Genomic DNA, 72,089 nt, shown 5'->3' on the forward strand with positions numbered 1-72,089 from the left:
AGAAGGGCACGTGGGGTTGAAATAATCACAGAATCATAGAATTGTCTAGATTGGAAGGGACCTTTAAAATCATCTAGCTCAACCATCAACCTAATTCTTATAAAAAATAAACAATCACTAAATCATGTTACTAAGCACTATGTCAACCCGTCTTTTGAATACCTCCAGGGATGGTGCCTCAACCACTTCCCTGGGCAGCCTGTTCCAGTGTTTCATAACCCTTTCAGTGTAAAAATTTTTCTTAATATCCAATCTGACCCTCCCCTGGTGCAACTTGAGGCTGTTTCCTCTTGTCCTATCGCCTGTGACTTGGGAGAAGAGACCAGCCCTGCCTCTCTACACCCTCCTTTCAGGGAGTTGTAGAGGGCAATAAGGTCTCCCCTCAGCCTCCCTTTCTCTAGGCTGAACAGCCCCAGCTCCCTCAGCCTTTCCTCATAAGACTTGTGCTCCAGACCCCTCACCAGCTTCGTTGCCCTTCTCTGGACCCGCTCTAGCACCTCAATGTCTTTTTTGTGGTGAGGGGCCCAAAACTGGACACAGTACTCAAGGTGGGACCTCACCAGTACTGAGTACAGGGGGACGATCACCTCCTGAGTCCTACTCACCACACTGTTCTTGATACAGGCCAGGATGCTGTTGGCCTTCTTGGCCACCTGAGCACACTACTGGCTCGTATTCAGCCAACAGTCAACCCCAGGTCCTTTTCTGGGTCGACCCCAGGTCCTTTTCTGCTAGGACAGAAACTTGCTGCTAGGACACTGTCCTATACTTGACCTTGACAGTGAAACAGCATCAGTTTCCAGTTGAGACCAGCAGCCAGCTTCTCCCTAACAGAACGACCATTCCATTGTTGGTGCTGTTATGGGCCTGGCCCTGCTTAGCTTCTGCGGGTTCTGCTCACTGCTACCGTGACATGGGTGATCTCTGCATTTTGACAAACAAGCAAGAGATAACAAGATAATAAGAGTGAATGAATGGCACAGCTGTGGTTTTTTTTCCTAGAATTTTAATAAAAAAGGAAATCCAAAAAGACAAAAGCTCCAGCAGTGAAAGAACTAGCTAACACCCCTCCCAGCAAACACACATAAATTTCTGCATGTTTATTCCAATTGCTATTGAAAACCAAATGACCAGCCTGTCAGCTTATTTCATCTCTTCCAGGAGACAAAATAGCAGTTTTAGGAATGGTCAGCTGCTCTCTATTTCAGTTCAGTCATTGGCCTTTAAGACTGCTCTGATGCTGACACAGCAGAAAAAGACAGTAAATGGGGGAAAACCTCTCTCTCCTCTCTAAAGAGGCTGAGTACTTTTGAGGAACTGAAGTGCAGACTCCCAAAAGTGGTTTGTATCTTAATTACCATTGCTGGGAATGAAGATGTTTGAGGATCTGACCTTCATGACTCAAACTGTTATGTGCTCTGAAACCTACTGGGGTCCAGCAGAGGGCCATGAAAATGATCAAATGATCAGAGGGCTGGAGCACCTCTCCTGTGAGGACAGGCTGAGAGCGTTGGGGTTGTTCAGCTTGGAGAAAAGAAGGTTCCAGGGAGACCTTGTAACGGCATTCCAGTACCTGAAGGGGGCCTACAGGAAAGATGCAGAGGGACTCTTTATCAGGAAGTGTAGCAATAGAATGAGGGGTAATGGTTTTAAATTGAAACAGGGGAGATTTAGATTAGATATGAGAAAGAAATTCTTTACTGTGAGGGTGGTGAGACAGTGGAACAGGCTGCCCAGAGAAGCTGTGGATGCCCCATCCCTGCAGGTGTTTAAGGCCAGGCTAGACGGGGCTTTGAGCAACCTGGTCTAGTGGGAGGTGTCCCTGCCCATAGCAGGTGGGGTTGGAACTAGATGATCTTTAAGGTCCCTTCCAACTCTAACCATTCTATGATTCTGTGATTCTGGGCTCAGTGGCAGGCAGAATTTGGCTGCTGAAGTTTCTAAGTCCAGTGAACTCAGATTTGGAAAGTCTGGGAAGCAGTGAGAATTGGAGCCTAACTGAGTAAATGAAATCTACCTCAATAATGTGATAATTCAAATCGTAATATTTGTATGCCTTTGCAAAAATTTTGGTGAGGCTTTAAATACTACTTTGTGGTTCTTGTTACTTTGTGCATACTTAGAGACTTAAGTTCAAGAAACAAAAATATTGGATCCTTTTCCAGTCATGGCTATCAGTACACCAATTCTAAAAAATTAATTCCAGCAGAATTTCAGTCTGTCTTCTAAGTAATGCAAAATACCAGCTATGTGTTTTGCAATATTCTTCATCAGCTGCGAGATTGATTTTTGCCTTTGAGTATTTTTCTTCCATGAACTCTTCCTCTCAGAAATAGTCACAAATCAGTACATATGTGGAGTAAGTCATTAAAGATCTCTGAAAATGCAAGAAAACATGAATTCTGAATATGAATGCACTCACACCAATTACATTTAACAATCCGTGAAGACCCTAATAAAATCTCCTTCACCTTCTAACTTACTCTGTGATAGCATAGTTAAATTAAAGAGCTGGAGAAAGTGAATTGCTATATAAGAAAGTCTTCCTTCAATCTAATGATTTTCTGAGGATCAAAACAATTGTTTGTTTGAAAGAATTATTTTTTTTCTCTACTGAACAGGTAGTTTTTGAGTGAAGCTAAAAGATGCCATGTAAAATTGTTTATTGAAAATCTGTGTAATTATGAAATTTTTGTGACATGCACAAACCAATCCAAAGATTGGATGGTCATTTTAGGTCAAATTTAATACCCTGATATAATGAAATAATTGTAAGCACATCAACATTTCTGTATCAGAGAAAGTTAACTTCTAGTATTTGTTACAGCTTTACTATATTGGTTGGTATGTAAACAAGATAACCCGTTTCTTTCCTATCAGAGATACCATCTCTCTCTCTCTCTCTCTTTTAATCAGACATAATAATTATATATTGCATGCATTTTTCAAATGAATCATATACGTCATAATTTAAAGACTGAAGGGCTGTAGCTACAAAATCAGCTGTTAACAAGTTACCAGACTTGGTATATATGATTTGCCTTTTCAAATCAGTCTTCAGGATGCAGGAGTTAGGAATACTTCTATCCTACTACAATGACAAGACTCAGTGAGAATATGTGTTTTTTAAAACAGGGCACATTTTAAAACATAGTTACAGTACATAATAAATTTAACATGAAAAGACAAAGTGCAATATTCTCCTTTCCATTTTTTATATATTCAAGACTATTGTGAATGAAAATTAAGTAGTTACTCTGTGTGATCTTGGCATTTGAATGAGTTTAGGCTTAAAAGCTGAACAGTAGCATCTTCAAAATGCAGCTTGTAATTAAAAAAGTATTACTACTGAGCTAATTTGAATCATGCCTTTCCCACAAAAGAATTTTCTAAGCTCTTGAGGGGGAAAATTAAATTTCTAGCCACTGTTTCATTTGCATTTCCGTACTCCAATGGTTTCCATAATTGGATTATTTCTAAAATAAAAAAGACAATCATATTTTATTTAAACAATGGGAAGTAGAAATACCTATCAAGGAAAGATCTACTTTAGAAAGCCTACAGTAGCAAACTGAAAAAAAAATACTTACAATGCCATTTTTCCAAGAATATTCTATCTAGATATATGTTGTCTGTTTAGTGGGATTTTCCTGAAAATATGTTTACACTGTAGTAAGGTTACTTTGGAGCAGGGTCTCTCATAGTCTTCAGCCCTTCCAGGTCTCTTCCAAGCCTTAAAAGATAAAAAAGTTTGACAGTGGGTAGCCAGAAAGCCGTATCAGGGCATTTTTGATGTGTGGGCCTTAGGGGCCCTTTGCACAGCTAACTCCAACTAGTTTCTTCCATCCCAGTTGGTCTGCTGCTTATCGCAACCATCCTACAGTTCTGGATGCTCAAACGGCTCAAGGACAGATAATCCTAAGATCTGGTTTCTCTTCCCCACATTTTCACTGGTTTCTGATGTGACATTAAGCCTTTTGGCTCATCTAATTTCCTTGTGCAGACCTTGATTACAATTTCAGTCAAGCTAGCTGATTAGACCTACTTTGTGGGCCTTTTTTAATAAGCAAGTGATTTTTTTTTAACTATACAGTGTTTTTCAAATGAAAAGATTTTAAAAAAAAAAATGAGGGTTTTTTTTTTTCAGATTAAAAAAAAGTGAAAGAACACAAAAAAGAAGTTAAGAGTTGCAATGACAGGGATATCACAGCACTTAATCTTAGCACCTAACAGGCTTTGAAGCTAGTCTCACTAGCTTCTCCATATAACCAGTGAAGGGTGAAATGTTTAACCATACTTGGAACATTCCAGAAAGATGACTGGATAGTCTGATTTTAAAATCCCTCAGTGATGGAAACTTTAAATTCCTTAGCTAACCTATTCTAACTAGTAGTGTTGCCATAATGGAGCATAATAGCTATGTTTCAGCTCTTAAATTTTCAAGTTCTGAGGACAATTATAATTTAAAGGTGGTTGGAAAGAAACTTAGCTGAATAAGAAGCTTGATTTCTTCCCTTTGATTCTTAATTCTACATGTCACAATGTGTCCATATTAAATCATTCAGTGAGCTCATTCTCACCAGGTGATATATCGAAGAGCTTTAACTGGAGTGTGTCTGAAAGTTGTATCTTCATGTTATTCAAAAAGCATACAGACTTATCTATAAGAAAAATATATATTTATATGGACTACTCATTTGAGAAAGGAGCACCTCACTGACTGGAGTGACACTTGTTTAACATCTAGTTTGGGAATAACCAGCGTAAAGAGATTCACCTTCTTCCAGATGTTCACTATTGATTTCCATTTGTAACACAAATGGCTGCAGGAGGATGTTACATTTTGTTCTTGGTCTTTTCTCAGCACTTCAATCTCTTACATGATAAATTACCTCCTACTGATGATATTTTTATAAGCAATACCGTAGTACCAGACAATCATTAATTAAGGACTGAATTCTGACCAGCTTCTCTCTGTCATAAATGTATTTATTTAATATTATGTCTTACATGATGGAAGTCCCAACACTACAGCAGTCACGAGAGAAATGGTGAGCATTTCTGCCACTGTGCAGCCTCACCCCACCACTTCTACCCTGGAATTATACCCAGCAGAAACACAGCCATGCTGGCAATTCACAGAACTGATTACAAGGTGCACGGTGGGGTGGAGGATCAGAGAAGGAAATTTTGTGAGAACATGGCATTTGCATACTACGACAGGGGAAACTGATCTGATGGGTAATGGTCTGAGATTCAGAAAGAATGAATGAAATCTAACTGACATGCAGATGATAAGTTTCATTTCTACAAGTCTATATTAGGAAATATGTTGCAAAGAATACTCCCACTATGGCAGCTGGAAGAAAGAAAGAAGCTGGCATGAGTTGATCCAGAGTTCTTGAGATCAACAGGGATTATGGCATCCCTTAACCCTTTGATATGAAGCTAATCAGATGTCACTCCTCACTCAGCTACCTCTAAGATGAGGTCAGTGAGTTAGTTTTAATTGGGTATAAGCTTCTTTTTGTTGAACTAAACAGACTGGGTTCTTTAATTCTCTCTGTGGAACATTTTCTCCATTCCTAGAATAATTTTTATTCCTTTTTTAACACAATTTTCTTTGAGTTTTAAAAGTAGGGACAATTGGAAAAAAACTCCAATGGTACAGACTTCAGAAGAGATCAGCAGGAAATCAAGTTGCTGTTGTACATTAGTGGAACTGCAGTGTGCCAGTACTATTAGCTCTGCAAGACGCTGGTCTGCTGACTATGCCATTTTTGGAGAGAAAAAGCTGATATTTCTGTTCCATTCTTTCAATGACCAGTTAATTCTCTGGTTACTGGATAAGGATTTGCTAACAGGGAAGAGGTGGTGGGAGAGAAGGGGTTACTGATAGAGGTCCTCTCATAAGGATAAGCATACCTGCCTCTGCATCATATGAATACTGTGTGGGATGTTCTGTCCAACTGCAGGTAATCCCAGTTAGTTCTGGACAAGAGAGAAGCTGAAAAGCTAGGTCTTCGCATCTGTACTTGCACGTCTATTCAGAGCTACTCAAATTATTTTTGTGTTCAGTATCCTGAGGAAAATAATGACAATTAAGTGGCATCATCACCCCTTTTAATGTCTTTTAATTCCACTATGAAATTAATCACTGCATTTTCAAAAAGTGAGAATCAAAATTTCCCAACAAGGTTGTATTTTAAAATTAGTTTATTGATTTTAGTGCCCAAATATGAGACCAGCTTTAAGTTTGTGTCTTGGAAAAATTCTCTCTCATTTGCGGCTTTGTCTAAAGCTTCTTGTGGAAAAGTTATTTTGTTTTGTCTCAAGGCATGATAATAGATCAATGAAAAAAAATGTAGGAATTATTATTTTAAAGAAAGAAGGGCAATAATACTTTTTCCATATCAACACTGATGATTTTATGGTACTTCATTACTATGCGATGTCATCCCTCCGTACTTTTGTAAATAATGCTGCTTGAAATATTCTTGCTGTTAATCAAAACACTTGTCTTGTTCGTATCTCTCTGGGGAATGAAATCTTAGCAGGAAGCATTCATGATTGGAAATAGCTTTAAATTTTCACCATACCTGTTTTTGTTCCCCTTTTATTTTATTCTCATTTCTTCCTGTCCATCGGAATACACACATTAAAAGAGGAATTGTACTGAATTTTGTGATGCAAAGACAGACTCGTGAGCAAAGTGAATTAGACAAGTTCCATCTATTGTTAAAACAGATACAGTTATGGCTGCAAAATAAATACCTGTATTCACACGTTTTACCCAAGCAAAATATGAACACAAGTCATGACACACCCATTGAAATAATTAAGGAGATACACATAGCACTTAAAGAATGGAGCAGTCTGATGTTCAGCTAGTGTTTCAAAAAGAAGGAATTGAAATATAACAGATCTGATCAGCTTATTTAAATACTGCTCATGGTAATTAGCAGTTTGACATTATTTTCTCAGAGATACAGTGGCTGCCAGCCACAGTACAATGAAAAAATTCATGTAAACCTCCAGGGAAGTAACACATTGTCAAGAAGGAAAAAGGGCATATAGATAACATTAATTCTTTCTCATGGAAAGAAGACATTAATATTGAATTCCTACATCTCCCCAAAACAAAAACATAAAAGAGAAAATGTTCTGGATTTTTTTTACTCTTAACTGATATGGCTTATCTTCACCCTTTGAAATACCATTTTATTACATTTATATATAAAAAACCCTACATACTTTTACAAAGAAAATGTTGACTTTTCTTTGTCTATCTTGTTATCTTTGCACCCTTTAGAGCTCTAATCTTATTAGTGATTGCTTATGGAATTAATTTACAGCATTGCTCAACAAAACAGGATGCATGACTTATGAGGGAGATAAGAAAATCATAAATTGCTTGATGCAAGAAATTATTGACTTCATGGTGTCCTTCTGTTGACTTTTTTTATTCCATGTCACCAATGCCTCACAAACCAAATGACACTTCCCTATTTGTACAAGACAAGAGCACATGTTGGTCAGATGTCAGCATGTTAAAGCAAGAAAAAATTTACTTCTCTCATTACTCCCTGATTTAGTTTTTCCTTTTAAAATGCATCTTTCTTCAGTCAATGTTCCTGTGTTGTGTAGCAGAAAAGTCAATACAGGAATAAAACCTTTTAGTCTGAAGGAAAATTCTATTTCTTGTTAATTTTTTTGAAACATTGCTTGGAATTCCAAAATTTATGTGGGATGGGAGTTCCATTCTCTGGCTGATTCTACAATCCCTCATTTACCATTCATTCAGAGCAAGGCGGTAACAGGGAGGAAAAGCTATATTGCAGCTAGGGGTCCAAAATACAGTGTATTTTGAATTTAAATATACTGAAATGTGTGCAACACTTCTTTCTTAAGCTGTTTTTACAGTTTTGCCTGCTCACAGTGATTTGAAAAAAAGACTACTCAGCTCGCTGCACTTACAGTGAACTTCTAGGAAAGGTATTCCTCCATTTCTTTCCAGTTACCTGCAAAGAAAAGTGACCATAATCAGATCTATTATATTCCGAAAAAGTAGTTACTTGGCAACTGTGACCATGATTCTAGACTCCAGGATATATGTACATTTTAGATGATTTCCCCAGGTGTTCAGCAATATGTTTTTATTTTCTGAGTGAGAACTGGGATTGCAAAAGTATTCCCTGATGAAATAAATTCAATTTGTCCCCATCCTTCTGCCAAAGTATAGCAGAAATCACTGATATGGTTATTGTGTTCTCAAGTGCTATATATAGAACAATATATGCAGTATTTAACTTTAAATGTGAACTTGAAACCAAAAAGGTGCCCACTGTTGTCTCTATTAGTTGTGCTGCAGTACTGATTACATGCTGAATATGAAATTCTACAAATTTTCTACTTAAAATAACGTACTCTTGATTCTGACATCTTTCCTCCACTGTGTTGTATCTTGCACAATATGTAGCACCACTGAAAGATATAGGAAAACACTCTGGGGCAACTCTTGCTCAGTCTTTTTAAGTGTGGCAGACTGGAACTTTGATAAATAGCAATGAATTACGGAACGCATATTTCTTTGTTAAAAAAAAAAAAAGAAAATTATTTAGGTTACTGTCTATTTTTGCTTTCTCCATTTAGCCTCTTTTATACCATGTATTTGTGGCTAGGGAGAAGGAGGATGGAGGGAGTGTGCAGAGTTATTGTCAGAGCTTAGCCAACTGCAGCCCATACTGTAATTTTATTACTATAATAGCACTAAAAGTCTTTGGTTGGACTTACTTTGTGTACTTTTTGTTTAAAATCATTGTAAACAATTTAATTGCCTGTATCAATATCATACTGAACATACACACTTTTTGCATTTTCATCATACCATTTATCTTTATTTCTTAGATCTCATGTAGGAGATGTGCAGATGTCTAGGCATGTCAAAAGCATGACTGTTGTAAAACTACATACATGTTTTTACTTTCATACAGGCAGGACATGCAAAGGCACTTAAATTCTGAATGTCCAGTATCAAGAGGAAAAAGGGACGTAAGGAAATCATGACACATTATTGCTTCAGGTTAAGTGTGTTTCATATAATCCTAGTTAAGAAGCTGTGATGAAAATTAACACCAGCCCTCTAATAGACATGTCACTTACAACCCTAATACTTAGATAGTTAAACATATCAGGAGAAACTAGGGAAAAATGGTTTTAGGAATTTTTCATTTGCAGTGGAATGGACTGACTACTTAACCACTATTATCTGACTATTCTGTTTCAAATTGCAGAGACAAGAAACCCTCTTGTATTGCAGTATGCCACCATAAAGCTACTAGTGTGTGTATATATCTTTTATTTTTTTTTAAACAAATAGCAATAACAGCATAATAGTTATAAAAGCTGTCTATTGTGGACAGGTAAATAATATATCTTCCACAATTTAACCTTGGTGCCCACTAAAGTTACCACATGCGTTGAGCTTTTTTTTCTTGTTTCCTGTAAACTTTTGATTTTTGCTAGTGGTTAAAGCAAAGGTTTTGGATTTTCTCCCATACTTTTGTCAGTGTCAGTCACATGCACTTGGTCACATCAATTCATTCACTGAACTTCAGTTTTCTTATCTGTAAAATATGTCTATGAAACATCTCAAAAGATACAATGTGTTTTCACTGCAGTTTTTAAAGCTTATTCATAGTTTTGAAAGTACATACAAACGCAAAATATTATTTTTACTTAAAAGTTTTGAAGCATGTGTTCACTTATTCATAAAGTTAGAAGGAACTAGTAGAACTTTGGTCTCTTATACCATGTAATACAAGGTATAAGATTTCATCTAGTTACTTTTTGATTGAGCTCCTTGACTTAAACTTGACTACCCTTCCTGTACTGCTTAGAGTCTGTTAAACTACTTTTTTTATTTTAACATCCAGGTTTTGTTTCTTATCACATTTTTGCTTTACTGGCTTAAAGAGCTACTAGGTGTCTGTGTTTACTCCCTGTGATTTACCTGCCTACCTTAGAATCAAAGAATCATAGAATCGTCTAGGTTGGAAGAGACCCCTGGGATCATCGAGTCCAACCATCTACCCTACACTACAAAGTTCTCCCCTATACCATATCCCCCAACACCACATCTAAACGGCTCTTAAACACATCCAGGGATGGTGACTCAACCACCTCCCTGGGCAGCCTATTCCAATGCCCGACCACTCTTTCTGCGAAAAATTCTTTCCTAATGTTCAGTCTAAACCTACCCTGTTGGAGCTTGAAGCCATTCCCTCTCGTTCTGCCATTAATTACCTGTGCGAAGAGACCAGCACCAACCTCTCTACAGTGTCCTTTCAAGTAGTTGTAGAGAGTGATGAGGTCTCCCCTCAGCCTCCGCTTCCTCATACTAAACAGTCCCAGCTCCTTCAGCCGATTTATTTTCCAGGCCCTTCACCAGCTTCGTTGCCCTCCTCTGCACTCGCTCCAGCACCTCGATATCTCTCTTGTATTGAGGTGCCCAAAACTGGACACAATACTCGAGGTGTGGCCTCACCAGTGCTGAGTACAGGGGCAAAATCACCTCCCTACTTCTGCTGGTCATGCCATTTCCAATACAAGCCAGGATGCCGTTGGCTTTCTTGGCCTCCTGGGCACACTGCCGGCTCATATTCAGCCGCTTGTCAATTAGAACCCCCAGGTCTCTTTCTTCCAGGCAGGTTTCAAGCCACATTTCCCCAAGCCTGTAGCGCTGCTTGGGGTTATTGTGGCCTAAGTACAGAATCTGGCACTTGCCCTTGTTGAAACTCATACCATTGATGTTGGCCCAATGATCCAATCTATCTAAGTCTCTCTGTAGAGCTTCCCTATCCTCCTGGGAATCAACACTCCCGCTTAACTTGGTGTCATCTGCGAACTTGCTGATGATACACCCTATGTCCTTGTCGAGATCATCAATAAAGACATTAAACAGAAATGGTCCTAACACTGAGCCCTGAGGCACACCACTTGTGACCGGCCACCAGCTGGATTTAAATCCATTGAGCACCACTCTTTGGGACTGTCCAGTCAGCCAGTGCTTGACCCAGCGGATCATATGCTCATCCAGGCCATGTGAAGCCAGTTTTTCCACAAGAATTGTATGGGGGACAGTATCGAATGCTTTTCGAAAGTCCAGGTATACAATATCAACAGCCTTTCCCTCGTCCAATAATCTGGTTATCTTGTCATAGAAGGAGATCAGGTTCATCTGGCAGGACCTGCCTTCTATAAACCCATGCTGACTAGGCCTGATCCCCTGGTTGCCCATTATGTGGGTTTTGATGGCACTCAAGATGACCTGCTCCATGACCTTCCCTGGTATCGAGGTTAGACTGACAGGTCTATAGTTTCCTGGATCCTCCTTTTTGCCTTTCTTGTAGATGGGTGTTACATTTGCCACCCTCCAGTCCATTGGGACCTCCCCAGTTAGCCATGACTTCCTGTAAATGATGGAAAGCGGTTTGGCGAGCATGTCTGCCAACTGTTTCAGCACTCTTGGGTATAGCCCATCCGGTCCCATAGACTTGTGTGCATCCAAGGGGCATAGCAGGTCACTGATCTCTTCCTCTTTAATTGTGATGTTCTCATTCTGCTTCCCCTCCCTGTCTCCTAGCTCATGAGGCTGGGTGTCCAGGGAACAGCTAGTTCCACTGCTAAAGAGTGATGCAAAGTAGGCGTTGAGCACCTCAGCCTTTTCTTCATCCTTTGTGACTATGTTTCCCTCTGCATCCAATAAAGGAGGGAGATTTTCCCTAATCCTCCTTTTGTTGTTAATGAATTTATAGAAACATTTTTTATTATCCTTAACAGCTGCAGCTAGGTTGAGCTCTAGCTGCGCTTTGGCTCTCCTTATTTTCTCCCTGCACAGCTTTGCTACATCTTTATAGTGTTCATGAGAGACTTGCCCCCTCTTCCAAAGGTCGTAGACTCTCTTTTTGTTTTTGAGATCCAGCAAGAGATCCCTATTTAGCCAGGCTGGCCTCCTACCCCGCCTACTTGTTTTTCAGCACACACCTTGTCACCTTTTGTCACACCTTGTCACACACACCTTGGTCACCTTTTGTATATACAATATTCTATTTGATCAATCCCCTGCAGGTAATCCTAATACTGCAAATTATAAATCACAAAATAACAGTGTGCTACAGTTTAAAGGTTTGTGTGATGAGGTGTTGATCAGAGAGACAAAACCAAGTGTTCGATAGTTCAGGACAATATGAAGTTGGCTGAAGTTTTTATTGCATTCCATACTTTTTTCCATTCTGCCCATGTGCCTCTCAGGGTCACAACAAATCTCAGAGATGCTCAGACAAAGTTTTATTTGGTTGGTTCTGTGTTTGTTCTTTTTAAACTGAGATTGGAATGATTTCATTTATTCCTTCACTTGTAGAGATAGATGCCTTTGGCACCGTGGATAAAATGATGAGTATGTTAAAATTTGTGTCAAAATTTCAGGATAATGAATGGACCAGGATTTTGTCAAGGAGTAACTGCTTGGAGAAATCCCATGGGTTCGGGCTTTGGAAGGTAGGGGGTCTCAAGACAGCTGGTTGATAGTCAAATATCACTTTCTCCAAGCTCAGGATTGGTGCACCCCTAAGAGAAAGAAATCAGGCAAGGGAAGCAGGAGGCCTGCGTGGTTGAGCAGGGAGCTTCTGAAAAAGCTCAAGTGGAAGAAGGAAGTTTACAGTGTATGGAAGAAGGGACTGACCACTTGGGAAGATTACAAGAATGCCATTAGAGTATGCAGGTATGAAATGAGGAAAGCCAAGGCCTCCTTGGAATAAAACCTGGCAAGGGATGTCAAAGTCTACAAGACCACAAGAAAAGTTTTTTCCAGTATATTGGAGGCAAAAGGAAAACTAGAGAAAATGTGGGCCCACTGTTGAATGAGATGGGTGCCATGGTGACAGAGGATGCAGAGGAGGCAGAGTTGCTGAATGCCACCTTTGCTTCAGTCTTTACTGTTCAGGCCAGCCCTCAGGAGTACCAGACTTTGGAGGTAACAGAGAAAGTCTGGATGAAGGAATGTTGTGGGCGGAGTGATTAACTTCACTTGTAAGAGAGAAGTAGTGAAAAATTTATTAAGGTGAAACAGTGATTTAACAAAATCAGTAGTAAATGCGATAAAACCAGTAGTAAATGCGATAGTGTTTTACGAGATTCGATGTCAAGGTACACTCTATTATTTACTGCATAGAGGACAAGGCTAGACAAGCTGTCAGGGACACTCTCCTGTTGAGTCACGAGGTTCAGAAAGGACCCCCTTGCTTTCTAAACTCCTTCGCAGAGAGGAGTCTAGGTGCAGCTGGATCCAATCCTAGTCCCAGACTTGGTCAACGGTTTATGTCTAAAGGATTATATGTGCGCAATCAACCCTTTATATTACTTAGAACCATAGAATCATAGAATGGTTAGAGTTGGAAGGGACCTTAAAGATCATCGAGTTCCAACCCCCCTGCCATGGGCAGGGACACCTCCCACTAGACCAGGTTGCTCAAAGCCCCGTCTAGCCTGGCCTTAAACACCTGCAGGGATGGGGCATCCACAACTTCCCTTGGCAACCTGTTCCAGTGCCTCACCACCCTCACGGTAAAGAATTTCTTTCTCATATCTAATCTAAATCTCCCCTCTAAGATAATAATCCCCCTAATTAGCTAAGATTTCAAAGTTTAACATGCTATTAGTCACTTACCAATAATCTGTTGTGGCAAGGAATCTCTCAACCTCGAGGAGTAGAACCTTAAGTGAGCGTCCTCACAAAAGGGGAGATCCTGGCGTGCAGCCCACTGCCATACAGGAGAGCTCAAAGGGCTCTTGGGCTGTCTACTATTTATAGAGTAACAAGGACAAGAGGTAACGGGCACAAACTTGAACATAGGAAGTTCCATCTAAACATGAGGAGGAACTTTGAGGGTGGCAGAGCACTGGAACAGGCTGCCCAGAGACGTGGTGGAGTCTCCGTCTCTGGAGACTTTCAAAACCCACCTGGACATGTTCCTGTGCAACCTGCTCTAGGTGGACCTGCTTTGGCAGGGGGGTTGGACTAGATGATCTCCAGAGGTCCCTTCCAACCCCATATCATTCAGTGATTCTGTAATTCTGAGAGTGTAACTGTACATAGCTCTGAGGGAACCTTAATTAATGAATATGAAACACCTTTAAATAGTGACTTCTTTAAATATGAAAGGAATCTAGGTCACTGAGATATCTTCAGCATCAGTAATGTAAAGAAAAGGAAAAATTGTTCTTCATATTGGTCTATAAAATGAGTGCTTCTTAACATTTCACAGGTTATTTGAGTAAGTCCTGGGATAAAATGGGTAAGATAACAAGACACAGATCATATGCACACCCATTGTGCAATATTTCAAGACTTGTGTAATGAATGTATGCCACAGATATGTATGTGCGTATAGACACCTGTGTCTACACTCCTATATATCTGACTGCTAGTCATTTGAGCTGGAGGATGAAAACAACTGAAGATTGTTAAGTTCCTTACTTGTATGAAGATGCTCTTTCTTTAAGCAAAATGGATGTTATGCAAAGAAGCCAATGCTAGTGCCAATTTCCTATAGAGTGTAAAAAAGCCCATCAATGTGTCAAAATGATTGTTTACATCTGTGGAGCTAAGTAATGTGAAACATCTAAAATTTATTACCCATGCTTCTAAAATACTGTGGGCAGCTGACAGATTTGTTCAAATGCTGAGCAGGAAGAGGAGGATTTGGTGCAGGTTTGATGATAGACACGCTTTGCAACACAATCCAGAAACATTCCACCTTGCAATATGATCAAAGCCCCTCACCCCTCCCTGAATTACTTTCAGGCAGAAGAATCAAGTCTTGTTCTCTATGATAAAATCTCCTTTTGACAAGTGTCTGAAATGTAGACAAGGTCAGCAGGTAAAACAGCATGATTCTGAGACATGGACAATGAAACTTTATAAATTCTGTACTGAGGACAATAAATCTTTGGGAAGAATTGGAGGGGAGGAAGGCAGTAAAAAAACTTACAAAGTAAGTGATATATTCAAAAAAGGATTTAATTTATTTTTTTTTACATTGCCTGCCAGATACGAGACAGTCTGTCTGGTTGTGACAATATAAACATAAAATACATAACACCTACATAGTTAAGCTCTCTTCCACCAAAGGAATATTTCTAGCCTTCCTCATTCCCTAACCCCTTTCTGTTGCCCATCACTACTGTCTCTCAACACTTTACGTCTTTCTCCTGCCACTGTCTTCTCAAAAATATTGGATTTAAGTGGTCAGACTGCTGCATGTACTATCTATAACATATCGCTTTTCTATCTCATATTCATTGTAGTGCTATTGTAGTAGTACAGAGCCAAAGGCTGAAGAGCAGAACTGTTATGTAACTCGTGCTCACTGACATTACGTACTAAAGACAGTAACCACTGTTGCCTTCTTAGCCTTGATAATCCTGGCCCTGCCCAAGAAGTAGTAAACAGTTTTTATGCCTTTGCTGACAAGGCTGTTTGACTGTTTCTTCATGTTGGCAGCGTTCATAGTGATGCTGCATGATGACTTTTGCTCAGCAGAGGTTTAGTAGAAGAACTGAGTGATCAGACATGATGGGTTGGGTTTCTTGTGCAGACCTCAGCCCTTATCTCTGTGTTTGAGATATCTGTCCCTAACGAAATCACACAGACACAGGCACAAAGAATTTGGAAAGATGTAGTTCCCCCAAAAAGAGAAAAACAGACTTATTTAGGAAATTAAACATTCTCCTCATATGCCAAAAGCACAATGAACTAAAGTGCCACTCTGCCAGACTAAGTCCATCTCAAAGCAGTTTGTAAGATAGGGCTTTTGCAGGAGCCTGTTGGGCTGGTAGGTTCAAGGAGCTACTGAAATCAATGGTAGCTGCAGCTCTCATTTCACAGGCAAAAGTTATTCCTTTGGTATTTTCTGGAGTAAAGAATATGTTGGATTCTCCATAGGAACTTAGATGACAAGATGTTCTCCATTTACTTTTTATTTTATATACCTTACCTCTAAATAAGAGTTTTAAATGCAAAATATATCATTCAAGGACATTGTGTGGATTAGCAGTGTTCTCAGGAGGTTTGTGGGTTCATAAAACCACAAATGGATGTCCTCTATACTAGCTTTTTTCATCTGTGAAAAATATGAAACCAACAATATTTTCTTTCATTAAATAAATCACCCAATTATAATTTCTTGAAAGCTTCTGATAGTCCCCAAAAATCTTCATTTGAGTAAATTGCTTCATGAAAACTGTAACAGGAGAATCTGGGATGCTTAAAGAAAAGAAAGGTAAGCTACAGGTGAGCAGTGGAAGCATTGGGAACTCATATTAATGCAGTGTCAACTGTTTATGGGGATAGTACTAGAATGTATGAAAAGGGAGCAGTTACAGACAGTAGTTGAAAGTGGAAAAGAAAACAAGGCTCTAGAAAAAGCATTATAAAAGAAGGCATAAAAAAAGCAGTTAAAGAAACAGCAATCTAAATCAAATGAAAAAGAATTAAAAAGCCTGTAAATGGATTAAAATACAGGGTGGGAAGACAAGACGGGAAGAATGAAACACTGGGTGTACCATTCAGTTACTCAGCTGTTTTGGAACTAAACATTCAATATCTTCTTTGACATCATTCTGTACCTGAACATTGTGACAGAACAGCATAAAAGAACAAAGGAAAAATGAACTCTGACAACCTTCCTTAATGGTAACCTTGGCAAGCATCCCTGTCATAATATTTCAGTGTGCCTTATAAGGTGCCTTCACTTTTCAACCAGTTTCTTGCCCATCATCCCTTGCTTTCTCACCTATTGAACTCACTTTATTTTCTTTTCTTGCATTTTTTCCTTGCTGCAATTTTCTTAGCTTTGAGCTTTTTGTTCTACCTTTGAGATTCAGTCAGCAAAACACAGCTATTTTCAATAATTTCAATATATATTCACTATCAGACGTCTGTTTTAACTTGCACTCCTAGTATGAAGGTAATAACAGCTGTGCTGCTTATTTTCTCAGCCAAAATCTAGTTTCTTCAGTGCTATGATAAGCTACTCATTTTCCTTTCTGATAGATCATCCACTTAGAAACAGAATTATTTTTCTATCGAGAAACTAAGAACTAGGTTCTCTGCCATAACTGTATAAAACAACCTCCCTTGAAAAATCTGTTAAATGTACTAAAGGAAACTTGTATGAGCATGATTTGGAATTGTACTGTAGGATATTAAATGTCCTTTATGAACTCTTGTCCATGGAAATCAACTTTCACAGAAAGACATAAGGGAGAAGAAGAGGTGAAAAAGACAAGGGATAAATGAGAAAGAAAAACATGGAGAGAGAAAAAAAGAGGGGAGAGAGAGAGAGGAAGAAAAAGGAAATAAAATGAAAAAGGGTTGTTTGAACCACAATTTTAGCCTCAGAATCTCTTTGGTGAGCAGAAGTGGTTTATTTTACGCTGCCTGCAAGATATGCTTCTTTTGTTATCAGTATACAATATTACTGTTTTATAAAACAGCGCCTCTCTTGTATTGCTTCTTAATCATTAGAGCATGCAGTAATTCAGTGTTACTTGGAAGGGTTTGAACCAAGCCAGAAAAAGCAGTGGATTAAAAAAACCCAAAGTTTTATTATATATATTTTCATACAATTTTATTTTTTATTAATGGCAATAGTATGTCATATCTAACAATTGAACACTGATATACCCATAAAATATATTCACTATGAGTTACTAAAATAATGAGTGGAGTAATTTCCTATGCAGCAAAAATTTACTGCTTTACTTTCTTTTTTCCCAAACTTTCTCTAAATGCATACATCATAACGGAAAAAAAAAAAAAAAAAGGTTGACATCAGCAAGTAATCTTCATTTATTACAAAGCATTCATTGACCAGCTTATTTACTCTAAATCTGCATTTGAAATACTACCAGTAAAGGCAGTCAACAGATTGAATTAGAATACCAACCCACTGGCACCAGATTCTGACACCACTGCTCCCACTAAGTAAATATACTTTATCTAAAGAATTACCTTGTGGAAATTGATAGCAGTATTCACGGAGCCAATCATTTACTTAAGATGAAGGTAATTAAAACTAGTTTCTGCATTGTTACTATTAGTTGCTTTACATTTCTATATATTGCTTTTCATTGCTATTATTATAAATGCTAATTTTATTACTGTAGTTTCTTGTTGGAATATTTTGAGATGAAGCGGGGGGGGGGGGGGGAAGGGAGGGCATTTTTCCTGAAAAATGTTTCTATTTTCCATTCAGCTCTAATTATTCACTGTATATCAGAGCACCCAAGTGGGAGATATATTCTGCATTATGTCAGAAAATGGGTAAAAATAGCTAGCAAGAGAGCTTACAGAAAAAGGTTTTGACTTGGCAAGCCAGTTAAGTGTATGCCTCATTTAAAATATGTAATTAGGCCCCTGGAAGCCCCAGATTTATTGCAGGAACAGAGTCTGGAAAGCAATTGTGGCTTTAAATTTCTGTTCTGTGCATCATATATTTGTGATATCCAACCACTTCGCATACATTAAAAAAATATCAAAATATCATAGCAGATCTTTATGGTCTGTGTATCAGCTGATAACTACCAACATTCAACATGGCTTTGGTACAACCCGTATGAAGGAAGAAAACACAACATAATTTAAGATAATCACTTATGGCAAATATATTTCTTGTATTTTATGTAGCTGAATACCCCTTTAAACTGCTGAAGGCATTGGAGAGCTTTTGGTAGGTGTGAACCATACACAGGTTTGGTATATTCCATGAAGAGGGGAAAATATGAATCTGGTCTTTTTATACAGTCCTTAAATGTAATCAAAACTATATATGTGTCTGTATATATATAAATAACTATACCTATCTTTACTGTTTTTCTGAAATAATTGCTGAAGTCAATTTTCACTATGTGTGTCAGCTGAATTCAAGGTACTTAGAATTCAGTAGGTATTGATTGAAGAAATCTTGATTATGTTGCTGGAATAATCGTACTGGGTACACAGACCTCTCCTAGAGACTAAGGTAAGCCACCCTTTAGTGAAATTTTGAGGTGTGTACAGTTTATCTCATTGTATTTCATGGAACAATTATGCCATCTTGGAAGTCAAGGGTTCTTTACTGCCATTCAGTGTAAGCCCTAGCTCATAAATTCAAAACTCCAGAGCCATCCCTTGGAGCCCTGCTGCCACTGGCATACATCTTTCAGCCTTGTGGTCCACAGCAGCAATAGGCTGGGTGATTATCTCATGGGCAACCAGTGGATTACTGGAGTCAATAGCACAAATTCAGTGTTAGGCACTCCTGATTTTGGAAGGACCCCAGCACTGGCTTCTCCCTCCCCTCCCTCGCTCCTTCCCCTCTGCTCCTGAAGGCACAGCCCATTCTCCTGAGCAAGTCAGGATCTCCCTCACTGCTCCCCATACTCATCAGCCATGGAATATGATTTGAAGAGACAAAGCAGCTCACTGTTAATATCATCTCCTAGTACCCTCTTTAGGGAACCTCAAGTGTGATCTTGCAGGCAGATTATTGAAGCCTGCCTGTGGAAAGTTTTTTGGCATGGATGAGTTTTCACTCCAGCGGGTGTTAGAGAGTTTCAAATTATTCCTGTGTAAAGGAATGGATGAATTGGTGAGCAGCTTGTAACTCTCACAGCTTTAGTTTTCCCTTGGCTGTCCATGAATTCAGAAAAACAGCTGCTAGATTCCTGACAAGTGATTCACATAGTTGATATAATTTAGTTTCTCTGCCAAAAAACTCTTACTTCTAGTTTTCTATTTAATTGAATCACAGAATGAGAGTTTCAAAGTGTTTATCAGCTGCAATGGGTAGGATGAGTGCTGTAAAAATCATTTTCAAGACTGTGTATATCTTCCCTCACTGGTCTATTAACATGCTGAAATAGATTTTCAAATAGCTTTAAAGACTTCTGTTAGGCTACTTTTCCCCTCCCTTGCCTTGCAAAAAGGCCTATAAACGAATGGGCTATTCTCTAAAATCAGTAGAATAAAGGCAGTTCGTTTTCGGGATTGCCTAAATTCCTCTCAGGAAAGTATACTGCAGTTTTCCTCTTTCTATTTTACTATCATAGGATCACAGGAACAGTTTGGTCACTTTTTTTTTTTTAATCTAAAAATGCAAGTTGTTGGAATTGGCTCCACCTAACCCCGCTCAGTATTCACTAAAGGTAAACAGCCTTTGACAGATCTCTTTTCTTCCATGTGACACCATTTGTATTCTGAGAACTCTCTCTTCCATTTGCTTTAGGGTATAAATATCTGTTATTCATAAGCAATCTTGATTTGCTGTGCTCTTTTACCTTCCCATAGTTTTTTATTTACTTCTGATGGCTTATCTCCTAAATATTTTTTCTTTGTCTTCAACATTGGGGCAGAAGGTTCTATCAAATATGCAAGTAATGCAGCTGTATCAGGAGCATTAGATAACCCCAGTGGCCTCCGTCAGCAAGTTTCTGTCGTACGGTATGCAATAGGCTCGATGCTAATTGAAAAGAATTGCTGTGGCTTTGGCAAGGAAGAATTATCAAGTACACAGATTCCCGTGTTACCTCTGGATATAGTTTATGCTCCTATTTGAAGAACAATTGCAGTAAAGCACAAGATATGCACCAGGCTTTTCCCCACCACCTTATCCTGGTGAAGACTCCTTGGGCTGTCATGAGAAGTCTCCAATAAAAAAAACGTGTGTGTGAGCACTTAAATCCATCTTCAGGCTTCCCAGTTGCCCCCAGCAGTTTTGACACAGCTATGGACAACTGTGATTTCTGCAAAGCTGTTGTGTGTTCCCTTCTATCTGGAAAGTACTGGCCTCTTCTTCGTGATTAACAGTTCAGCAGGGCTTCTGGCAAACCCTTGAATTGTTTTTCAGTTTTTTTTTTTTTTTTCTTTTGACCAGTTTAGCAGTTGTCTAGTAATATCTAGCAACACATCTCTTGGAAGTTATTTTGCTGGAGGTACTGGGTGATTTGGAAAAATACTGCCTGCGGGGAAGTTTATTGGAAGCTATGATAAACACTGAGCTTCTCCTTTTTTTTTCCCTGTTTTTTATTAAATAGAATTTATTCAAGTAGCTGGCCAGCTTCTTAGACTTGTCGTAATTCCAGCCTCCTGGGAATTGAAGAGAATGATTAAAAAGTTGTTTGGATTAAAATGTTAATTACTGTGTGGTTATTTATCCAATCACCCAAAGAAATATTAGGAATTACTTCAAGGAAATTGGATTTCTGGATACAGAAATCCCTAAAGCAGCAGAAGTCAGTTAGAGGTTAAACCTGATCAAATTCATTCCAAATACAGCCATGTAATCGAACAGCAGTCAACTTTTTCTCTGTTTGTGTTCACGCATGCTCTGCGTGCTGCAGAGCTAATTCAAATGGCATCTTCCAGGCTGTGACTAAGTGTTGCCCAGTCCTCCCCAACAGTTCCCAAACTTGCAATGTGGCCTCTGCTCCCAAGGGAGATCCTTTGCCTCCTACTGCTGTCTTGGTTTCTGCAGGAGCCGGCGCAGCAGCCACCAGAAGCTCCCAGGAAGCCAAGGACAAACAAGCCAAAGCATTTGGCTATCTCAGGTAATCCATCCCCCCAAAGAAATCTTGTCAAAGGTACTCAGCAGGCCTTGGCAAATCTAAAGCAAGCGGACCTTTCAATTACTACCCCCATATGTGTTGTCTTCTTTCAGGACAGGAGACTTCTTGGCAGAGCACTTGGAGCACATACCCTAGGAAACAAACTTGCTTGCATTTCTGATTTGGGAAGGGAAATCTATGGGGCCAGCTTTAGTTTTGCTTTGATTTTTCACCTCTCAAACTTGGAAATGTGTCATTTTTATGCTTGAGAACCGATACCTGCATTTCTATCTGGTGTCTTTGGATGAGAAGCTTCTATAAGGACTGATGGAACTGTGCAAACCACCCCCATCTGCAAAGCAAAACCTCTCACTGTGCTATTCAGCTTGTTTGGGTTGCTTGTTTTTAAAATAGTTGCATTGCTACAGGAAAACAAGAACATTGCAACAGGATCAAGTTGTCCTAACAGTAAACTTTTATTGTGATGCAATGGTTTCCATCAATAGATTAAAAAAAAAAAAAAGGATAAGAGAAGGGATTCACTACCAATCTGAGTCATCAAAACCCAAGCATTGGCATAGTCCCTGTCAAGAAATTAATTAAAAAAAAAAAAAAAAGCAGCCAAAATAAATTGAGGTACCTGCCGTATTAGAACAATAGCTGGTTAAGATAGCTGCTCTTTAAAAAGGTGCTAGTATTTATACAGATAGAAGGAGGGGCTTCAGGAATAACCTGTATAGCTAATACCATGTATTTAGATGAACAAAGGACTCAAAGCATAGACTTCTTAAAAATGAGATCCTTTAACTCTTAAATGTAGAGAATATATTTCTTTGTGCCAGACTGTAACCACAACAAAATAAAAAATAAGAGATATTTTGAAGGAAGAATATTAAGAGAGGGAGGATTGGAGAGCAGGACAGTAATTAATGAATATAGATTTTTCTCCTCCTTCACTCTGTAGTGTGGAGACTTCTGATGCAGATCTCCAAACCAAAGTATAATTTGTTTGGAACCCTGTATAGAAGAACGACTACATTTGCATGTCAGTGAAGAAAAGATGATCTAACAAAAGGTCTTCACATCATTTTGTGACACTTAACATAAGACTGTTCTTCAGCTAATTGTTTCGCTTGGGTTAAGACCATGGTTTCTCCACACTGTTATCAGCAGAGACTGGACTCTGCTTCAGTTCAGCCCATCTAAAATAAACACATCCCAGCTCAGAAGTATTAGTTAAGAGATGCAAATTTAATGAAATTGACCTGATTAAGGTGCTTAAACTAGGAGCCATGGCTTCCTATGCAGTCCTTTGCAAGGAATAGGCTTCCTCAGAGGAAGAGAGTTCAGACCATGTTGAGCCCGTCTTTCTACAAAGCCAAGGAGAAAAAGCTGTCAGGCACTTGTAGTGAATGCATTGACTATATAATGATAGTTTACTCTTTGTTTAACTTTTTGTCCTATTCTTACAAAATTTCTTTGTCCTATTCTTACAAAATAAGGTACCAAGCTCCCTGGCAGCATCAGAGGAAGATGAATCATGTCCGCAGAGAGGATTTACTCTGTATTCCAGTTCTATCAAAGGACACAAAATGATAAAATCATATTACATTGAAAGGTCAGTTCTTTCTTTTTCAAGAAGGATATGTAAGAGCTGATTAACAGGTTAAAGTCACATGTGACAAAGTAAAAGAAATATACTATTTGGCTGACGTATCCACTCAAAATAATGTGAAAGGTTAAAGGAAGCATTTCTCAGTAGCTGATAGACTAAGGTTTTTACATTTAAATTATCATAAATAAAGCAATACAATGATGGTTGTAACAAGTCAAGAGTAGAAATATTGGCAAAATTCACTATGGCATTTATTTTTTTTTTTTATCCATCTGTACTCCTAATCTTTGAGACTTTGGTCTCAAAGTTGGAAAGTCATGGATTTGATGGATGGATCACTCGGTGGATAAGGAACTGGCTGAATGGCCACACTCAAAGAGTTGTGGTCAATGGTTCAATGTCCAATTGGCGGCCAGTGACGAGTGGAGTTCCTCAGGGGTCGGTACTGGGACCAGTGCTATTTAACATCTTTATCAGAGACATGGACAGTGGGATAGAGTGCACCCTCAGCAAGTTTGCCGACGACAACAAGCTCGGTGGTACGGTCAACACACTGGAGGGAAGGGATGCCATCCAGAGGGACCTGGACAGGCTTGAGAGATGGGCTCGTGCAAATCGAATGAAGTTCAACCAGGTCAAGTGCAGGGTCCTGCACCTGGGACGTGGCAATCCCAGGCACAAATACAGGTTGGGCAGAGAATGGCTGGAGAGCAGCCCTGAGGAGAAGGACTTGGGGGTGTTGGTGGATGAGAAGCTCAACATGAGCCAGCAGTGCGCACTGGCAGCCCAGAAAGCCAACCACATCCTGGGCTGCATCAAGAGAAGTGTGGCCAGCAGGTCACGGGAGGTGATTCTACCCCTCTACTCTGTGCTCGTGAGACCCCACCTGGAATACTGTGTGCAGCTTTGGAGTCCTCAACACAGGAAGGACATGGACCTGTTGGAACGGGTCCAGCGGAGTGCTACGAAGATGATCAGAGGGATGGAGCACCTCCCCTATGAAGACAAGCTGAGAGAGCTGGGGCTGTTCAGCCTGGAGAAGAGAAGGCTCCGGGGAGACCTCATAGCAGCCTTCCAGTATCTGAAGGGAGCCTACAGGAGAGCTGGAGAGGGACTCTTTGTCAGGAGATGCAGTGACAGGACAAGGGGTAATGGTTTTAAATTGGAAGAGGGGAGATTTAGATTAGATATTAGGAGGAAATTCTTTACTGTGAGGGTAGTGAAGCACTGGAACAGGTTGCCCAGGGAAGTTGTGGATGCCCCATCCCTGGAAGTGTTTAAGGCCAGGCTGGATGGGGCTTTGAGCAACCTGGTCTAGTGGGAGGTGTCTCTGCCCATGGCAGGGGGGTTGGAACTCAATGATCTTTAAGGTCCCTTCCAACTCTAACCATTCTATGATTCTATGATTCTAATGTGAGTTAGATACATATGAAATTCAGTTCAGTTGTCCAAAGGACTGACCATGAAGAGGACAGAGAGGATAACAGATGTGTCAAATATTAATTCAGTTGATTAATTAATTAAAAAAATGCTTCATCCTTCCTAGCTCCAGCAGTCATAATTCTTTGTTTAACATTGATCCAAGATCACTAATGTAAAGCTCTGGCTGTTTGCCAGATGAAATAAGACCCAAGGATGCTTCACTAATAATGTCCACTTTACAGTCCCTCAACCTACCTGATAAGTGCCTGTAAGAACTCCATTACTGCCACAGGGAATCACATTGGGTTTGTGGCTGTTTGATGTGCAAACAGGGTGAAGCATGAGGTAGCCTGCTCGTGTAAAGTGCAACACTTGGGGTGAGGGTTGGAGAGGGCAGAGGACAGACCTTTTTCACACTGCTGGAGCAGTAGAAAGGATGGGTTAAAATGTAAGTCTTACAAGAAGGGTCAGACCCTGATTTTGCTCTCAGTGTTTGTTCAGTGGAAAGCTATAGGATACCAGTGTTTGAAAACTTCCTCTAGCATTAGAAATACAGTGCATTTAATTGCAATAAAATTAACAACAACTACTAAGTGCAAATTACTCTTCCCTTAACTTATGTAGAAGAGACATGCTGATTTAGACCACCTAAGGTCCCAGTGCAAAGAATCTCAGTTATATGCATGCTACAGACTGCTTGCGCACTCTCTCTGGACAGAAAAGTGACAAGAAACGTGTTGTCTTTAGCTGAAGTGTTTAGAACACACTTTCCGTTCAAAAGTTCAAAGCCCAAGTATTATTGGATTACTTGTGCATTTAGGATGATTTGTGGGAAAGAAAAGGAGAGCCGGCAGCATGGAAAAAAAAAAGAGGGCAAAAATGGCATGAAGGTGCAAGGCAAGGTAAATGGATACAAGGAGACTGAAAAAAAGAACAGGAAAAGGGTGAAATAAACATTCTAATGAATTCTACCCAGCAATAATGATAGACAAGATGCCAACTGTTCTTTTTTACCCAGGGTTTAGGAGGAGCTGGGGCTTTGTTTGATGGCACGTGAAAGAATAGCCCTAGATAAATATAAAGGAGTTCTTAACATACAAAAATAGATTTGCCATCACTGAGATCCTCATCCCGTGTAAATTATTTTATCTCTACAAAAGTCAATCTATTCATTAAATAAACACAGAAATACCACTACTGAAGGTACATGTCACTTTCTCATTAAAAAATGGCCATTACTTGGAAACTGTTTAAGCTGCTAAAGCTCAAAATCTTTTTTTTGTATCTCTCTCCATCTCACTGGAAAAATCCCACATGCAAGTAAAACCCTATGGAAAGTGTTGCAGTTAGAGGACACTTTTTAATCACAATTTATCATGCACACTGATCACAGACAGCGGTGGAGAGGAAAATCTCCATAAAGAGCTCTCGTGCTCCTGGAAGATTAAGAAACACAAATCACGCCATTTGTTGTTGCATCCCTCAGGACCTAAACCACAGAACAAGTATTTTTCCACGGGTACAGAAAAGACATTATACTTTTTCTCAGTGGATTTTTCAGTTACAAATACATGGATCAGCCTTCTCTATAGAGATCTGGTGTCCTCTACTCTTTCCTAGGCATCTGTTATGGTCAGATGTAGGACCACGAGTTACCTGAATCTTTTAGGCTACTCCAGTATTGACAGTTTTGTATTCCAATACCCTAGAAAGGCAAAGGGGATATCAGTTCTAATATAGTATAGAAGAAAACTTAAAAAAATGTATTATGACTCAGATTCTTAACATTCACAGTTTCTCACAGATGCCAGAATTAGGCAGTAATCAAGGAGATGACTGGTCAGTAGGTTTGCAACAAAGGAGAAGAAATATATTTTCATAGGATGTGTTAATGCAGCCACCATTTAAATGCTCAAGTGCTCCAAATATTCCAGAGAAGATAAAAGCTTCCACTCGCATTCATTTCCCATTGTTTTCTTATGCCAATCAAGAGAATAGTGATTTGACACACAGCTTTTTGAACAAGCTTGCAGGAGAGGAAACTCTATGTGATTTCCTGCTATTAGTCAAGAGAAAGGTCTGTTCTTGGCATACAATCCATTCCATGTTCCTTCCTCCTTGGTGCATGGTCAAACAAATAGAAAACTGACATACACAAAGTTAAAATAGGTAATTATTGTAGAAAGAGTGTCTTAGAAAAATGGAGAGGATCTGTCCTTGTGACAGCTCATTATGAGACATACTACTGCTTAGATACTGTAAAAAGTTTTACAATTTCATACAAAATGGGAAGATAATTTATAAGCACAATTAGAATCCAGAAAAAGAATGCACATTGAGTTGCAACATCTTTAGAACTAGGTTTTATGCCAGAAAATAACACACTTTCCATTGAACTGTAATTTCGAATGCAAATACCAATGTCCTTAGAATGAAGCAGATGTTGGGCTTTTTTTCAGTGGAATGAGCAGTTGTTCATCTCTGAATCCTTGTCTTCTGGGGAAATATTTCAATGCCTTAATGAATGAAGGACAGACATAGCTGCATTTTGCAACACATTCCCAGGCAAGCTAATTTTAGCTCCATGTTTGGAGCAATTATTGAAAAGTTGTAGACGGTTACAGTGATAATTCCAGATTACGGTCAAGTTGATTTTGGGGGGTAGGGGGATATTGTTCTGGGAGAAGATTTTGCTACACTTGACTGTAAATTGTTCTGATGGATAATAGAGGACAGACAGATGCTTCCATACATAAGTTGGAAGTTGCTTTGGCAACTAGCTGGAAAATAAAATCCTCTGGGGTGAAAAACCTGTTTTATTAATCCAACTGTAAAGGCAGCTACAACTGCTTGGGTTTCAGGTATCACTGGAGAGAACAATACGCAGTCGACAGAACATCCTACTCTCCTTCAGATCTAGGCTTTGTTTTCCATCCTACCTCACCCTACAGTACATATACATACATATATATTGTGTGTGGCCCCCACCAACAGGGCAAACTTCCCACCATCCCCAAGTGGGGCCAGAGTGGTGACAAAAACAGGGTTCATGTTAATAATAACTGAAAATACCCAAGAGTTTGCATAATGCAAAGGGCCCAACATCCTGTTCTGTTTGTGGTTTTGGCATTTAGTTGGTTTTCTTCTTGTACATACATTGTAATGCTGCCTTATTTGCTTAAAGGTATTTCATGGTATGGCACATTCTGTGCATCTTTTTGCTGTGCCAGCTGGCACTTCGGAGTGCACACTGATGGTATTTACCCTGGGAGGTGACACCAGTAGCATCCCATGATTGGGGCAGCAGCCAGGGGAGGTGAGCACCGTGCCAGGGAGATGGCCGTGGTCCCTGGATGGCCTGGAGAAGCTGGAGATGGTTTCAATGCTTGGAATGGAAATGACACAGAGAGGCAAAGAATGAAATGACTGAAGCACAAGCGAACAGAGAGGAGAGTGTTTTATTAAGCACACCAAAGTAGCTATTTCTAAAGACTTTTCTTAGGGATTGAACATGAAGAGAGACTGTGTGGACTGTGTTGTAGAAACATAGGAGGTTCAAAGATCATTTGGGCTGTGCACAGGTAGAGCAAGACCTCTTACCAAAGAGCTTACCACTCAGCTCACAGCAGTGGGAGTACAGAGCTTCATTCAGGGGCTAATTCTGCTTTATTGAAGAGCAACGATTTTGTTGTCAATTAGACTTGAGACACAATCTTTGATGTTCGATTAATATAACTCCCTCTCCACCCCCCCCCCGCCTTATTTTGATCATTTAGAAAAACAACATACAAAAAAAAAAAGGCTAAATTTTTCCTGGCCAAGTCTCTCCTGAAATAAATTGGCACAACTTCACATGAACCAGTGATTCTTTGTCTGAACCACCCCAGAAATTGGATCAGTAGGTTTTATGAGATTTCAAAAGAAAGTTAAAAGTATTTATGATGATCAAGACACATAATAAAAATTCCAAACACCAGATTTACACATAAGGGAAAACTATACTGTAAAATTATGTTTAGAAACACAAAATGCCATGCAAAATCCTGTTAGATGAAAAGAAAGGACACTTTATTGAACTGCCTTTTACAAATACTGAAAGCTGGCCAAATGTACATTTTATGATTTTTTTTTAATACAGTGCATAAACTATATTTGGATTATATGTTGTAATCTAAAGATAAGTGAACATAAGCGCACTGGTGAGGCCACAACTGGAATATTGCGTCCAGATCTGGGCCTCCCCAGTTCAAGAGAGACAGGGAACTACTGGAGAGAGTCCAACGTAGGGCAACTAAGATGATTGAGGGATTGGAGCATCTCCCTGATGAGGAAAGGCTGAGAGAACTGGGGCTCTTCAGCCTGGAGAAGAGAAGGTTGAGGGGAGACCTTATTAATGCTTATAAATATCTAAAGGGTGGGTTGAAGGAGGATGGAGCCAGACTTGCTTCAGTGATTCCCAGTGACCGGACGAGGGGCAACAGGCACAAGCTGGAACATGGGAAGTTCCATTCAAATATGACGAAAAACTTCTTTCCTTTGAGGGTGCCAGAGCCCTGGAACAGGCTGCCCAGGGAGGGTGTGGAGTCCCCTTCTCTGGAGATCTTCAAGACCCGCCTGGATGCAGTCCTGAGTGATGTCGGACTAGATGACCTTTGGAGGTCCCTTCCGGCCTGGACCAATCTATGAATCTATGAATCTATGTGCTCTGGGCAACCCTGCTTTAGCAGGGGAGTTGGATGAGATGATCTCTAGAGGTCCCTTCCAACTCTGACAGTTCCGTGATTCCGTGATAAAAGGAAATTAAGTAAAACAAAGTAGCTTGTACCGTTTCACTTTGTTATTAAGATTGAGTATTTATTCCTGTTTATTCAATATGAGCATTCAGATCCTTAGAAGCCATTTGGCAGTGTACCTTCCACTTCTGTAAAGTGGGAACAACATTAGCTTGGGGCAGGGGACATAGGTTGAAGCTTAGCTTTGGAAAAAATTCAGTTCTAGGCTACATATTCCTCCTAGGAAGATGTAGCAAGACCTCCTAGCAAGACAACTCCACTTGATGCCTTTTGCCTATAAATTTTATTAGGTCTTGGAGCTGGGCCTGAAAATTTCCCATCTGGGTTTCTGCACTGAAGTCTTCTGAAACACTGAGAGTACTTGACAGTTCTCTAATCCCCTAGCCCTTCAATATTCCTCAAAATGATATATTTTTGTGATCTTGACATAATGGTACAACATCATTCCTTATTGTCATGGTATTCAGTTTTATTTGAATAATATATTCACTCTGAATTCCCATGTGTAACTCACCTCTTTCTCTTCCTCACAATGATGATGGTCAGGTTTTGGTTTTCTTTTTTTTTTACGTAGGTCTTGTTAATCACTGTTTCAGGATCACAATATGCCTTGAATTAGTCCAAGGCTTTGTTGCATTGTCCCAATCAACCTACTTCCTAAATCTAACCAAACCCACTGTTATTAAACTGTTTTTCCATAAAAGTGTTTCCTTTGTCACTATTGATTGCTTCTCCCATATTGCCAAATTATCCCTAATTTATTCTTGGTGTTTAATTCCATGGTGTTGGTAGCTCTCACACTTACCTCCCTTGCATGATTCCTGCACCAAACCTATATCTTGTGGAAAGTAATCTCATTTTAACAGTTCCAGCTTTGCTACTGGAGACTGTGGTGATGGTGATGGTTTCTTTGACTTCACACTCAGTCATCCAAAGATGGTTGCATTGCTCCATTCAGTTGTGGTGTAGGGCTGCTCAGCCATATGTATCTCCCAGGGGAAGATGAAAGTGATGCTTTTGGCTTCTCCCTCATATTGGTAAAGACGCAAACAAAAACGCCTTCCTCTTCTCTCCTTGCAAGGTTCACTATAATATCTATTAGCATAGGGGCTTTATGAAGCCATTCAGACACCTCTTGATTATGGGCCTTACACTTCCTGAGGTACCATTTGTGTCTCGATAGGTGCCATACCGCACTATTCATCGTCATGCTGGCTTGATTTCCAGATGTGTCCAGCCCACATCCTCAGCAGGAAATGCCACTCAAGCTTCCCAGACCTGTTCCTGTGTGTCTGTTTCCTCTTTTTTCTCCTGCGCTGCCCTCTCAGCCTGCCAGGCTTTCCCAGCCTCAGCGTGCTCAACAGCCGCCTGTAAACAAGTCCGCCTTTATTTATAACCAGCCACATGTCCCTTCAGCTGCCAAATCTCACCCTCCCCTTTTATAATTGCCTCACTCCCCTCTGAGAGTGCAATCACTAATTGCCACACAAATAGCTACACCAAGCACAAAGAGCAAGTTTTCTGATACTTTGCTTTGCTTTGGTAAATTCAGAATACAGTTTCTCCCCCTCATACCATACCAGTTCTGTCTGATCCTTGTCCCAAGGACTAGGATTATGATTTTCACAACTAATTTAGCCAATTTGTCCCATGGTTGGGACCAGCAGGAAGTCAGGGCTGACCCCTTATTCCCTCCTGCCTGGCCCTTCTACCCTGTGCTGTTCTACTAACATACCAGAAGCACCAGTAATACGGCAATGCACATCATTTTTGTTCCAAACTACTGACCCAAAAGACAGCGGGTGCCTAAGTTCACCACCCAAACCTTTATTGATTCTATTCAGTTCAATAGATAGCCTACATTTTTCACCAAAATTTTCTCACAGGGAAAAATCTGTTCAGTTCATATAGTTTAACCAAATCAGGATTGAGATGGTTTATGGGTTTATTAACCGCACATAATTAACTGGCAATCAGTGAATTACGATTCATGAAATGCTAATAAACACCTACAACTTTTGAAAGACCTATCTAGGACCAATTGCAAAAAGCTCTAATCCCACAGGTGCCCACGTACCCACACTGCCCTGGGCACACACCTCATCTGCATGCACCTACAACTGTGGCAGCTGTGGGTGACAGGACCCCATCCTCTGTTTGGGGAGGGTGGGTTGCCCCATTTCTCCCCTCTCTCCTGTGGCTGATGTGGGCTCTTGAGCGCCACCTTCCCCCCCGCCCCCCCCCCCCCCCCGCCCCCCACCACGTGCTCCTACCGCTCCTCACAGTCCCTGTGGGCCCAGGCACCCCAGGGTGCAGGGTCCCATGTCCCCAGCAGGACAGGATGCCCGGGGGGGGATTCCTTCATCACGGGGCTGCTGCCACTCCAGGGTTTCTCCCCCTCCACTACTACTCTTCATGTGTCTTTTATATTTCTTTTCAGGCTAACTCCACCTTTGTTTCAAAAGTTTCTTCTAATGCTCTGCAGCCACCTCTGTGAAGATATTAGCCCTAAAGTGTTGCAAACATGAATGCACATTGCAACAATCCTAAATCGTTGGTCTACCATGTGTCTGACCTGTATCTCTTGCACAGGTGTAAAACTGAATTTGCTCCTCTGATGCCAAGAAGAATTAATTACTGGTGCCCATCACATTCCTCAGGAAAAGAGTTTCCATTCTGTATTTCAAAGGAATTTTCTGTACCGAGAACTTGTCCCTGACATTTAGCAGGTGTAGTTCCTCATAGTCCCTGCAAGAGCCACTGGCTAAAGCATTTTTTTTTTCTTTTCTTTTGGTGGGATCCACTGTCTTAACAGTCCAGAAAAATTGGGCCAAATGTTGAATATCCTCCTTGGCTGCAATTCCTAATAAAATATAAACCCCACAATGATAGACAATTTGGCTGGAGAAAAAAACAGAAACAAAGTTGCCAGCTGTCATTCTGACAAGCGACAATTCCTCCGTGCCTGGACACTGGCTTATTTCTCTTGGTCACAGCAATCATTTTTGTTTTCTCTGATTACTCATGTCTGTTTATGCTGCTGTAGCATCTGTTTGATTATTGCATTTAGGAATCTAGTGTGAAATATTAGCTCTGGCAGACTCCATACTTACTCATACGTTTTATTGGCTAAACCTGCAAAGCCAGAATTAATGCGCTTTGAAAGATATAGAGAATAGTATTTTCCTAATTTCTTTATTTTTAAGAAAATTGCCTGCTTGTTCCTTTGCTAACAAACTGAGGTACCTGGGTATAAAACATGAGCTATCTCTCTCTCTTTCAGATTTTAATTTCATATATTATTATTGTAAGTAGGGAGAATTAAGAATAGACACTTTCTTGTTTGGATAGTTTCATTAAATTCTCAGACAAAATTTTTGAAAAAACCTTACTTCCCCTTTGGAGGTGACAATAAAGGTTCTGATGCCCATTAAAAGGTGCTGCCACTTGGACTCTAATACTCCTATGTAATTTATTTCATTATTTTTAGTCTTTTCAAGATACGCCAATCCAGAATGTTATGAGATATTGCCTCTTAATAGATGTTTTATGTCCTGCCTTTTTTAGTCTCTCTTTGTATGGCAGTTGCTCAATATTTTTGATCATTTGGTTGTCCATTCTGCACCTTCTTTTACTGTCTTATGTCCTTCTTAGGGTGCAATACTTGAGAGAGGGTGTCCTGAGCTTTTTTATACAATGGCAAAATGATCGCCCCTGTTTTTCACCAAAAGATGTCCAGAATTTTTCTGGCCTGTTTTTCTGCCATTGCACAATATGCTGGGGCAGGTCTAACAGCCTGAGCTGTAACCATCAGAGTTCAGACCCAGGTAAACAGAGTTTAGATTATTTTCCCTTTGCCTTACATTTGGCTACACTGAAGCTCATCTGACACTTTTTTACTGATGGAATCATGTTTTACTGAAGAGGGATTTTCTGCAGTCCTTTCAAAGGAATTTGATTGCTCAAGAGGTCTCAGCGTCATTTCAGATTATGACATCTCATTGCTGGTTTATTTTCCAAGTCATTGATGGTATTATTCAATAAAGCTTCTTCCAGCACTGACCCTTAGGGGACCTGATCCTTCACCATTGTGAAAGACGATCTTTAAACTACTTTTTGCTTCCTATCTGCTAATAAACTTCAGTCAATAGAACAATTTTTCTTTCAGTCCCATGGCAATTTTTTTCCTTTAATAATCCTTAATAACAAATGTGTTCGAATGCTTTTTTGAGAAGATGAATATATTAACTCCACCAGATTCCCTTTCGCCTCTGTGTTCATGGACACCTATCAGGATCCTGCCTGTGTGCAAAGCAGGCTAAACTGCTGAGGAGGAGGAGGGAAGAACCAAGGCTCTGACAGCATCCTTCTTGTAACTCCTGTGGGTTAGCAAGGCAGCATTTCTCTCTACAGAAGCCTTGTGGACTCTTTCCTGACGTATTGTGCTTATCCATTATCTCAGCTTTTGGAGGTAAACTCCATCTTACTACCAGGGATTGAAATCAGGCTCACGTGTAATGCCCAGCTTCTGGATATCATGTTTAATACTAGACTTTCAAAATGCTCACAAAATAAACTGTCATTTTGAATTCAGCCTGCTCTAGCATGCCTTTATCTGTATGACAGGCTACACAAATTTTCCCTAAATGTAGGAAAAAGGCAATCCCCTTGAGCACTTTCCAGAGGTGGTATGACATGTTCAGAAGACAGTTTCTCAAGCTGTGCTTGAAATTTGGTCTTTTTCTAACACCCCACCCCCCCGCCCTCACCCCTACTCTTTGCTAACGCCAACCTTTTTGGTTTGAGGTTGCCAGAAGTGCATCTCTTTCATCTGATCATTTTAGGATTATCTTTCTTAAGCCTCTATATGTTTTAGATATTGAGGCCAGAAATATTTTTGATCACACTAAGGGTGAAGTAACTCCTTCCTGGGTTTTATCATTAGCCTCCATTTATAGTGAGGGTCTACAACTCACGACGAGGTGAAGTAACTTGCTGCAGGGTCTGCTAAAGCTGAGCTGCAAAAAAAGCCCAGAATCCCAAATGCTTAGGAAATCATCCAGATTTCATTTTTTTTCTTATGCTGATGCTTTGAAAAAAAGAAGTCAGTGTACAAATTCTGAACATGGACACTTCTGGTGTTTGCTACCTCCATCTCTGAAAGGTCTGTTTGTTGTGCAACTCACCTGCCAAGGGCTCCCAGCACCATTAAAGCATCATGCTTACAGCTTTGTCATAGTGCATTTCTGCATGGTATAAAAACTCTGAATTAAGGTTGACTCCCCTGAATCTAGAAGCTGGTTTTCCATCCTTCCTGAACTATATTTCCAACTGTGTCACAAACCCAAGTAAAGCTGGAGGCTCAGACATAAAGCAAAGAAGAAATATGAGAGAATCAGCTGAAAGCAATGAAAATTTAGTGACTAAGCAGGCCACACTTGCTGGCATAGATTCCCAAGCTTCCAGCTGCTAAATCGTTCCTGTGACTCTCTGAGCTTTAGCTTACAGACTGCTCTACTGCATCTCCTTACCTCACTGGGTCATGTGAATTTCTTTAATAACCTCATATCAAAGCATATATTTGGGCAGAAAAATCCAGTTTTTCTCTCCCTTCCCTGTATTGGTGAGATCTTTCTAAAGGCTTGAGGGGCAGATACATGAAGGGTAACTACCATTTGTATCCTTGAAAGCCTTCTGTCATGGTTTCAACCATAAAGTCCAGTGTGTCCTGTCAGTGTCTGGTTTATAATTGTGCATCCTTCCACACTGAACACCAGGTTCCTTACATGTAGCTGTTCCATCAGGTCACAGTCTATTTTATGTGTTTGCATTAACATTTTTTGTTTCTGGTTTCCCACATTGCAGTATTTAGTTTCTGGTATATTTAGAACATCCCAGGGTGTGTTTGCTTGCATGAAAGAAAGTTGATTTTTTAATCAATAATTTTACTTTACAGCTATTCCTCCTAAAGGTAGCTGCTTTTGGACAACCAAAGTCTACAGAAAGCACCTGTCTTGACACTTTCTTCCTATTTCATTTCCAACTTTCTTGACACAGAATCATTCACTCTCAAGCTCGTTTGTAGTTCATTTGCAGCTCCAAAATTCTGTTGCAAGCTTTTATACATTATAAAGAAAACCTCATTGTAAAAATACCTGAGGCAACTAAAGGAAATGTAGTGATATATCTTAGTAATCTACACATTCATTTTTCTTCTCAGCAATAAAGCTGATGGGCAGGGGTTCAATTGCTCTACTGGATCTCAGGGATGGAGTATGAGAAGATGCAAAACTCCAAAGAGAATGGAGCAAAGTCTGTGTTTCAGGAAAAAAACAACCAGTTTCAGTTAGCATCAATTATCACAGAACGCCACAGGCACAAATGTGCATGCCATAGAAATGCATGGCTATTTTGTTCGTTATTCTTCCTAGACTGAAAAGCAAATACTATTATCTATCCCTATTTCAGTGCCTGTTTTATTGATTGTATTGTTCTGGGCAGGCATTTTATAGATTTTACACAACAAAGGCAAAGTATTACCCTTAGGAAAGTCTTCTCCTGAACCAAAAAAAATCTATTCTGACTTTTGGGCACACTGAGTGAGCCAAAATAAGCAATGACAAAAGACTGCAGTAACAGATAATCTCATGAAAAAATTGGAAAAAACCTTTTTTTTCTTTTTTAATGGAACTATATCATGGCTTACCTAGTGCTGACTTAACCAGAAACAGAGTAGTTATGATTGAAATATACACAAAGATTGTACAGTAGAGGGATGATTAACTTGTTGTGACTTGTAACTTGCTAACTTGTACATAAAGTCAGTTATTCTGTGACCCTGAGCAATTTCACATATTTCCCAGACTAAATTATATTTCCATATAATTGAAATAAAAATTAATGTAGTGAATCCATTTAACTGCTATTCTCCTATTACTTAGAATTTGGTGTATCATTTTACCACTGGAAATCTGGCAGCCAATGTACAAGTGTCTCTAAAAATGTCCAGATTGAAAAAGAAGAATGAAAGGATCTACTCAAATAAGTATTTGTCTCATAAGAATGTTTTTTGTGTCTTGAGGGGAAAAAACCCCACCCTGCTCTTGTATATTAAAGCAGCTCACAGGCCATATTGCTATTACCTTGACTGGAATATATGCAACTTGCTAACATTATATCTGTTTACAGGACCATGTTTTCACGTGGATGAAATATATCTTAACAATTGCTCCAGCAGAGCAGATTAAAAAAACAAACAAACAAACAAAAAGCCCAACAAAATTTTTCTTCAAGTACAAATGCATCTTCTTTTTTGCCTTGCCAAGAGATCCTAACACACATTTTGTGGAAGTTTTTCTCAGTAGCCATATGGTGGACATGCAGGTGATTCATGGTGAGTTTTTTCTTGAAGGTGTACGAGTTAAAACAGGAATAATTCGTGAAGGGGGCAAGGGGCAGGGTAGGCACAAAAAACAACCATGAAAGATAATTTTGGTCAGCAGCTGTGTGTGAGCAAACTCTGAAATTCTGATGCACTGTTAGACTCACCTGCAGCTCATGGAAATCAATGTGGATCTTTCCATCAATGAAGAGCAAGCTGGATCATGTCCCATGTGCTTTTTCCATTCCATGCATCTGCTGAGACTAAATCCAGTAAGGAGATGAGGTTTTGCATGCATGCCATCTAACATATTTTTACATACAGGTATATAATTGCACATGGATTATTTAACACCTGTAGTCTGATTAGTTTTTACAGTGACAACTCTCAAGGCCATGAGACACCATTCATGGAAGCCAAGAGCCCTTAACTACAAGCCCTGGAATGGCTTATACGGGGTGTTTGGCTAACACTGATTAGAAATGGGACTAAGGCTGTGCTCTGCAACTCTTCAGTTCCTTCTTTCTAGGAAGGCTTCTGCCTCTGTCTTCCTCCTCCTGTCAGTGAGAGCTGAAGCAAGGGGAAATTTGTTGGTTACAGACCTCCATCATCATTCAGACTCCCCTTTCAAAACCACCAGCTTGACCCATTTTCCCCCCAAAGGTGAAACACAGAAGTACTTTTCTCTTGTCTTATATCCTATACCATTCTGTTACTGTTACACTACTTAATCAAACTTCTCAGAGCTAGAATTCATATGGGGCGAAAAAAAAATGTTTTTTCAATACCTCTGGAATATGAAGCATGTGAAAAGTAATGAAATACTAGCTACATTTTTTATTGCTAATTTTGCTATAAGGAAGCAAGAATTTGGAGATGTTTCTGTTTTCTTCAGGAGCTAGTGAGTGGACTTGTTCCCTAAGAAAAAATACTCACCTCAGTATAGGGTCTAACCAGTAACTGCTTCATGAAACTGTCCAGCTGTTAGATATGTGATGATTATCCAGAAAATTCCCAATAATTTAGTCTAGTTCTTTCTTAGTGTTTTAAAGAAAGATTTAAAAAGCAGTCTCTATGCATCTCCCATGTATGGGACACATTTCTGACTATAGGCTGGCATGTTTCTAGAAGCAGAAATACCTAGGAGCTTTAATCTCTTTTAGAACCACTGAAGGTAGTTTATCTCAAGTTGCACAAACATGGATAATCTTCCTGGCTTTAAATATGTTCCAGCTGAGATCCTTCTTATGGATGTCAGTAAGTCTTTAATAGCTGATGACTTAGTCCCCAAGTAACACAGAAAAAAGATCAAGTAGCCCTGTAGTGCTGCTGAAGCTGTATAGCATGGTGGAAATAACCTTAAGCCATGAACCTCAGTTAAGGAATGGAGCTGCCAGCAGCTCTGCGATGCTGCCTTGCATTTACAGATGCAGGAGGAGAAAAGAAGCAAATGTTTCCTAGGGCGTGAAAATTTCTGAGCACCTATCAAGCACTCTTCTGTCTTCAAGACTGCTGCCTTTACAGCCTTTTTCAGTCCCTTTCAAACTGTTTCTTCCGAAGGGACTTGCAAATGGTTTGTTACTCCACACAGTCGTCTGTTGCAGTAAGACCACTTGGAGGGAGAAGTACCACTTACCCTGAATAAGGCTAGCAGAAATTGGCTGCTGAGGTGAGTTACACCTTACATGTAAATCCTTGCAGGGTCCTCTGTGAACACTTTGATCCATGCTGCTTCAGTAGTCTGAATCCATAGATTCAAGTGTCACATGAAATTGTGGCTTCCTGTATGGGTCTATATAACACTGACTTTGGAGAAGAATACGAAATTAATCTGGTAGAAATCTAATACATTATTTATTGTATTTGTATCTTTTTTGCTCACCACTATTTTATCTAAACATTTTAATGCCTCTGTCCTCACAAACCCTCTGTATTATTTATGGTTCACTTTTAGTGTACCACTATGAAAATTAATGTACTGCAAAATTAAAGGGCCACATCCTTCCAAATCCTAATGGAAAACACACTGTGGGAGAGAAGACCACGGAGAACCTGAAATCCCTTTCCTTGAGAAGCCTACATAAGGCCAAAAAGAATTTCAGCCCCTAAACATGGTGACAATTTTCCTGTCACTCTTCCCTGCTAGCAGACTTTCAAAGGAGTGGGGCAGGCAGCGGGCACTGCCTCTGCCTGTCCTCTCTCACTGGGACTTGCCAGGCAGCAAGGTACGAACAGCACGTGTAAGGCTCTCCAGATCAAGGTAACTCCGTGTGGGCCAAAACTGAAGGGGAAGAAAAAAGACAAAAAGTGGTTGAATAGTCCCAAAGGCACTCAAGAGCTGCGTGGCAATGGAGCTCAACTCCTCAGGCCAGGGTATTGGGCATTCAAAGTGCCACAGCTAGGAGTAAGCAAAAATAAATGATAAAGGAAATGATGGCCCTTGGAGATCAGTGGACTGAAGCACCTCACAAAGAAGCTTAATCTTGACTGACCAGGAACATAGATATGTAATGCATAATTTTGTGAAGTTTGAAGTTCTGGAGATTTTCAAGACCCACCTTGATGCAGTCCTGAAGAATGTACTCTAGGCAATCCTGCTTTAGCAGGGGAATTGGACTAGATGATCTCTAGAGGTCCCTTCCAACTCTGACAATTCCGTGATTCCATGAAATTAAGATGCTCTAACCTGCCTTAAAACAAGAAGTTATGCTTGTAAGCAAGGCACCACAGGAGCAGCGCTGCTCTGTTTGCTTGTGCTCACATCTCCATGCCCAGTGCAGGGTCAGGGACACAGCACTGCAATTTACAGGTTGGTGTCTCTGAGCCACTCCAGGACTGGAAACAGCAATTTCCAACTCTGGAAAGCAAGTACTCTTCTCCATGACAACAAAAATCAAACAACTTTGCATGTCCAGCAAAGCTGGCAGGGAACTCCATAGGATATTGTACAAGAAAAATAAATTTCCTGTATGACTTCTGCTTTTTGTAACTGCTCATCTGTTTGTGTGGCATTTCCTACCACTTCCAAATGCACCGAGGGATCAATCTTCCTATGTTCCTTTACAACTCTTTCCACAGTAGGTCTAGCTCAAACAAACTAGTTTGTCACAATCTCTCATAATAAGTTATAGTGCCAAAGAACATCTCTTGGAAAAATCATCGCGGTTTATTTATTAACCGCGATTAACAAAACGATTCGCGATTAACCGAATTAACAAAAAGGCTGAGTGAGACCTCACTGCCTAGTCCTGTAAAGAACCACACTATCACAAATTATTCTCTCTGATGACCAAAAAGAGAAAAAACCTCATAAACAATCACAGCTACCCTCTGCTTTTGCTGTGAGACTCCCGTTAGCTTTTTAGTGAAACAGCAGCTGAAGCATCTGGATTTGTTATTTCTTCCTTTTCACTGATCTTTTTTGGTTTTATCTTGACATCATATTCTCCTGAAAATGCTTTTCCACATCATGATTCTTATTTCTGCCCAAATGCCTAGATAGGTGTGCTTCCCATTCTCCAAACCTCTGGAAAGGAAAATGTACAATGTCCTGAGGCAGCATCTTACAACTTCTTAAAGAATCTCTGCCTTCCCCTCCACATGCTCAGTCTAAATTGCTCTAGCCAAAAATTAAAATTATTTCTCTTTACATTTCTCCTAGTTCTCTTTAAGAACATCTGATGCTAGGTCCTTATTAAAATTTGCCATATGGCTACCAAATTTATTAGTCCTCTGACTTTTAATTCTTTTTCGGTTCTGAGAATCTCATGAGTGACACACACAAAGATACATAGATGTGAATTAATCAACAGAGAGTGTGATTGGATTTTGGGGAAGTCCCACATTGGGCTTATGTAGTAATTACAAGTGACTGATCACTACTTGAAAAGCATACAAGATTGTTATTGTAACATCTGACAAGTAATATTTGAGTAGCTGGCTGAATAATAAAGGAAATGTTAACTAGCACATCTGAGGAGCAAGAGAATTTGTTCTCCAAATGCATTATTCAAGAAGTAATTTTTCTTCAGTGTTAGAGGTGATATTTGGCAAAGTACAGGACAAAATGTTGTTCATTGTTGAGGCATAGTTTGGTATTTTTGCTGTTTTGCAAATTTCTCATTCTGCTGCATATTTGAAAAGTTCTGTGAGCGTGGCCTCAGGCTGTCAAACTTTGTTCTTTTAGAGCTGCTCATTTTTCATCCAGTCTGAAGATGGTTTTATAATTCAAAAAGATGCCAAGAATATTACACTTCCAAAAAGGTTATTTGCACACCAGCTGCAGAAATACTGTGGATTTTGTTTGTTGCTGAAACACTTTCAATGTCAGGTAAGAAAAAAACCTCTGAACATTTTGTGTTCAACCTAGTGTAAAATGTCAGAGCAAAAGTCAAGAAGTGCAAGGTGCTCCCCTAACACATTCTGACATTAACAATTTTTGATTTTATGAGTATGTGCCCTATAGCTTATAGATTTTTTTCCATTTCTTTGTTTTCTTGTACTTATTTTTTTTTCTCTTATTTAGCAGTCATTCATGTGAGGAGGATTGCATTTCTAGTCAATTTTATGAGCTGTTTGCATCAGAGAACCTGATTCTTGGAAGTTAAAGACTGGCATTCTTCTGGTGGTTGCTGGAAGAGCATTGTGTCAGGCCCCCTGAAGATCTGAGATTGAACATCTGCTCTAAATGCTGATAACTAGCATGTTCCTCATTTAGTTGCTGGCAGAGCCAGCTCCAGGCTTCTCAGCAGACTGACATTTTGCTGCTCAAGGACCTGGCAGCCATAGGCATAAGACATTCTGGCCGTTAGAAGGGGTAGAGGTGAGATAAAAGAGCAGTGGGAAGAGTCTTGTCACTCTGTCCTCATTTGGGGCACAGGAATATTGAGGGACAAGGAACACTAACTGCCCTCCCCTAGCAGTTATACCTCTGACCTAAACATCCCTCCTATACCCTTTTAGAAACAATAGCTATAGCCACCCTGAGTATTCTAGGCTTTGATGAATTTAAATAGTGGGATAACAGATGATTTTCTTCCCATAGTTATACATTCCCCATATCAAGAAGTAGTGCTGTTCAGTGCTGAGACTGAAATACCTGATTTGGAAGAAACACTTTGTTTCTGTGATCCTTCTCTGCCTTTGACAGTTACTAACCATCATGGATAGTTTTGATCTTCTTCCCAAAATCTATAAGCATCTTCTACGTACCGTCTTGTTTCTTGCAGCCTTTCTTCCTTCATGTATCATCAGCTTTCTTGAGTATCATTGCTGTACCAAGTCTCAGCTTGTACTAGGAAACCTAAAAGAATGCCCTTTGAAAACATAATCAAAGTGATTAGTTGTATACAGGTAACTGAAGAAGACACAAACATTGAAAATAAGTGCTCAGCAGATAACACACGTCATCTTCTTTCTGTCAAATTATTTAACATGGTTTTCTGCATATTCACCAGCTTGACTTAACTCTGCCATTTCCCTCTCCTTCATATTAATATAGTAGCTGATACTGGACAGAGGATTTGCCTGCAAGATCTGAGGCTTTTCACAAGGCAGAGGTATCACTTGGGGATATCAGGTTGCTATTGGAAGCATCCTTTAGATGACAGGCATATGGAGGGATTGCTCTGTGCATCAGTCATTCCCAGCTGGAATGATCCTGAAACAGCAATCCTGATCTACCCCTTCTTTATTTTGCTGCATTACCTCTTTGCTAAGTGTAAATTGACAGGAGTTAAGACATGTAGCCTATTTGTTCAGGTCAGGCCAAGATATTTTATTTTAAACTAGCCCTTATTCTTCTAATGTTGGTCAAAATACTAAGCCTGAAATACAATACAGACAAACAAAAACTGTCCTGTGCTTTTAATACACACAACTGTTCCTTAGCCAGAATAAAATCAATATTAATATACCACATCTGCAGAAATCCCACATATTATTAATATTAAGAGGATACTTCTATATTATAGTCTGTATTATGTGTAATAATTTTGTCAGCAACTGCCAGAATTGTAACTGGTTGATTAGATGACATGATAAACTACAGATGATATGTATTATACATTCAGATTTCATGCAAGCATATATAAAACTATTAGCTTTGATAAGTTTGTGATATCTTGCATCACAGCTGGCTTTGCCTCATGTGACCAGTTAAAAGAACAAAACATTTCCTTGTTGATCCAATAAGCTATGTGCTATAAATATGCCAGATTAAATGTATAGCTAGGTGGTAGTACCATTTTGATTTTGCTGATGCTCATCAAGTCTCTACTGTGTATAAATTAAGCTAAAATGGAGAATATTTACAATGTTTCTGACATTCTATGATATCTAATGTGAATTTCCATTGATTGTCAGTACATCTCCTTGCACAGAAGTATAAAGATTTTTACAACCATCAAAATATATTAAGAATTTTGTATTCGTCATTGTTCCATCAATCCAGTCAATCACTTAGGTCTGAATATTAATTATTTAGCATAATTTTTGGTTCTTTGACCTTAGAGTGTTACCATCAACACCACTTGTAACTATAAACCAAGTCCAGTGCAGCAACACAACACTTTTTTTGAAACGTCAGCTTCTTCCATCATGTTAGGGGATTAAAGTTTTCATACTGAAAAGAAATACTTCAGGTACTTCTGGTTTTAAAGAAAAAAAGCATAAGTTGAAAATTAAATAAGTATATGCGTTTGTTATGTAACTCCTACCTTTTTTAAATACTCGTTTATGAGATTTGGATGCTATGCTTAAGGTAACACACACGTTTTTCTAGTAATGCCATGTTTTCATTAAATCTGAATATATTTAACAGAGTTTTGTGAATATCATTTATTTCACACAAAAAAAATATATTACTGTTTCAATAGGAACTATTTTGTTTCATTATTCCAGTATGTTTTGTCTTTAAAAATGACCAAATTAAGTTTCATTACAGTATCTGAAACACCATCACATTTGCTTTCCTTTCCCTTCACTTTATCTGCTGTTCAAAAATTATTTGAAGAAGATGATTGTTAAAAAGGATGATGTGGTGGGTTGACCCTGGCTGGACACCAGATGACCACCAAAGCTGCTCTGTAACTGCCCTCCCTCAGCTGGACAGGGGGAGAGAAAATATAACAAAAGGCTTGTGGGTCGAGATAAGGATGGGGAGAGATCAATCAGCAATTACTGTCACAGGCAGAACAGACTTGGCTTGGGGAAATTAATTTAATTTCTTACCAATCAAATCAGAAGAGGATAATGACAAATAAAACTCTAAATCTTAAACCACCTTCTCCCCACCCCTTCCTTCTTCCAGGGCTCAGCTTCAGCCCCGAATTCTCTACCTCCTCCCCCCAAGTGGTGCAGGGGGACAGGGAATGGGCGTCGTGGTCAGTTCATCACACATTGTCTCTGCCGCTCCTTCCTCCTCAGGGGAAGGACTCCTCACACTCTTCCCTTGCTCCAGCGTGGGGTCCTTCCCACAGGGAAGAGTCCTCCATGAACTTCTCCAATGTGAGTCCTTCTCACGGGTTGCAGTTCTTCATGAACTGCTCCAGCGTGGGTCCCTTTCACAGAGTGCAGCCCTTCAGGAACAGACTGCTCCAGTGTGGGTCTCCCACAGGGTCACAAGTCCTGCCTGCAAACCTGCTCCAGCATGGGCTTCTCTCTCCACGAGATCACAGGTCCTGCCAGGAGTCTGCTCCAGCACAGGCTTCCCACAGAGTCACAGCCTCCTTCGGGCATCCATCTGCTCCAGCGTGGGATCCTCCACGGGCTGCAGGGGGATATCTGCTCCACTGTGGACCTCCAGGGGCTGCAGGGATACAGGCTGCCTCACCATGGTCTTCACCATGGGCTGCCGGGGAATATCTGTGGGTGCCTGCACCACCTCCTCCCCCTCCTTCACTGACCTTGGTGTCTGCAGAGTTGTTGCTCTCACTCTTCTCTCCTGGTTGCTGCCGCGCAGGGTTTTTTTTCCCCCTTCTTAACCAGGCACTACCACTGTCGCTGATGGGCCCAGTCTTGGCCAGTGGTGGGTCCGTCTTGGAGCCGGCTGGCATTGGCTCTGTCGAACACAGGGGAATCTTCTAGCAGCTTCTCACAGAAGCCATCCCTGTAGCCCCCACCCCACCAAAACCTTGCCACGCAAAACCAATACAAATGAATAAGACTAGACACTTACCTTGAAAATGGACTCCAGCTGCTTTCCTGGGGTGATAAGTTTCGTTATTTATTTATAGTTTCTTGTGAAGAATTTTCTTGTTCAGGCAACAACAACAAGTCGCTCAAATTTTTTCATTAGCACTTCCACTGCCACAGGCTTGGGCAAAATACATTTAATACCTTCAGTGATAAATTTTTATTGAACCAATCTATGGGTTTCATACACAGATATGAAAGTTTAACAATGTGAAAATGTTCAGAGAATTGAAGATACATCCAAGAAGAATGGGGTTACTGCATTTCTGACTACTTCTACTGTATGCTGGCAATACAGTGGCTGGAAGGAAGACAGCTGCATCTGAAATGAAATGCAGGATCAACAACCAGGAGTCTTTGCTGTAAACGTTCTGATATTTGAGGATGCGTGATATTTCATTCCTGTGTCCAAACAAGGTGAAAACAAAGCACAGCCAAAGCAGAGCAAGACTGCAGGTGTAGCTACATGCCAGAAAATATCTGAGTGCCACAGACCCTACTGCCCTTTCTTCTCCAGTTACAGACTGGAGATGCTTCTCATTCTTTACCTGTAACTCCTGAAAGATTCAGCTGAATAGGGTACATCTATCCTCAGAAGCAAGTGCAGGAGGAGTCTAGAGAGATCCTTGAAGTGTCAAACATGTTGCCATCTCTGGAATATGCAAGATATAAATGGGTTCGACTAAGTTATCATCCCAAAATATAGGTACTTACTAGTTTGTATGCCTTCCATATAATATCCATGTTGATATTTCAGGTACTCATTTTGTACATTTTATAAATAAAGTTATCCTGGGTTGCTCTCTCTGGAACAACTGTACTGTTCTCCCATAGCATTTTAAGGTAAACTTTTACAGAGATGTTGGGTATCCCATTATGAAGAATTTCTCAAGAGAACTGTTCTTTTTTGTTTGTTTTGTTCTTTTTTCCTCTCCCTTGGTCAAACAAAAGTAGCCAATTTAAAAGAATGCACCTGGTCTGGAAAGCTGTAATGCCATTAAATGCCTTTTGTCTCAACACAGTGTACAACAAATTGGCATAACTTTTTTATCCCATATTTGGGTGTATTTCATTCCCATCTGCTTATTTTCTTTGATGTTCCCAGTAATAACTGACAGTCACTTGGGTCTCTTAGCTATCATCTGCACAAATAAAACCTGACATTGCTATCATAAAATAATGTCAATAGTATATCAAATTCTCCAACATATTCCCTGCACAGCTGCACCAAGTGACAGAAACAAAAACTGCCTTCAAACATAATTTATAAAATCATAAAAGGAGTGAACTGTTCTCCCTTTTAAAAGCAAAGCTTAGCTAACTTGTAAACAAGATGACAAATCACAGGCAGGTTGGTTTAGGGTTTTATTCCTGGACAGGAAAGGTCATTGGAAACATTCTTTTTCTCATCTGGTACCTCCTTGCCAGAGGCAGCAATATAAAAAGCAAGAATAATCAGTGAAAAGAATCATCATTAAAAAGAAAAATAAGTTCTTATGCCTCGCACAATTTAAAAACAAAAAAACAGATGAAGAGGGGGAGAGATCCAAGTGCTTTACAAATATGATAGGTTTTATTCTCCTTTCCAGCTGAAATTTTCTGGTTCCACTTTAGTATAGACAGAGCTTAGGCATCAGTCACAGTCGCATTTGAGAACTCTAATGCTTAACATTGACGTATGTTCCCTATTGCTAGAGAACTGGCATATCAGTGGAGACTTCTCTCATAGCTTCTTTGCCCAGCCCAAGGCTGGGTTTTGGTAACAAAAAATAGAACAACAGCATAACATTTGATTTGTTAACCTTTATTTCAGGTGGAATACCTCATGTTAAGTTAATGTTTCTAGCAGATATTTTAGAACCACAATCTGACTTTTGTCAGTCAGGTGTCTTTTCTAACCCAAATTATTTTTTTATATTAAAAAGATGAGAAATTTCTACACTTAGTCCTTCTGAAGCAAGCATCCTTACAGAGGCCTTTACCAAAACCAGCAATTCATTAAAGATCAATTAAATATTGCAAATGACTAGACAAGTTAACACTTTTGAAACCTAAGACATATTTTGATATATTTAAACTGAAGTAATTTTAATCCATGAACAAGTGACCTAATGAACACACTGGAAAAAATTAAATGCTTGGAAAATTTTGAAACTGACTACACTTTCCAGCAAAGGTTGTACAGTAAAAAGACATGCAACACAAGATCATAAGGACAATGACAATTTTGTTTCCACTTGAACTTGAATTCTCAGCTATTGATTGGTATATTTTAAAGGAATCTGAGAAAACAATTTTTTTCAAGCCAGGTGTTATTACAGAGTATCAAAGTCCACAGTTTAGTACCAAGTACTCATGTACTCACATATAGACCAGCATCATTATGTGTGTTAGAAGTGGAGATAAGTGAGCAGTGGCTTCACCTTTATGTGCCACTGCACTTGTAATTGAAAGAAGCATTACTAAATATTTTGTGCAAACCACTGGATATGTCAAAATATTTTCACAGCTTTTTGAAAGTTGTACGTGCATGTTTATCTTGGAAGATATATGTAGGTCTATAGACATACAACATACTAAAAAGATATGGAGTGGGACTCTTTCCTTACGATGACTGCTGAATAGCTACTCAAAGCAGTCTTGTCTGGAGACTGTACACTATAGCTGTATCTAAATACTGTTTATTAATTTTTAACAGAAAATTACATTGTCATTTTCTTTATGGTGCAACAGTTTCTAAAAGGACAGGAAAGAATGTAGGAAGACCAGAAGAATGTAGAATAAGTCCTGTCTGTGGTCTCCTCACTGGCTTACAAAGCTAGTTAGGTGCTGAGGGGACCATGACTTGCCCACTCCTAAGGATCTGAAGACATGGCACATACATCCCTGGTACCTTTTAGAACATCCTCGATGTGGGACAATTCTGAAATGCCTCCATCTGTTTTTTAGTACAATTTTACCTGTCACAGTGAGATCCTGATCTTAGTTTGAGTTTCCGTACTCTGTTGTAATGTAAATAATTAATAGGAATAATAATAAGCAACTTGCTTACCACCACTCATGACAAAGACAGGATTTGAGTTTAGATGAAAAAATAATATGCCAGCAGCCAGTTCCGAGCCTTTGAGAATAAGACACATCTTGCCTTTGATTTGTAAGACATGATACTTACACTGCAATATGCCATAGCTGTAAACTCAACTGTTAAGCAGTATTTACCATGACTAATGTAGGAGCACACAAAGAACACTTGTTTGTAGAAGCGTCTTGCCATTTACTGATAATGGCTGATAAGATTTACTGATAATTTGGAATTGTGAACATGAGGGAATTTAGTGAGCAGCCCTGATTGACTCTTTCTGTATGGACCAACAACTACACAGAGGCTTCAGCAGATGCACTTTGGTTCTTAAACAATATTTTATGAGGTAGCAGTGTACATGGTACGTCACTCTTGATTTGTCTTTTCCCTGTTCTCTTTCTCCAAAACGGGGCAGAATGCTGTTCATAAACTACATATTTCAATTATAAACATGGCATGTTCTTTCTCAGTGTGAGTGAGTTGGTGGAATTGCAACTATCAATTACCAAGCAGTAATCTACATCTTGAAGCCTAGCAAATAGCATTAATCTTGATTGGTTGGCTCTATTAGGGACTGTGGCTCCAAAACATATTACCTTCCCTCCCTTCAAGGGATGAAATAATTTTACATCAATTTTGAGCTGATGACACATTTTTCCATGTAGCTAGTGAGTTTTGGCAGCCATTCTATGCTTTCCTGTTCCTCTCTTGAGGAAGCACAGAAATAAGACAGCCCTGTAATTAATTCAGAATCTACCAAAGAAGCTGGAGAATACACCTTTGAATTGAGAAGACAAAAACATACTTCTATAAAACAGTTTAAGATGCTGCAGGTTGCTTTAAAATCTTTCTCTCTGAGGTGTGAGCCTTTAGATCTTTAAATAAGTGTAAGGTTACATTTTGCTGGTTTATATGGCAGCATGCTGATATTGCAGCACAGTGGATAAATGACACTGAGATATTTCTTCATCTCCATAGTTCCTTACCAGCCTCAGCATCCTAGCAAGCCAGCAGCACATGTGGTCCATGAGACAATATCTCAATAAACTATGAAGACTGGTAAGGTAGGACATTCTAGACTCTAAGATCATCATCATTGGACATCTCTAAGGATAGGCCAGACATGCTCCTGTCAAGCATGGCATGAGCTATGAATAGCAGATTCTGCCTACGGGCAGAGGATGAGGACTTGATGACCCTAATTTCTGTAAGTCTCTGGCTAGTTTGACTCTGTTGCTTGGATGGTGTGATCTGTCTTCACTATTTAATTTTCAAAAAATTCCTTGGGCTTTTGATAATAACTACCAATAGAACTTTCTAAGTGATATATGTTGTGCTTTCATTCCTCAAGAAAACAATAGTAGTTCTCATATGGTATTAATGCAAGGAAAATAAGGAAAGCCTGAAAATTTATACTAGGTGAACTACTGTCATTACACAGAAGATGGTTCAGGAAAGCTGGGCAAAGTTTAGAGATCAGAAAAAGAACTGTCTGGGTACTACAGATTCACAGATTAGGTAGCAACTGGTGTGCATTTAATTAATACCTACGTGCTGGAACTGGTCATGGTTAAATGAATTGAAGTCCATGGCACTAAAATTATCCTTTTAAGATCTCAACATCCTTTTTTACAACCTTTCTGCCAATCCCTCTTAGTTGCAATTGTTCCTATCACAATGGTTCCTTTGCTATGTGAACTCTTTGTCTGCTCTTGAAAGGTTTTCTTGAATAATTGCCAAGTTAACACATCTCATTATTATTATTTCCATCATTGTAAAATCTAGCTTAAAAGCCACATATGGAGCTGCTTTTATTGATTGTTGAGCTTTTTTTTTCCCTTTTTTTTTTTGTTCCATAACTTGTCAAATGTAGCCTGATTTTGCAAAAGGCTGAATGTCACAGGCAGCCTCTGAGGATTCAAAACTCCTTCTAGGCATCCAGTTGCATCCTACAGAACACAGTTTAGCCAGTAGCAGATCTATCTATAAGCAACATAATATAAATCATACCATACCCAATGAAGATGTTTATTGATAGTTGTATAATTGTAAAACATCATCTAAGATTAGATACATAATTAAAATGTATACATAACTTTTTTAGTCTCCTTCTAGAATCAAAATAAAGAGGAAAAGAATAGAGATTCAGGGCACCTCCGTTAGACATTGAGAATATCCACCATACATTTATAAAACAACAAATTATTTATATTGCCTGTAAAACAATTAAGCATCCAGGATGAATTGTAGCACAGTAGTACATCTCACACTCATCTCTAGCTGTACCCTGACTAAAGATCATGTACACCTTCTGGAATGCTTCATTTCACCTTATACTTGCACATTATCATTTCTGCATGTTTTTTATCTCCTTCCTTGCAACCAACTCCTTGCAGCCTAAGCATCAAGTGCTAACTACCTGAGGCAGAGCTTTTCAGTCTACTCTGTTACCGTGTTCTGTGGCTGCTCTCATATAAACTTCCCCATTGTGTGCACTCTAGATAAATTCTGAGTTTCACTGATTTATGTAAATAACTCGGATATTAAAATTAACCATCATTTGTGTATTCTTTACATTTACATAAATACATATGCCTAGGTTTAAAATACATCTGTTATTTCATGAATATAACTGATGGCATAACAGAGACCCATCACTCATGTTGAACTCACCGATTTAGCATACCTTAATTTAAAGTAATTATTAGAGAAAGGATTCACTTTGCCCTTTCCCTTCTACCGTAGTATTATCTGTTCACTAGAGATACCTTGTACAGTTGCCAGTATTGGCAAGTACACTTTTTATGTGTATTTATACTTGCTGCATATATGCCAGAAAAAGAGGTTCATTACCTCTTCTGCCTTTTCCTCTTCTCTTTCTTCCTCAGTCTTTCTCTCCTCTGTTCTGACCCTGCTTCCTCCCCTGTTACAGTTCTGGGCCTTACTGGAGTCTTCATCCCTCAAAACCAGACTGGATTATGCCCTGAGTAAGCAGGTGTGATCTGAACCCTGGATACTGCTTTGAGTGGGAGGTTGGATTAGATGACTTCAAGAGATCCCTTCCAGTCTGACTTATCCTATGATCTGAGTCCCTTCAATCCTTCATGCAAAGCAAGCTACCCAGCTTTTTTAGTTGCGTTAGGGAGTTATAGCATTAAAGAGTACCTATATACAAAGAATACAAGCTAAATGACAGTAGCAGCAGGGACTGGAAGAGGCCTCCTCTTATGTCACCTGCCAGATGGGCTCTCTGCACCTTGTGGAACTGCAGTATGATGTTCAAGTATGCTGGGATACAGGATGTCATCCTTGATCGCTCTTTAATATAATTCCTATCTCATTCAGTGCCTCATACAGAGAGGGCTCTCCGCACCTTTTCTTTGGTCTTTCTATTATGCTGTATGTGGCTCCAGCCTCAGTTCGAGCCTTCCCCTGGAGACAAAAATGATTGTCTAAGATTAAGCTTTTCTATGGTGCTCAAAAGCACACTATGTGCTAGAGACTATGATATACCCTAAGAATAAGTCATATATGTGGATTTTTATTGCATTCAACACTACACTGTATGATAAAGGCAGCTTTGAGGCAAACCTTAGGAATGAACCTGTCTATGGCTTTTGCACAGTGTTCAACACTACACTGTGCATTAACTCCCTCTGCGAGAGAGCCCTTCAGAATGAATTTGTCTCCTATATAAACAGAGAATACACATATGTAGATTTTCAGATGAACATGGACACGAACTGTGCCTTCCACTGTCCAGTGAAACTCTCCTCTATGCCATCTACAAAGAGGAAGAGAGGTGACCTCCAGCTCTCCACCCCATTCCACTGTTCTCTTGTTTTCCCCACTGTTTTCCAGAAAGCTGGCATGTTCCTTTCACCTCCTCACCCTCTCACCTTACAGGAGAGCTGGACCAGCTGGGCACAATGCTGCTTAGTCCCTTAGAAGACCTGCCTTTCCATACACCACACAGGAAAAAGGGATCCTTTCTTGTCTTTCCTCAGACATGAGCAGAAAAGGAAATGGGAAAAGGGAACCCTAATGCAAGAATCAATCATCCAATCCCTTGCAGTTGCAGTTAGAGGTTTTATATGTATCCTAGTGACTGCAGATACTTTATCATATAACACAATGCCTAAAAACATTTCTCTTAACTGCCACAGTTCAATTTCATTACTTACCAGTACTCAAAAATCTCTAGGTAATTTTCTTTACTAGAAAGCTGAAAAGTCTTCAATCATTCTCATATATTTCACCATGCTATTTTACAATTCTAACTCTAAAATATTGGCCTACGGGGCTCTGACACTAACACATGTAAGACCTGCCGGAAACTCTGAAAGGAGCAACACTTTCATGAGTAAAAAGGATGTTAACAAAGGGCTGAAATTTTATAATACTTTTTAACCAGTTTAAGAGTTGACTGATGCTGGAAGAACTGTGCACCATGGCATATCTCTTGCCTTTGGCAATCGAAGAGGTAGAGATGGGTTCAGGGTTGGAATGACTGCATCAAAGAGTAGAATCTCAAAAGATCGGTTATGCTCGGATAACGATCATCTTAACAATTCACCGGTTACTCTACTTCAGGAGTCACCATACAGCCAGTCCCTTCATTCTACCCCTTCACTTTTTCAGAATGTGAGTTGAGAGAACTACTTCCCCCACCCTTAGAGACTTCCACTGTTTTTTGGTTTTTAAGGTGAAAGAACATGCTATTAGTAGTCTACTGATTTTCAGGTAAACTTTCGTGAGATATATTTCCCCGAACAGTTCTGACAGCCCTTGCTTCAAGTAAATTGTACATCAGAACATCAGAAAGCAAATAAGCCCTGAGTTAAGTTTCTTGTGAAAGTCCGTTATTGTTCCATGAAACTGTCTATCTCAACCCTCAATATTTTTTTTCCCTTTCCCTTCCTTTACTCCCTACCCTTCTGGCAGCAAAGGGGGAGTGAGTGAGCAGCTACGTGTTCCTGGTTGCTGGCTGGGGTTAAACCAAGACACCCACGCATTGGTTTTCTTCCCATGAAAACTGTGTGCTTGTGTGAGTGCCTGTGTGTGAAGAGATGAGAAGACCACCAGTGTGCATCAGTGGGTTTCATCCCAAGAAGAACCAGGCTATTGTCAGTGATTCAGGGAGCAGTCTCTGGGTGCGTGAGCTACAATGTAGTCTCCTGTCCTCCCTCTGGTTCAGACTTCAAAAGAAGGAAAAAGTTTCCACTTAATCTCCTGCTTCTTATGACTTCTGATTGTATTGCTTAAGAAGAAATAAAAATAATTACCTAAAAGGAGGTGGGGTGAGACAGGCTATAAATTTTAATTGGATTTTGATCTTGTCCACAAACTGAAATGATCACCTTGGCCTGAAATCAGATGAAAGATGAAGAGAGATTTTTCCCAATTAGACAGTGTAAATTCTGAAAAGTTCTTCCTGGGGATATTTCCTTAGAAACTCAATCAGATGTACTTAATTATGAATAAAACATTTGGAGGTTTAAATATGTTCAAAAAGAAAGGCAACCTCCTGGTTTTTATTTTCTTTCCAAGAAAAACTGAAATGCATAATTATAAGAACTGATCTGCAAGTGATGAGGTTCATGATATGTTTAGTGGTGTTTTTTTCCAGTGGTAGGTTGATGGTTGGACTAGATGATCTGAAAGGTCCATTCCAACCTAGGCAATTCTATGATTATTTGAGTTGCTATTGAACATGTAGCCAAGCTATTGAAAATTACAGAATTAAAAAACATTTTAAAACTTTCATTTATAAAAACTTTCATATAGCAGCAAATAGACCAAGGGCTGGGAAATCTTTTCAGAACCCAACAACCTTTCAAATAAGGATACAAGACTGTAATGTAATGGAACCACAAGCCTGATGCTGCTGTAGATCCTTTGCCTAAGGTTACCAGATCTAATGAGCCAAAAAAAATGCTAAAAGATCAAAGTCTAGTTTGGGCTAAAAGGCTGAAGCAATTTACTTGCATTGTACAGGAGAACTGGTAGGAGTGAAAGAGAAACCCATTCTCCTTTCCACACTTTCTCCTTTCAGCCCAAGCATCAAAGCAGTGCAGGTTATTGCAGGCTGCATCCCCAGGGACTTCTGCAGCTTTCCCTCCCCTCCAGGAACTGCAGCAGTCCTGACACACTATCTTGTAAAATAGTTATTTAAGCTCGTGGTCAAGGTAAATCAAGAACAAGCAGATGGATCACAGAATGAATTAAAGTTACTTACATCTCTTATAACATCTATTTCTGTTCAGTAATCATTGATATAGTACTCCTTACATAACAAAATACTGAGATTGGTCCTTATTTAGGTATACAGCTGCACTTTATTTCAAGACATGACAGAGTAACTTGAATCAGTTTTGTAAACTTATTTTCCTATTTCCCAGTTGGAAATAATTCAAGGAAGTATCCTCTTGGCTTTTTAGCATGTACAATGTACATTTCTTTAGTTCTTCTTGATATACACTTCAACTACAGTCCCTAAGAAAGTATATCACTTAAGCAGAGGTAATTTAGGCCGCTAAAATTAGGCCACCTAGTTTTAGGGCAGCAAGAACTTTTGCAGCTATTGCTCTTCTCTACTTCTACCCTCATCCATCACAGCTATCAAGGAAAGGATTATTAAAGAAATACATGGTTTCATGTAATAAGATTGAACTTACATGTTCTCTTGTCAGATTTAGTGAGAACTGAGTTATATCTTAGAGCCACTAGTATCATTTCCTTGATATAATTGAGCTACTGCTTCTCATGCATGTCATATTTCATTTCTGACATTGTTTTTGAAACTCATCAACACAAATATACCTAACTTTAAATTTATGTTCTGTTGTCATCTGCTTTCTTACAGAGATGAAAAGAAGAATTAAAAAAACCCAGCAAAACCTAACTTCAAAGTATAGTTTAACATTATTGCTGCTGGTCTGAGCTGGAAGTTTAAAGTCTCTCAAGACTACCACTCTAGGGATAAAATATCTCCTCTGTCAAACCTTATGAATCATCCCTTAAAAATTACAAATTCCAGTCATTAGCTTTCAGCTGAAGTTACTTTACCAGGTAGGGTTATTCTAGTCCTATAGGGTCAACAACAGCAGGTGAAAATTGTTTAGTGAAAGAACAGCCTGTCTCTGATCCCTGCAGCAAACCCTAAGGAAAAAAAAGTGACACCAAAAATGTAGACACTAAATACAGTGAGAATTACAATTTTTTCCTCATAAATTAACATTTCTGGGAGTGCTGAATATTAGTATGCTGAAGAAACAAAGTTTTTTAAAGGAAAAGCAAAGTTTTTTAAAGGAAAACATAGTAAAAGTTTTTACTAATGTATTTAAGAAAGCTTTTGCTATTTCTTTGCCATCAGTCGGCACAGGGAACTGCCAATGACATTTTTACATGGCTGTTGCTTCCTGACTTCTATTCTATTGCATGAAGCCAAAGCAGGTCAGGAAAAATGAAAAGAAAAGAATAAAAAAGGTCAGTCAAGAAAGAAGTAATTTTAGTACTTCTAAGTTAATTTTCTATTGTGAAATAAATTCGTTCCGATCAACATTTCACTTCGTTAGAAGGAAGCTGCTATTGGCAGGTATGAATAAAAGGTCAACAGAAACCACAGGTCCGGAAGAATCAAAGGGATTGCAACTTGGAGTGAAGTGTGCCACATAAAAATGAAAATGAAAAATCATGGTCTACCACAGTTGGAGTCCCCACTCATGGTTTTGTTTTTGTCCAAAGTAAGAAATAACTTTACTGATTGTGCCACTAGAGATTGCTTCTTTTTCTCCACTAATTCAGTTGCATGTTACCACTCCCACTTGCATAAAGGAGGAAAAAGCCACCCTTTTGAACTAGCTTACATTTTTTCGCAAGGTCCAACAATCAGTTGCCCTAAATAGTGTCCAAGTGTACAAAGAGTAAGGACTATCACTTGTGTCAGTGGGCCTGAAAGAACAATCTGGAGGACTCAATAAGGCACAAAGCAGGAGATCTTATAAAATCAGCCATGAGAAATATTAGTCTGAGACTTAAATGGAATTTTTGCAGTCTGAATAGTCCAAGCTATCTTTTGTCTTATCTTTCCCTTATTATCACAATAGATCACAATGTTTGCAAAACTGACTTTGGCTCTAGAGTGCTTTTCTTAGACTCATGCATCTGTGAATATTTAAAAGATTATTTAAGTAGAAGTTTGAGAGTTTGAATTTCTGTTTTAAATATTTTGTTGATTAGTAAGTTTTAATATATGAGCAGTGGCAATGTTGAATTTTGCATGATATCATTTCTGTAACTCCAAGATAGACAGGACTTATTTGAAGTTGAAAAGACTGTTATTACATTTGGGGAAAGATAAATACCCAAGAAAGTGCTGAGCTATCAAAACAATTCTGAGATACAAATTACATCCTGAGCTAATCATTCGCATTCACTGCCAAAAGCATCTTCCTTCCTTGCTTACAGTATTAGAAGTAGCAGCTGCTGTTGAAATCTCCCCTGGAGATTGTTAGGATCTGCATGAGAAAAAGCTGTGTGCAGGAGGCCAGTTTCGATAAATAACTACAACTTTATTTCACGTAATAGATAACGTATCTAACTTTGTAGATAATGATGCAAAAAGGTGGCACCTGTCTTCACACGTGTAAGCTGATGGTGATCTTTCAAATTATGATGTATCTACCCACCTACATAGACAAATCATTGTACAGAGTAGTTCTGCAATAATGGGAGGCTCCATTTTCCTGCTACCACAGGTTAGTACATAAGGAATCCACTGTAAGACATTATCCTTACTGTGCTACTCTGGCTGAGGTCAATTTTCCTTCTAGATGACTTTAGAGATCTATTTTGGTTCCCACTGAAGTAAATGAAGAACTCTTTTAATTTGGGTCCGTTGATGTGATTGACTGTTTATAAATACACACTGCCATTCCCAAGGCCACAAACACTGCAAAAGCAGATTGATGTGAGGAACGTTCTGACAGGTGCAGTTCCACAATGTATTGCAGGGGTCGAAGCAATGATTTTATTGCTGTGAGATTTTCAACCAATCTTCACTCACTGAATATAGGGGAACTTCATTTTAGATGCGTTAATAGTGCAAAACATAAAGGAAGTGCTGAGGCTTCCATTGAAATCAGGTTATTTTACGTTATCCTAGTTGACCTCTTAAAATCAGACACTTGAGCAATAGTTTTGGAAAATGCTGTTCATGCTTGTTTTGGTGCAATTAAGGTCAAAGCTACTTTAATCATTGCCTCTTTTGAGCAGAACATGCAAATAAATTTCTCTGTGATAAATTAAACATTGACAAAGAACAGGGTATTTCTGCGCAGACATCAATAACAATTAGAAAAATCTGTTTAAAAAATGTAACTTAAAAGGTGCCCAATCGAACAGCTTGGAAAAGTGTGTTTTCTTTTGAAATTATGTTATTTATCAAAGTTCCTGTGCCTTCTCTATTGACTATTTTATTTCCTTGTATTGACAGATTTAGTGAAGACTAATGGCCAGTTTAACATTTCCTATGCTACTAATTAAAAAAAAAAAAAAAAAAAGGACACAAAGCCATCAGCATTTTCTTTTCTATCTCCAAACTGTTATCTATGGAAACCACACTGTAGTCTAAGAAAAGCAGTTTATAGCTTCAGCAATTTTTTTATGCAGTGAGTAATTATTAGTATACTGCTCATGTTCCTTGCCTTGGACCTTGATTATTATGTATTCTTCATGGTCATCAGTTCTTAAATTAGAGCATTGAGAAAACGTAATTAAAAAAATCTCTGAATTAGAAAGTACAGTGAATTGCAGCACAATAATGATAACAACAATCCCAATATATAAAGGCCCAAATATTAATAACATCAAAACTTACTGGTAATTTGGCATATTATTAGGCATATAAAGAAACCAGGACCAGAGGAAATGGTATGAAGTTGCAGCAGGGGAGGTTTAGATTAGATATTAGGAAGAATTACTTTACCGAGAGAGTGGTCAGGCACTGGAACAGCCTGCCCAGGGAGGTGGTGGAGTCGCCATCCCTGGAGGTATTTAAGGAACGTGTAGACATGCCACTTCAGGGCATGCTCTAGTGCCCGAGATTGTTGGGTTGGGTGTTCTGTTTTGTGTTTGGTTTTTTGTTTTTTGTTTTTTGGGTTTTTTGTGTATGGTTGGACTCGATGATCTCAAAGGTCCCTTCCAACCATGAAGATTCTGTAATTCTGTGATTCTGTGAAATAAGATTTTTCCTTTTTTGTATTTATTCTTCAATACTATGTTTTGAATAAAAAAGAAAAAAACCCAAACAATTACCTAAGTGTGAATATAATTGCAGTGAAATTCCTTTACAAAACCAAATATAACCAATTACCTAAACCTTGATATTAAAGCAGTGGAGAATCTACCACAAGGTAGGAGATGGAAAAGCTAACTTTTTCACCTTTTCCTTCTTCAATTACTACATGCTTTCTATTAGACAAATCCAAAGCTTCTCTTGCAGTATGATTTCAGTTTGGCTCTGTTAATGTTGCCCTCTTATGCCATGCTTCTTGTAAGAAAGAACAGAAGTGCTGTTCTAGGAATTAAGCTATTCAAATCTCTGCCCATTGGCATTGAAAATCATCTACTATGCTTTCACAACCTCTCTGAGTGTGTGTTGTTTGAAAAGTGTAGTGACAGGAGCCAGGATCCACAGAAGAAAACCCACAGTGCTTATGTTGACTTAGTGAGAATTTCACTGAATTTCACTGAATTTTTAGAGTTGGAAGGGACCATAAAGACCATCTAGTCCAACTCCCAATATTCCCTTTCTATGCAGCACAATAACCGCTTACTTATTAACATAGTCTTCCCCATACTAATAACATCTATTTTGAGATTACTACTCATCTCACATTAGTCGAAACCTGGAACAAAGCCAAATGAAGTTAACAGATTTGCTCTGGTGTAAATCTAGTGTAAAAGAAATTACTTTTGCATGCAGATTGACTTGTCTTGCTTTTCAAATTTCTTTGCCCACGCATGTAAAGCAAATCACTTTATATGCAGTTCATTGATAAAAGCCTATCATGCAGAAATTGAAATTTACAACCAGTTTCTTTTACCCAGTAGATCCTGTGTGTCAAAGAAAGTAAAACATAATCAGTCAGTATTTCTTCCCAGACAGATCTTTTGAGCTGAAATTGGGTTTGTGTCTGTGTCTCTATTTTCTTACTAGAAATTTTAGCTATACCATTCTTACAAATCTAACATCTTATCACACAAAATTATAGGTGACCTTCTGTGTTTTTTCCAAGCTGTGCTTTCACAGTAAATAACACTGATAGGAGAAATTGAAATAAAACAAATGCTACAAAGTTACACCAATACAGTACTGTAACGTTCCTATAGAAGAAGCAGTTACATACATTAACCAAAAGTATTTAAATAAACTATTTGAACTGATTCACTAATATTTTAAGGCAATGGAATTAACAGTTTTAAAAAAAGGGAGGGGGAGGGACAATATCAACAAAAGAAGGCTCTTTTCATAATATTTGATAAAAACATATGTTTTTCATGGGTTATATTGACATGGCTGTACTGATGGTGAAAAAAATTTTAAAAAAATGAAAATGTCAAGTTATTTGAACAAGCAAACAAAAAATTAAAAATACTATATGTCATAAACAAAAAAGGGAAATAATTGTCAAATAAAGAATTTGACAAACATTATTCCACAGGATGTCTACCCAGAAGAGACAATGAATATTTAATGATATTTAGTGTGGTAGGAGTGTATATTTTTATAAAAATTCCTTTATTTCAAGAACTTAGCATGAAAGAATCTCAAAAGTAGCAAGTAATATACAGTTGGGAACCCAATGCTTTAAAATGATGTCGCTCAGAAGGTCATTATGTTAATCTCATGATGCTTCCTCAACAGCAATGGCTGGATTCAGCACAGAATTATCTAAGCAACAATTTAGTAAGCCCATGGTTACTGTATCACTGCTTTCATATCAAACATTGTCTTATCCTGTACAATTGCCACCTGCGCCCACACATAAAAGGACTGGATTTTTACCATGCACAAAACCACTGGAATAGAAATCTCGCCTGAGGTCAGCCAAAACTGGAGCACTGGTACCCAGCACTGTGCACACTTTCAGTAAAATACAACTCCCTTTTCCAGTCCTCATGGATATTTCGAAATATTAGAAGAATATTAGAAGAAATACCTGGAGCCAGTTTTCCATCATTAAAAAGCTCATACTGTAAGTTAGATATTAAAAGCAAGAGAACTGCCATTGTAGTTTCAAGCTGGATTTCTGATGGACTTCAGTGTAGCCAGGGTTTCACTTCAAGTATCTGGACACACAAATGGCTCAGGTGAGAAGGAAGACCATGAGAAATCTGCTTGCTAAAATACTTGGTTTGAGAAATGAAACAATGCAGTAAAGGAAATTATTAGATCCCTACATATTTACTCACTGGACTGTAAAAAAAATATAATGAGATACAGTCAGAAGAATACTATATGCAATTAATAAAGTGGGACTAATCCCCTGAGGACACTTGTTACAATTTTATTGTAGTTTTGATCTATGTGGTGCTTCAATGACTTACGACACCTGAAGATGCATATTAACTTGTGTACATTTCCAAATAGAAATTATTTCTACCAAATTGCCAACAGTATTCTGAATTTTCAGTACAGTGCTTCAAAAAATGGAGAGTTTGTTCCTCTATTCATTATTTCATGCATGCTTTAGAAATTTTAGATCGAAAAGGATGAGTTAACTTAAAAACAATACCAACAATACCATAATAATACCAATCTGAAAAGAAAACTTTTTTAAAAACAACCCATAGGTACCTAGATGCAGAAACACACCATCGATCATACATGGTTGAAAGATACTGTGGTGTCCCCCAGGGGTCAATACTTGGTCCAGTCCTGTTCAACATATTCATCAGCGACCTGGACGAGGGGACCGAGTGTATCCTCAGCAAGTTTGCTGATGATACCAAACTGGGAGGGGTGGCTGACACCCTGGAGGGCCGTGCTGCCATCCAGCGAAACCGGGACAGGCTGGAGAGCTGGGCAAGGAAGAACCTCATCAGGATCAACAGGGAAAAGTATAGGGTCCTGCATCTGGGGAAGAAGAATGTTAGGCACCAATACAGGTTAGGTGTGGACCTGCTGGAGTCAAGTTCTGAAGAGAAAGATCTGGGGGTCCTGGTAGACAGCAAAATGACAATGAGCAAGCAGTGTGCTCTTGTGGCCAGGAAGGCCAATGGAATCCTGGGCTGCATAGGGAAGAGTGTGGCTAGTAGGTCGAGGGAAGTCATTCTCCCCCTCTACTCTGCACTGGTGAGGCCACAACTGGAATACTGCATCCAGTTCTGGGCTCCCCAATTCAAGAGGGACAGGGAACTACTGGAAAGAGTCCAGCGAAAGGCAACGAGGATGATTCAAGGATTGGAGCATCTCCCTTATGAAGAAAGGCTGAGAGAGCTGGGACTCTTTAGCCTGGAGAAGAGAAGGCTGAGGGGAGACCTTATCAATGCTTCTAAGTATCTAAAGGGTGGGTTGAAGGAGGAGGGAGCCAGACTCTTTTCAGTGGTTGCCAGTGAGAGGACGAGGGGCAACGGGCACAAGATGGAACATAGGAGGTTCCACTCAAATATGAGAAGAAACTTCTTCACGGTGAGGGTGACAGAGCCCTGGAACAGGCTGCCCAGGGAGGTTGTGGAGTCCCCTTCTTTGGAGATTTTCAAGACCCGCCTGGATGCAGTCCTGAGTAACATGCTCTGACACGCTCTGGGCAATCCTGCTTTGGCAGGGGAGTTGGACTAGATGATCTTTATGGTCCATTCCAACTCTAAAAATTCAGTGAAAAATTCAGTGAAATTCAGTGAAATACCCTAACGTATGATTTAAAAATTCTGAAATACAAATTACATGTTTCCTAGATGAAGAATCTTTTTAAATCAAAAATAATGAGGAAACAAATACATAGCCACTACTAAAGATTCAGAGAATTATAGCTGAGAAAGTTTTTGACATCCATAAAACTTTTCTTTAAAACAAAATAAAAAAATTTAAACAAAGGTTAATTCAGTATCGTTCTGGATGAAGGACCAACCTGCTTTTGCTTTTTCATCAGGCCCTACAGTTTGGAAGGCTTTCCTGTCTCTTGTATAGCTGTTTCAAGAATTCAACCTGTGAGCTCATGGGATCCAAGAAACCTGAAATAATGTCACTTTCCATATTCCAGTTTATGATTGTCTATCTAATTCTCTTATACTCAACAGTTGTTTAGAAGCCAAGTATGGAAAATGCAGTTTCCATAGGCATTGTGCCTTAAAAGCAAGATGACCAAGAAAGCAGCTTTTGTGGGAGATCAAGAACATTTAATGAAAATGCCCTCACTTTTCTGCCTGTAGCAGATCTACTGAAAATCAGATAAGATATATTATAAAATATAGAAAAATTAAAGACCACAAAAAAGTTGGAAGTTGTGAGTAAAGAAACAAAGAGAAGAAAGAGGGAGGCAAAAGTGAAACTTACGAGTTGAAACTCAGAATTGAAAAATCTGAGTATTACTATCCAAGTTTCAGTTTTCACTAACTGGTTTTGCATACTTACCTATGTAAGACAGATACCACAAAACTTAGGTAGTTTGTACAGTCACCTAAAAATATGAAGAGTAAGCTATTTAAACTGAGTGGTGTTTCTGCATACCATTTCCCTGATGGCAATGTCTACTTATGCTACTGCACTGATTGTTCACTGTTATCCTTTCTAATCAGTATCAGGCTCCCACCATTTTTTTGGTTCTTTCATATTGTTGTAGAAGATCATCAACAGTACTGTGCAACATGACTGCTAATGAGGCCTGCCTCACATAAAATAAAATGAAGTTATTTGTAGTCCAGATCTGTTCCACTATTGAACTTCTGGTGCATCACCATAAAACAAACAAGCTGAAAAACCCAACCAGGCTGAGAAAAACAGAGATGGCAGGGTAGGGGTGGCAACAAATGACTGACAAAGATGAGGAGACAGGTGTGAATTGCTTTAATCCGGAATCGCTTCAAAGGAAATGATTCTGCTGTTATAGACTGCAAGCAATGCTAAATGACACAAAACCTCTGAAGCGTAAGAAAACAAAAAGCCAGGACTGGGGAGATCAGAGGCAGAGTGTATTTGTAAACACAAATAGTAAGTTATGTGAGGAGGTAAAAAAATCATATGAGTAAACAGCACTGTTCTCTTACAGTTCTCCCACTGCGTGCGACTCGGTGAGCGCAGCAAAGTCCACAGCGACTCTGCAGAAAGAGTGAGGGATGAGAAGGCAGCTTATATAACTCAGAGGAGCAGAAGCAAATTAATAAATCTGCGGGACAAATAAAGAAATACCCAGTCAAAGATCATAACCATAAAGCACAGAGTAAGCTAAGGATTATAGAGTTAGTGGCTAGAACAAAATTCAACACAATGTGTAAAGGCAATAAGGCAAGGAAAGTACAGTTCCAGGAAGTGAGAAGAGAAATGCTGAGCAACTTGCTGGATACTTTTTTCCCGACAGTAAACAAGGGCACTAATGAGGCAATATTTGAAAAGTTGCATTGATTTTCTGTCTGATTCATTATCCTATGGATAAATATGACTTTATGGAAAAGCTACAGCTTTGGCAAACAGCTGGCTACATACATATCAGTAAAGTAAACAAGACCAGAAAATGGGCTATTGCCTAGCATGTGATTATCCACACTTTAACCCTTCTCTTGCTTTCTGGCACTGTAATGTCCAGGAGTCCAGCTGACTAATCAAGGCCCAGCTTGATGTAGCACGACTGTGTGATTTTGCCTCTCTTTCACTAAGAAATTGGTACAGACCTGTGAGAGAGCCTGTATATTAAAACGATGCAGATCAGAAAAATAAAAATGCAGAAATAGTTTAGGTGGTGAGCCTCATTGCCTCTTCTGAGGATGCCTTTCAGCTTCCACCCACACCATCTTATTTACTCTCTCAGTCTATATACACCTCTGTTTTCCTGGGCAGCCTTCTAGTTATGTACAAGTTCCTTTCTGAGATCCCAAATACCTGTGAGCCCTTCACAAACCTTGTAAACATCTTCATAGGGGGCATGGAGTTAACCTTCCTGCAACAAAACCAAAGTACTGTTTGAGCATTTGACAAACAAGTTGTGAATGTGTAGTGGCATAAATTCCTGAGCTATTGGTCCCTTAGCCATCAATAAATAACTGCAAAATATATAGATAGACTTTTAGATTCAGAAATCTTTTTGGATGGATAAATTTTAAAGAATATAAGAATATGCCATGATCTTTGTCGGGTTGTTCTGTGCTTGTGTAAGAAGTCTGACAAAAACTAACTAGAAGAAACTTTGCAATTGTATTAACCAAAAGACCATAAAAATATATGGGTCTTAAGATTTAGACCACATAAAAAAAGGATGCATAGCAGTTTAAGAAAAGAATAAAATATCAGTTCTCTCCTCAGTCTATACACATGAATAATATTTCTTTACATCATTTTTCTGGCGAGAAAAACTATTTTCAAAATGTGAGAGTCCATGTAGTAGTACTGTAATATATATCTTAAGTGGGTGACATGGACTAGTCATACACGTGGTAAAACTGAAATGCATAAAATATTTGTCCATGGACCATTCAGCAGTGGACAGGTGCTTTTAAATGACTTGTTGAGCGTAGTACTAATAAGGAAAAACAAAAGCCTGAAATTGTACTCTGGGAAGTCTGCTTAGTAATTTCTTGAGCACAAAATAAAGACCAATGAGATTTGTCCCTGTGAAAACTGCTTTCATGAAGGCAATTATACATTCCAGGTAAATTTTAATTAAATTCCTCTTAGATATGCATGAACTAATACTCCGTACTGGGCAAACATCATCCAAGGATGACTATAAAGAAAATATATTCTGATTATCCCATGTCTGGACTGATTGGTTTTCTATGTCTTTCTCTGACTTTACTGTCTGTATTTGAATGATCCATATCTGAATGACATATAGCTTTTGTTACTGGGAGACAAATTGAGTCTCTTTAATAAGAATAATAGCAATTCTAGAAAAGAAAAGAACAGGTAATGCAAAAAATATTTTCCCGTATTTAAAACATCTTAAAGCAATTTGAAGAGATTTCCTTCTTTCACTACACTACAGTTTCTCCAGTAATTTTATATCAGTCTTGTTAATCCTTGACAAGCTGACAAACCATGAAATTCAGTGTTATTATTCATAAAACCATGAAACCCTTCATCTGCTACCATGATCTATACAAGCCAATGTATGGAAGAATAATATTAGAGAAGCATGGAGTTATTTGAATCCCTGCCAGTTTAGTTCCTGCAAGTATAAACAAGAGAAAACCAAGTTTATCCATATCATCTGCCCAGCAGGTGTGTTAACGGGTCCCTGCATCTAGCTTTGATCTAACTGTCTTTTATGGCCTTCGATGATAGTGGCAGGACACCTGTTAGTTTCAGCCAAGCACCACCTGAGGTTCCTGAATCAGACGAACCTTCTGAAACTGTCATTTACATCCTTGTCTCTGATGTGTTTAACATAGTAGTATATCTGCCATAGTAATATACCTGGCTTAAACCCACACTTTTTGTTGGTTTAACCTACAAATCACCTATAAAATAGGGTTTGATACTCAGTTGCAATGCAAATTATACTGTCTGTGGGTGCACTAATCCAAGGAGGACTTCAGCTTCTGATTCCCGGCTGTTTTCTGGCAGCTCCCCTGTTTCAACCTCCACAGCATCAGAAGCAGTGGGGTGCTGTAGGCTATATGATGACTCACTCCCAACAGCTCTGCTTTTAAACAGGGTCACTTCATACAAGTAAAGAAGTGTAGAAAAGTATGTAGCACAAATTCACAACCTTAATTTCCTTTAAATTCTTACCACACTTAAATTTGGTGGAGAAAGGGAGAGAATCTACTCAAATAAAAGAAGAAAAGACACAATTTAAAAAAGGAGTGACTCTATGGCGGAAATTTATATAGAACAAAAATTTCTAAAAATAAAATGTTTCACGTGCTTTCCTTCAAGAATGAAGGACTTGTTCTCAACTTCTTAGTTCTTTCTTTGTCACACAAGAAATTGTACGTATTTGTTAGCTCCAGATTTTCTTTGAGTCTAACAAATCCTGAAAGTTTCATGACCTTTCTGCAGAAGTTTGATTTTCACCTGTGACATTCATGAACAAATGCAGGCCCTTGCTCAAGAAGAGATATAAATAAAGCTGGTCCATAGCACTTATTAGATTTTTTTCAGTTGATGAGAACAGTGAATAAACTGTGTACTACTTATTTTAAAATAATAGATATCATAGATTCTTTTTCAAGAGGAATACAGTGAATCTTTATCAGTTAACTGCGGTTTAGACTTTAATTCACTAATGCCTGTAAGGGGATTTATATCTCTACTTGGAATGTGCTGCAAGGGTATAAAGTATTATTATTAACCATATTACAACAGCTACAAGTCACATACACGTTTAAGATCACAAACTAAACCAGCTGCATATAATGTTTATCTGGTAGAAATAAAAACACCACCTGGCTCTTCCTTCACTGTTAAAAGCATTGCAGCAATAGACATACCATAGGGTATGTGACAGATTCATTTTTACAGCTTTTGAATTGATTGCTTGCTGTCCTTTATTCCATTAAGCAGTGGCTTAAAGGCATACAATTAACATAAAAAACCTCTGAAGTAATACTATTTTAGGAAAGATAGCACTGTGTCAGCCCAGAACAAGACAGAGGTTTTATCGCAGACATTTGGTGGTCTAAACTGCAATAGCACAATTGCCATTTGACGGTGAAGTCCTGCCCTGATGTGAGACTAGGTAATCCTCAGGTCTGCTTGTGATTCTCTGCCATCTTCCATCCCTCCCTTGCTAACTACCAGCAGCCTCTGATTTACTAATTTCCCTTCATGACCCCAGAAGAGGTCATTGGCCCCAAACTGACTATCACCTTTCGGTCCCTTGATGGTACTCTCCAGTTCCCCTAAGACCATTAAATTGGCTAGTGCTGGAAATGAGGAATCCACTATCTCTGATGTGTGCAATTCCCTGCTTGCCAGGGAAATAAACAGGTGTGCCCTGTTCAATATGATTAGCCTGCAACATGAAAAGGCCCATAACTAATAGGTTTTCCTAAAAACAAAGAAAGAAAAAGGAGCAGCAAACTATCCTGTCTCGTCATTAAATTAGAGAATGCTGGGGGCGGGGAAGAAGGGGCAGGGAGAGAATCCTAAATTATCTGCCTTTGATTTAATTCAAATTTTGAACTAAGGTTTAGACATATTCCTGACATTCATATCTGAGTATGTGGCTGAAACTAATGTCATATTGGTGAAATAAAGATGCAACAGCATATCTTGTACCTCTTTATTTGATTCTTGTTAAAAAAAGTTGACATGACAATTCATAACTATGAACTGCTGATCTCAGTATCAACTTGCTGGTATCAAATCTAAATCTCTTTCAGCCAGAGATGCTGCTGGTGGTGAGAACAACAGCTTTAACAGGAAAAATGAAATATTTTTTTACAGTTAATATCTTACAAATATGAACAGATACTTAGATTAACTTTTTTCTTTGAATTTAAGAATAGCAACAAAAATTTTAAACCAACCATATCTCTGTTGCTCCAAGAGATTAAAATTAACCATGAAATGCCAGAATGACTAATTTATCAGTACAACAACTCCAGCTATATTATAGCAGCTAATGCGTTTTTTAATATGCTATTGCTGTTATAAAAATGCAAGCCACTCATCAACTGTCTGTAACAATTTTTATGGATTTATTGCTTAATTAGATTTGTACCTTTATTTGACAAAGGTTATTGAATATAGCATATACTCCGCTCAAGTCAGTGTAAAAGTCTAAGTCAGTTTAACGGGAACCTATATTAAAGTGCAATTCAGTGATAAAATAAAATGTCTTAACTCACTTCAGGGAGTTTTAATATGATCTATTATAACAAGTGGCTATTTACAGCTTTCCTTCATTTTTCCAGATTAAAAAAAGATATGTTTTTAAACACTAAATGATGATTTTCCTCCCTCAAAACCTCATCAGATCCTTCTCTGTGATGCTGTGGTTAAGTAACAGTGTTGAATTCATACTACCTTCCACAGGGAAAAACAATGGGTACCATGAATGCAACAAACCCATTTCTCTTCTGGGCCAAGCAGAAAGGGACTGCTCTTTATGTGCTGACTTCTAACTCAACCTGACTTCAGAGGTTAACCATAATCAAGCAAAATAAATATTTTTGCAAATACATACGAAGAACAGAGAGACTCAAAATCTAGGGTGGAACAAAATTATCTCCAATTAGTTGTGCTGACTTTTTCTTGTGTGGAATTTAACTATATCTTGATAATTGAATGCCAGCAGAATCAACAGTTAGACATGGAGCCCAATTCTACTGTCACGCTCAGCGTGACATCACATATTGCTACATCAAAGCAAACAGGGTGCAGATTTGACCTCCGCTAATGGTGCTCCTCTCCCACCTGTGCGAATCCCTGCTCGCCACGTGGTAAGACCATGTTTTTCAACCTCTCAATGAGATCCCGCAGCTAGTTTAGTGCCAGCCCAGTGTATTGCCATGGGAGAGCTGCTGGCATTTCTCACTTGGCAGACATGCCTGCAATGTGTGCACAGAAACAGGGGTCTCATAAAGATTTCCAAGTCTCATGGAATTACTCTAGGCAATCTGATATTTCTGGCTGGTAAAATAGTGTACTCCTCACATGAATTTTATTGACCCTGGCATATAGGGGGAGAAATACAGATAATGAAGTTACATAGGATATGAAAACTATGAGGCAGAAACACAAGGATTAATGACAAACTGTGGCAAGTCTTCAAAGTGCTTTGAGGTCTCTGGTGCTTAGAATGAAATCCAATTCTGCTGAGGGGACAACAAAACACTTATGCCTCACTGCAACTTTTTTTGGAAAGCTTAAAACAGTTTCTTATGCTTCCTTTAGCACGGCCGTGAATTTCCAGCTTTGATGTATATTCTAAAAAGATTTTTTTTTTTTTTTTACAGCTGGGTGAGAAAAAAAAGAACAAAAGAAACCAATTTAAATAATTTTGCACTTAAAAAAAACCACTGAAAGTACTTTGAAACCTCCAGCCTAAAAGAATAGATTTATACAAAGCCAATAGAAGTAGTGAGCAGTTTCAATGCAAAACAAATGTGAGTGGTTTTCAACACAGATCTAATATTTGGAAATAGGAATAGCTGAAAAGAAGGAAGGATGGTCATAGCTACACCTGAATAATATTTGTGGGAATAAATTTATTGGGCTACAAAAAAGGTAGCCATAGTGAAAACTCATCAAATTTCAAACAGATTGTTTCTTAAGTTTCTTCAGATAGAGAGAGGCCCTTGGGAAGCAGAAACATTTAGAAAAATGCTATTGGTGTGCAAATATTAGGGCTTGCAAAGCACTAAGGAAACAAGAATGAAAAAAGTTATACATTTCACCTCAGAAGCTGTAAGTAATTGAAAAGATTGAAAGAGAAAACTTGCAGGTAACAAGGATTTCAGAAGAACCTACAACAGGCTAATGGCAGGCAATCTTGCTTACAACAGGACAAAATTATTTCCATTATTGTCCTACTGGACTGGGTGTTACAAAGTGGTATTTGACTGAAATTGTGATACTAGCCTAGACTGTATCTCCTCTTGGAAACCAGGTTTGAGAGAAATATTTTCATTAGTCTGCTGGTAAAGTTTTCCAAAGTAAGCTGGACCAGTGTAACAACAACCTGTTAGGACCTAGCCTGTATTCCTGTCTCCATATGGAGAGGATCCTGGAATTATGAATGAATTATGAAGACCTGCCTGTTTCACTCTCTTGAAAGCTCCCATCTTGGAAGCTCCTAGTTCTCTTCTACAACCGTACATAACAGGCAATATATTTTTTCTCCCCCACGCCAGCCACTGCTCCCTCCCTGACTGCCATACTCAGTGTTCTACATCCACCCGCAAGGAATGGACAAGAAAGCATAAAGAAAGGAGAGATATTGGCCAATGCATGGGCAGCAGTGTCCTTGTGTGCACGTGGGTTTGAGGGACAGAGGTTATAGCTTAACATCCCTCCCTCGACCCAGGATCTGCTGTAACATAGGCTGTTATTTGTGCTCAGTGAAATTATTCCAGTACATGAATTTATTTAATGCTGTGAACATTGGTAGTCATGACAGTATGAAGGTGTTGCAGAAAGAAATAATGTTGCTACTGCTGAAGGGGACTAACACTCACTTTGGTTTCATCAGTATTTTTTTTCCACCCTCATAATATGGTATTCAGTATCCTTTATCATTTTGTGTGGAGCTCTTTGAAGATGCAATAGATTTCAGAGCCTCAAACTGCACCATGTCAGTTACGGTTACATTTCTGAAAATAAAGTTCCAAAGGATTTCTTTTTCTTTCTTAATAATCTCAGTTTCATTAACAACCTTGCAATTGGCACTGGTGCTTAATAATTATAAAGGCTTTTACACAGAGGTGATTAAGTTTTGGTCTATAAAAGGGCATTAGAAAGAAATCATACCTGTAGCTTACATCTGTTAGAAGTGTTCACTGGCAGGGCATGGACTTTTAAGTCTATATCCATAGGACACAATCACATCAAGACTGACATCCTAATAACATAGGATTTTAAAAATTTAAAAAGTAATGAAAAATAAACATCTTTAAAGAGAGAAAAGTAGCAATTTAAAATATGTGGAGCCTGTTTACTACCCATTCAAACACAGAAGCAATGCACAGATTTCAAACCACATCTTAGTTGCTTCTGCAGACATTCCTCATGTTATTTGTACCACAGAGGGAAAATATATACATAAGAGAATAATTAGTGCGATTAGAATTGTTTTCTAATGAAATATCCATAAGCAAATAGTTATTCCCTAGAATTTGTTTGTTGGTACATACATAGCATATTTTTTATTTTTAATTTCCAGATTGCTGACAGTTTATATGGCATCTGCCAGTCCAAATTGCTCAGGTGGATACATAAAGTTGTGTAATATTACTTCTAGTTCTTGACTGGACAAATGCGATTATAGAGCTGATGAAAAACTGAATCCTTTAAATGGAGAAAACAGATAAATGGCATTAGAAATTAAAAAAAAAAAAAAAAAAAAAAAGCCTGTCTCTTTCCCATTGTGGTACTTGCTTGAGGCAGGATTCCTTGAAAAATTAGACTATTGCAAAATTTATTGACTACGTTAGAAATTTAATTTTGTCTCATCACATTCATAACATTCATATAAAGTAATTCTTCATGTCTGGTTTTAACTACAACAATGAAGCTAGATGCTTGTGTGATTTATTTGTTTGTCTAAACTCTGGCATAGTGAACAAGGGCTTTAGAGCCCTTGTGCCCCACACGTTTTATATTCTTTCAGTATGCATGAGTTTAAAATTAAATATCAGTTGCACATGAAAGTTTAAAATTTACCCTCTATGACTATATCTTTATTCAAAATTTATTGGAGAGCATATATAAATTTGGAGCAAACATACCTAAAGTACACGGATCATTTTTGTGAATACTCCCAGAGAAGTTTTTATCTTAGGAGCTCAACACTGATTTATTCTTTCAGATATCCTTTCTGACCTGCCAGGCCCCAGCATTCTGTTTTCAAAAATCCCTCAGGATCTATCGTACACACTTGACCCACCTTATTTGGGAATCCATAATATTTTGTGCTCAGCCCCTAGATCTCTTTAAACCAGAAGGGACCTCTCTGGCTGTTTCATCTGCCCACATAACACAAGTACAGAAGCCTCCACCCGTAATTTCTGCCTTAAGCCCATTGGTTCATCTGAATGGTAACTTCTCTTTTATAGAAGACACATAATCCTGAA

Source organism: Numenius arquata, chromosome 4, assembly GCF_964106895.1.
Source record: "Numenius arquata chromosome 4, bNumArq3.hap1.1, whole genome shotgun sequence".
Taxonomy (NCBI): Eukaryota; Metazoa; Chordata; class Aves; order Charadriiformes; family Scolopacidae; genus Numenius; species Numenius arquata.